The sequence below is a fragment of the Geotrypetes seraphini genome, chromosome 4, assembly GCF_902459505.1.
Source record: "Geotrypetes seraphini chromosome 4, aGeoSer1.1, whole genome shotgun sequence".
Classification (NCBI taxonomy): domain Eukaryota; kingdom Metazoa; phylum Chordata; class Amphibia; order Gymnophiona; family Dermophiidae; genus Geotrypetes; species Geotrypetes seraphini.
Window position 1 is genome coordinate 7,459,896 of NC_047087.1, and position 72,089 is coordinate 7,531,984.

At 46.2% G+C, this 72,089-nt stretch overlaps 1 protein-coding gene across 1 annotated transcript; it reads right to left on the reverse strand.

Annotated features, from left to right (window-relative positions):
* Window positions 1-655: 655 nt before the first annotated feature.
* LOC117358846 (D(4) dopamine receptor-like) lies at window positions 656-31,196 on the reverse strand. The gene is made up of 2 exons (XM_033940616.1): window positions 30,359-31,196; window positions 656-2,338 (listed from the first exon to the last, which is right to left on the reverse strand). Exons 1-2 carry the CDS (start codon window positions 31,176-31,178, stop codon window positions 2,019-2,021), a joined length of 1,140 nt encoding a protein of 379 aa, XP_033796507.1. The 5' UTR covers window positions 31,179-31,196; the 3' UTR covers window positions 656-2,018.
* Window positions 31,197-72,089: the final 40,893 nt, after the last annotated feature.

The window sequence follows — 72,089 nt, forward strand, 5'->3', positions numbered from 1 at the left end:
GACAAAGCACCATCAAATCACAAGGTCAGTTTTGGTCTAAACTGAACCATGCTCGGTCTTTCAGGTGAAACCAAAACTAGGCCGAAACAGGATTTGAGGCCAATTTCAGCATCATTAACTGGTACTGTTTGCCTCTAGACCAGTGTCTTGCAAACTTTATATTGAGCTGCGGCAGACTAAACATAGTGGTTGTGGCTGGAAGTGTGCAGACATGTTGATCTCCACACATGTGATAAGGCCCTTGAACTGTCAGTGGGGAGTGCCAGAGGGGAAAACGCTCAGAGAGGAGAGGCACCAGCACTGGCTGATTGCCTCAGGATGTGCCTCTCGCAAGGAGAGACACATCCTGTAGGCAGGGAGCCAATGCTGGCACCTCTCCTCCTCCCCAGCGTCTCACAGCACATCTAAAATCTCAGGAGGCACATAGTTTGTGATACAGAGCTCCAGACCAGACATTCTGAAAACCCAACTAGCTGGGGGTGTCCTCAGAACCAGTTTAAGAAACACTTGCCTAGCAGATGTAAGTTTTTCAGCTGATAAAAGTACTATAATCATGTTATCTTTGTATGCTATTTGGGCGATGTCTATTTTAACAATTTTGGACCAAGTACTTTCTGAAACTAGCACTTTTACATATCCATTGTCAACAAGCCTATAGAGTAAAGGCACAAAGCTTTATTTTCTTTTGGAAACTGTCATCTTTTTTTTCAGGTACAAATATACATACATACACAAAAAGGTAAAGAAAGTTAAATATAGTGCAAATAAATAGCCCATTAACTGTCAGGGCTGGTATGTACACAAGATATATTTAAATGCATTTATTATACCAAAACCAGGATCTGAGCAGAAAGTCAGCTTTCTGTTCATAGTGCCCTAAAAGTATTGTAGTTCTTGATACTATGTTTTCAATTTCGAGTTACAAATGGTCATCAAGACAAATATGCAACTCTTCTCAATCTTCTTTCCTGAGAATAGATCACATCACTGGCAAACGCTGCCCATATTCCGATTCCATTCTCTACATTTCACTTTTAACAGAAGCAGACAAATATACAAAAAAGGGAAAAGAAAAGCAGCTGTCCTGTAATCTTATCCTACTTCAATACGTAATTGGATCCCACTCTTCACACGATGGACATGAAAAACATTTGGCTGTGTGTGGACAGAACTTTTAAAATCTGCTATAAAAATCCTCTTCATTAGATACAGTGGGTGGAGTAAAATTAGTTGGCTTAAAACCTCCTTGATTAGGAACAGAATTAGACTTTGTCCACATATACTTTTTCCTTTTTAAAAACATTCTATGAACAGCTTAAGAGGAATAGTTTTGGTAGCCACACAACCAGAAAATGGAGACAAGTATCAAATGCACTTGGCTTTTAGTATAATCAGTCAGCTCACCATTGCTGAAAACAACCAAGCCCACATTCAAACCCCTTCCCCAGTCTTCCATAGCCGAATCATGATCACATCTGTGAACTACCTGCTTGCGCACGTTAGATGGATAAGCAAAGCCTAGAAGGCTGTCTGCCTGCACCTCGGCACTCCTTATCTGAAGTTGTAAACTACTAGTCTTGTTCCAGGGCCTGCACCCTTGTTCTAGGTTCGCTGGACGCCACATACTATTTAATTGAAAGGTGTCTGGACAAAGCAATTGACCATCTCATTTACAAATAAGAGCAAAAATGAGTCATAGATCTTTAACATACACAAGAATGAAGGCGATTAGATCAAAAGTTTTACCAATTTGTGGCAACAAGCAGCCATGAACTTGTACAGTACAGAGTACAAATTACAGACACTGGCAATAAGGTGCCATTTCTTATTACATAGGTAGCTTAAATAACTGACTAGGCCAAGAATTTTGCCAATCCTTATTTCATCCATTAGTCATTTGCCTATAGAAGCAGCTATATTGCCAGGCTCAAAGTTTATACAACATTAGCCCAAGAGCAGGAAGCTGCAGAATACTTCTGTTGGTTGCAGTAGTGACCGACGTAGCTCAATCCAGTTATTTATAGCATGACTTTTGTTGCCTGAGGCAGCAACACACATGTTGAAGATACACTGCATGATCTTTCAGGGAGGACAAGCATGTTCTTGCACTGACAGTCCACTAATGCACTAATTGTGGGTGTCCTCTGGGCACCTTTCTTACCCTGTGAACTAGAACAGTGGACATCCCAAAGGCAAAGTTCGCGCCCCAGCTGGTGGAATTTTTGCCGAAAGCTCCTGTTGATCCAGAAGTAGACAAAACAATTGAGGAAACCATTGCCACTTGGAAGCCAAAAAGCCACAAACTCAACCCATTCTGGAACTCTGTCCTGAGCGATTGCTGCAAAAATAAGGAAAACATGGTTTTAAAAAATACCCAAGCTCTTGCTCAAGTGCCAACACGTATGCTCTCAATGCTCCTATAATTCTACATTCAATAGGCCATACGATGCAGAACTTTCATAGAAATTAAGCACTTGGTAATTTTTTGAAGATTTTCTGTTGTCCTAATATGTAGATTTAACATTTTAACGCAGCATACTCCCAGGAGTGGCAGCACAGCTGAAAGGAAAATGATGTTGCCTTTAGCTACATGAAAACCTGAAGCCCTAATCATAAGATCCTAAGTTACTCGTTTCTCTGTATCTTCATAACCGCCCCACACCCTCCCAGTCAATCTTCCACCATCACATCCCTGTGCTATTAGTTCACTTCCGCCTCTGTTCTCACCAGCAAAGCAGGTATAGCCCTAGAACAGCTGTCTTGCAAAACAGCATACAACACAAGCTTGATTTGACTCCCATGCAGACGTCAGAGGGAAGGCTTCCAGGTCAGTGGACCACATGCAGGAACCGCTGATCGCAGCTTTGTGAAGACAGTGAACTGCATGCAGAAGCCACCGCTTGTGGCTTTCCCAGCAGACGTGTGGCTGGGAGGAGGGAGCCAGTCAGAGATAAACACAGGAGGCACGAATTTGGGTTGTGGAGCAGAAGGGAAATGATGGGTGCGTTGGGACATGGAAGGGAGGAGGAGGGTCATGTTAGGAAGCAGGGTCACGTTGGAACACAAAAGGAAAGGATAAAGCAGGGGTCTCAAAGTCCCTCCTTGAGGGCCGCAATCAAGTTAGGTTTTCAGGATTTCCCCAATGAATGTGCATGAGATCTACTTTCAATGCATATTCATTAGGGAAATCCTGAAAACCCGACTGGATTGCGACCCTCAAGGAGGGACTTTGAGATCCCTGGGATAAAGGATAGAAGAAAGGAGGGAAGAAGAATGAACATGGGACACGGAATGGAGTGAGGGAGGAGAGCAAGAACTTGGGACAAACTTGCTGCACTTTTTCGAGGGAGTAAGCAAGCAGATAGACAAGGGCGACCTGGTCTACATTGTATATCTAGACTTTCAGAAGGCTTTCGACAAGGTTCCCCATGAACGACTACTTCGCAAAATTGCAAGTCATGGAATCGAGGGAGAAATACTCAAGTGGATTAAAAACTGGCTGGCGCATAGGAAACAGAGTGGGAGTAAATGGGCAATACTCAGACTGGAAGAGCGTCACCAGTGGGGTGCCGCAGGGCTCAGTGCTTGGACCTGTACTCTTCAATATCTTTATAAATGATCTGGACATAGATACGACGAGCGAGGTGATTAAATTTGCGGATGGCACAAAATTATTCAGAGTAGTGAAGACGCAGGGGGATAGCGAAGATCTACAACGTGATATAATCAGGCTCGAGGAATGAACATCGACATGGCAGATGAGGTTCAACGTGGATAAGTGTAAAGTGATGCATGTCGGTATCAAAAATCTCAAGCACGAGTACAGGATGTGGAGCAGTACTTGGAGAGACCTCCCAGGAAAGGGACTTGAGAGTTCTTATACACAAGTCGATGAAGCCGTCTACACAATGTGTGGCGCGGCGAAAAGGATGCGCCCTCTAGTGGAGCAGGAAGGCACACGCATGCGTGGGCAGCACTAGCAAACTTTGAGATTTTCAATCAAGTTTGCTTGAAAAGCTGTCCACGACGGGGCTCTGTGGATGACATCACCCACATGTCGAGAATATGCTGCCTGCTTGTCCTGGGATAATGTGAAGTTCTATGTGGTTTACAATGGTTAAAAATGCTACAAATTCAGTAAGACTAACAAAGTAAAAGCTAGTGATTAACAGCTCTAGAGATCAGTTATTGTGGAATAAGATTGTTCAAATCAGCTACCTAAGCACTTCAGGAACAGATATTTTTTAGGTGTCTCCTAAATTCTCCATAAGTATTAGTGAGCATAAGTAATTGTTCCAGATCTTTACCCCATAATGTTGCCTGATATGAGAAAAGATGTTGATGATGTTTTTTAAATTTACATCCTCTAATTGGTGGAGAAACAAAATTCAAGTGTGAGCTTCTCTTATGTCTATTGGTTGAGAAAGAGAAAAGGTCACATAAGCACATAAGCAATGCCTCTGCCGGGTCAGACCTGAGGTCCATCGTGCCCAGCAGTCCGCTCACGCGGCGGCCCAACAGGTCCAGAACCTGCGTAATAATCCTCTATCTATACCCCTCTATTCCCTTTTCCAACAGGAAATTGTCCAATCCTTTCTTAAACCCCAGTACTGTACTCTGCCCTATTACATCCTCTGGAAGCGCATTCCAGGTGTCCACCACCCGCTGAGTAAAGAAAAACTTCCTAGCATTTGTTTTGAATCTATCCCCTTCTAATTTTTCCGAATGCCCTCTTGTTCTTTTATGTTTTGAAAGTTATATATTTAGAGACTAAACCAAATAGTACCTTAAAGCAAAAACATCCAAACTTAAACTTCACATGTGCCTCCATCGGCAACCAATGCAGGAGTCGGTAGGAAGGAGTTACATGATCGAATTTCTTCAACCCACAAATTAGCCTGACTGACGCATTTTGCACCAGTTGTAATCACTGCATATTCTTCTGGGAAATTGCTAAATAGGCAATATTACAGTAATCAAGTTGACTTAGTATAAGGTATTGTACCAAAATTCTAAATGATGAAACATCAAAGCATAGTTACTTACTGTAACAGGTGTTATCCAGGGACAGCAGGCAGATATTCTCACTTAAGGGTGACGTCACCGAACACTTTAAAAGTGCATTTCCACTTTAAGTCTTTAGAAAGTTTGTAAAGTGCCTTCCCGCCTGACGTAGGGCACGCGGTCCCTAAGTTAAGATAAGCCAGCTAAGAAGCCAATCCGGGGAGGTGGGTAGGATGTGAGAATATCTGCCTGCTGTCCCTGGATAACACCTGTTAAGGTAAGTAACTGAGCTTTATCCCAGGACAAACAGGCAGCATATTCTCACGAATGGGTGACCTCTAAGCTAACAGAGATGGGATGGTGGGAGTGTTGGCCTAAGAAAATAAATTTAATACAGATTGGCCGAAGTGCCCATCCCGTCTGGCGAAAGATTCCAGACAATAGTGAGAAGTGAATGTATGAACTGAGGACCAGGTGACAGCTTTACAGATTTCCTCAATGGGTGTAGATCTAAGGAAAGCCACAGAAGCTGCCATAGCTCTAACTTTGTGGGCTGTGACACGACTCTCCAGTGCTAGTCCAGTCTGAGCATAGCAGAACGAAATGCAGGTAGCCAGGCAGTTGGAAATCGTTCTCTTGGATACAGGATGCCCCAACTTGTTTGGATCAAAAGAGATGTAAAGTTGGGGAGATGTTTGCTGTTGCTTTGTCAGGTCAATGTAGTAGGCCAAAGCCCGCTTATAGTCCACAGTATGCAAAGCAGTTTCTCCAGCATGAGAATGAGGTTTAGGAAAAAAACACTGGTAGAACAAATGATTAATGGAGATGAAATTCAGTGACAACTTTTGGAACAAACTTTGATGTGTACGCAGAACCACCTTGTGATGATGAAAAACTGTGAAAAGTGGATCTGCTACTAATGCTTGTAACTCACTGACCCTCCAGGCAGAGGTGAGAGCAATAAGGAAGACCACTTTCCAGGTAAGAAACTTGAGATGAGCTATGATCATTGGTTCAAATGGTGGCTTCACCAAACTGGAAAGAACCACATTAAGGTCCCAGATGACAGGTGGAGGCTTGAGTGATGGTTTAACATTGAAAAGCCCCTTCATGAACCTGGAAACCAAAGGTTGAGCAGTGAGAGGTTTTCCCTTGACAGGCATGTGAAAAGCCATAATAGCACCAAGATGGACTCTGATAGATGTAGACTTGAGACCAGAGTCAGACAGATGAAGAAGATAATCCAACACCAATTCCACTGCCAAGGTTGTTGGATCATGATGATGAAGACGACACCAGGAAGAAAATCTAGTCCACTTTTGTTGATAACATTGCTGAGTGGCTGGTTTCAAGGATGCATCAAGAATTTGACGAACAGGCTGAGAAAGATGTAAGACAGATGAATTCAGTCCGAGAGAAACCAAGCTGTCGGGTGTAGAGATTGTAGGTTGGCATGTAGAAGTGAGTCCTGATTCTGAGTGAGCAGAGTAGGAAATATTGGAAGAGGCATGAGCTCCCTGGAGCTGAGTTGAAGGAGAAAGGAGAACCAATGTAGACTGGGCCACCGTGGAACAATCAGAATCATGGTGGCTGCTTTCCTCTTGACCTTGAATAAGGTTTTGCAACCTGAGAGGAAGTGGAGGGAATGCATATAGAAACAGGCCCGTCCAATCCAGGAGAAATGCATCTGCTGCCAGACGAAGAGGCGAGTAAAGTCTGGAACAAAACTGGGGCAGCTTGTGATTATGAGGAGCCGCAAACAAGTCCACTTGAGGAGTGGCCCATTGAGCAAAGATGGACTGGAGAGTTGCAGAGTTGAGAGTCCATTCGTGAGGTTGAATAATTTTGCTGAGGTTGTCTGCTAGGGAATTCTTCTACCGTTGAATGTAGGCCGCCTTCAAGAACAGATTGCAAGCTGTCGCCCAAGTCCAGATTTTTTGAGCTTCCTGACACAACAGGAGAGAGCCCTTGCCTCCTTGCTTGTTTATGTAGTACATTGCTACTTGATTGTTCATGCAAAGGAGGCGAACCTGAGGGCAAAGAAGATGATGAAGCCTTGAGGGCATAAAACATCGCTCTGAGTTCTAAGAAACTGATGTGAAATTTCCATTCCCTGGTGGTCCAAAACCCCTGAGTCTGCAGATTGTCCATATGATCTTGTGATGAGGGGATAAATGAAAAAAAAAGACCTCTGGATAGATTTGAGGAGATCATCCACCATTGAAGCGGCCACAGAAGAGATGACGTCACAGATATATATTGTGAGAGACAATCCGTCGCTTGAGACCACTGGGAAGTCAGAGACCACTGAGGAGTGCGAAGATGTAGTCTTGCCAATTGTGCGACATGGACAGTTGAAGCCATGTGGCCTAGAAGAACCATCATGTGTCTGGCAGAGATGGTTTGAAGAGGAAGCAATTGCTGACAGAGATGGATGAGAGTCTGAAGTCAATCTGGAGAAGAAACGCTCTCATGAGAGTGGTGTCTAGGATTGCCCCAATGAATTGCAGACGTTGGGTCGGAATGAGTTGCAATTTGGGGAATTTGACTAACAAATCCTAGAATCTGGAGATAAGAGATGGTCTGAGATGTTGCTTGGACCACTTCCTGAGATGAGACAGCCTTGATCAACCAGTCATCCAGATAAGGATAGACTTGAAGGCCGTGTGATCAGAGAGGCGGCCACCACAATTAGGCACTTCGTGAAGACTCTGGGAGAAGATGCCAGGCCACAGGGAAGTACCTTATATTGGTAATGACAGTGATTAATTTGAAAATGGAGGTACTTCCTGGAAGCTGGATGAATCGGGATATGTGTGTAGGCTTCTTTGAGGTCTAGGGAGCATAGCCAGTCGTTCTGATTGAGGAGAGGATAAAGCTGGATGAGTGACAACATCCTGAATTTCTCCTTGACTAGAAATTTGTTGAGAGCTCTGAGATCCAGGATGGGTCTCAGTCCTCCTTTCTTATTGAGGACTAAGAACTAACGGGAGTAGAATCCCTGGGCCTACTGATCGAGGGGAACTTCCTCGATGGCATTCATCAAAAGAAGGGATTGCACCTCCTGCAGAAGAAGGGAGGACTGCGCAGGGTCCAATGCAGACTCTCTTGGAGGATTGTCTGGTGGAAGAGTCTGAAAATGGAGAGAGTAACCCTGATAAATGATGTCGAGGACCCATAGGTCCGATGTGATGAGTTCCCAACGACTGATGAAAAGCTGAAGACGACCTCCGATGGGCTGAGGCAAAGGATGAGAAATGCCGAGATTGGCTATACTCCTGAAAAACAGGTAAAAAAGGCTGTGTAGATTTAGGTGGAATAGCCTGCTGTTTTTGCTGGGATTGACGGGGTTGCTGCCTCTGCCTGCGAGGTTGAGACTGAGGTGGCAGTATAGGCTTTGACGCTGATATGAAGACTGTTGTCTGAAAGGGCGAACAGGTGGAGGCTTTTTCTTGTTTTTAACCAAAGTATCCCACCTGGTTTCGTGAGCTGATAACTTTTGGCTGGTTGTATCTAAAGAAGCTCCAAAAAGTTCATTGCCTAAACAAGGAGCATTAGCAAGATGATCTTGATGGTTAACATCAAGCTCCAAGACTTTGAGCCAGGCTAGGCGTCGCTCTGCCGCAGACATAGCTGCAGCACAAGATGTTAACTCAAAAGTGTCATAGATAGATGTATTTGCGCAGCTGTAGCAAGTCAGAAATGTAATTTTGAAAAGCAGGTAATTTGCGATCAGGTAAGTACTTCTGAAAAGTGGCCACTTGGGTAACTAAATGCTCGAGATACAAGGAGAAATGGAATGCATAGTTACCAGACCGGTTGGCAAGCATGGCATACTGATATAATCGTTTGCCAAAACGATCCATTGCCTTACCCTCTCTGCCAGGAGGTACAGAAGCATAGACACTGGCTCCAGCAGATTTTTTAAGTGTGGACTCCACCAGGAGAGACTCATGGGGGAGCTGAGACTTGTCAAAGCCCGGAATGGGTACCACCCTTTATAGCAAATCCAGCTTGTGAGGAGCCACAGGGATGGTCAAAGGAGTTTCTAAGTTCTTGTAAAAAGGTCTCCTGCAAGATGTCATGAAGGGGAAGCCAAAGAAACTCCTTAGGTGGCTACTCATAATCTAATGCATCCAAAAGATGTTTAGATTATTTTGAGTCAGCTTCAAGAGGTATAGAAAGCATCTCTGCCATGTCTTACAAAAATTTTGAAAAAGAAGACTTATCCATTCGTTGAGAAGGTTCTTGAGAAGATGGAAGCTGAGAGTTTTCATCTGAAGAGACATCCTCATCAGACAGATCAGGCTCTTCAGAATCACTCCAAAGGTCAGAGTCTCGGTGTCGATTCCGTATGTTTCATCTTCCTCAAAGCTTTACCCGATTTGACTGACATTGTCTTGGGAGATGTTTGGGAAGAAGAACAGTGCCGAGCTGTCTCAGACATCAAGCGTTTTGCCAACTCAGACGAGGAAGATTTTTGCAATGTCGACACCAAGGCTGCAACTTTCGGTGCCGATATGGAAGACTCAGACCGGAGGAGCTGGTATCGCCAAAACAGGAGTAAGAGCTGTAACTTCTCCCTTAACTCCTCTCGCAGCAGTTGTTGAATTTGCTGCCTGAGGTCAGGCACCGGTACCGCTGGATTTTTTGTTGGTGCCGATCTGCACTCCGGCCAATGAGGAGGCCGATGTCGAGGCACTTACCGATATAGGAGCCGATCGTTTCTTGGGTCTCCTCGAGGTCTGCAGGACTTAACTCACTGCTGAAGTGACCTGGGAGCCCGAAGTGGTGGTGGGGGGGGGGAAGGCTTCTTAGCCGGCTTACCCACTGCATGCGACACCGAAAATGAATCCATCGAAGTTGGGTGTTGCGATGTCGATTTTGGTGCGGTCCCTGACGTCGGCGCTGGTGTCTAATCACCTTCCATAGCGGAACCGAAGAGGAGACGCTGTTGAATAAGGTGATTTTTAAGGGTCCTTTTCTGGAGTGAGAAACAACGAGTGCACGATTCCGCCTTATGCTCAGGCTCCAAACACTGGAGGCACCAGCGATGCGGATCTGTGATGGAAATAGGGCGAGCACACCATCCACACTTCTTAAAACCCATCAAGAGGACAGGACATGGAGGGAAAAATGGCCTTGGCAAAGTCAAAAGTCAAAACACAAGGACGGAAACAGGCCCCGCCAGGCCGAACTCGCGAAAGCGAAAAAGTAAAATAATATTTTTTTAAACTATAAGAAAGAAAGAAAACAAGAAATAAAACAAAAACTGACTAAAAAGTAAAAAAATAAGCTGTGTGAGCAGGAAGGCAGTGAAAAAATATCAACAGCCGTTGATGAAGCAACTTCTTGGCTCTGCGGAAACTAAGAAACTGAGGGACCGCGCGCCCTACGTCGGGCGGGAAGGCATTCGCCTTTCTAAAGACTTAAAGTGGAGATGCACTTTTAAAGTGGTCCGTACTGGGGCTCTGTCGGTGACGTCACCCATTTGTGAGAATATGCTGCCTGCTTGTCCTGTGGACTGAAGCTTCCAGAGTAAAAAAACCCTTTCTAACCAAAGAGACAACCTGGTCCTTCTTGGTTAGACCCTGGTTCCGTATTACACCCAAAACCCTTCATAGTAAGATTGAATAGGATGATTAAGTTTATTGATGCACAGTGATGGGTTTTTTTTTTGGTTTTTAATTTATAACATTTTATTGAAGGAATCAAATAAATATACAAGAATAAGATACAAAGAGATATTCATTACAATTAAATTAATAATAATATTTGCATACATATTTTTGTCATTCCTACAAAATATATATACAGTGGTACCTTGGATTACGAGCATAATTCATTCCAGGAGCATGCTCGTAATCCAAAATGCTCGTTTATCAAAGCGAGTTTCCCATAGGAAATAATGGAAACTCGCTTTGATACGTTCCCACCCCTCCGAGGCCAGCGGCGCTGCTCTATTCCACCCCCCCCCCCACGAGAACCGGCATTGCTCCCCCCGAAGGCCCCCCCTGCGATCCGGCACCCTCTTCCCCCCACGATCCGGCACCCCCCCCCCCCCCCCGCGATCAGGCACCCCTCCGCCGCTGCTTACTGTCATCTGGGCACTGGCACCGGCATGTCCTGTGCACGTTCTCTCCATGAACTCGCAGGCCTTGAGCATACGCAGATGCTCAAGGCCCAGCAAGAAGAGGAGGCCGATCTTTGGGCACCGGCACAACGCACAGGACATGCCAGTGCTGTTGCCCAGATGACAGTAAGCAGCCGGGGGAGGGGGGGGTGCCCAAACGCGGGGGGGAGGGTGCCGGATCGCAGGGGGGGCGGCTCGTAAATCGAGCCATGCTCGGTTTCCGAGGTGCCGATTTTGTAAATGTTTTGCTCGTCTTGCAAAACACTCGCAAACCGGTGCACTCGTAAACTGAGGTACCACTGTAATATAAATAGAATGAATTAGGTGTACAGTGATGTTTTAATATCAAGCGGGTGTGACGAAGCTTCAAAAAAGCACAGTTACTTACCATAACAGGTGTTATCCAGGGACAGCAGGCAGATATTCTCACAATGTGGGTGACGTCATCTACGGAGCACCGACGCGGACAGCTTTTTCAAGCAAACTTGATTGACGATTCAAGTTTGCTGTGCTGCACCAAGCATGCATCCCCTCCTCGTGGTCTCCAGTTCATATAACCAGCCAAGAAGCCAAACTTGGGGAGGCGGGAGGGTTGTGAGAATATCTGCCTGCTGTCCCTGGATAACACCTGTTACGGTAAGTAACTGTGCTTTATCCCAGGCAGCATATTCTCACATGTGGGTGACCTCCAAGCTAACCAAAAAGGGACAGAGGGAAGTTGACAATTCAAGAAAACAGATTACGCAAAACCGACTGGCCAAACTGACCGTCGCTCTTGGACAGAGTATCCAGGCAGTAGTGTGAGGTGAAAGTGTGAACCGAAGACCAAGTGGCAGCTTTGCAAATCTCCTCAATAGGCGTTGACCTGAGGAAAGCGACAGAAGCCGCCATCGCTCTGACCTTATGCCCCGTAACCCGACCATGCAGCGCGAAACCAGCCTGAGCGTAGCAAAAGGAAATACAAGCCGCCAACCAGTTGGACAAGGTGCGCTTGGAAACAGGACGTCCCAACCGATTAGGAACAAAGGACAAAAACAATTGAGGAACCTTCCGATGAGACTGAGTGCGTTGAAGATAAAAAGCCAACGCCCTCTTACAGTCAAGAGTGTGAAGCACCACCTCCCCAAGATGAGAATGGGGCTTGGGAAAAAACACCGGAAGACCAATGGACTGATTGAGATGAAAATCAGACACCATCTTGGGCAAAAACTTGGGATGAGTGCGGAGAACCACCTTGTCATGATGGAATACAGTAAAAGGCGGGTCCGCTACCAATGCCTGCAGCTCACTAACTCTTCGAGCAGAAGTGAGCGCAAGCAGGAAGATCACCTTCCAAGTGAGGAACTTCAGATGAGATTTATCCATGGGCTCAAACGGAGCCAGAACTACATTGAGCCAGAACTACATTGAGATCCCAAACCACCGGGGGAGGCTTGAGAGGAGGATGGACATTCAAGAGACCCTTCATGAAGCGAGATACCAAGGTATGGAGAGAAAGGGACTTCCCATCAAGCTGCCGATGAAAGGCAGCAATCGCACTAAGGTGCACTCTAATAGAATTTGTCTTAAGACCAGACTGAGACAAATGAAGTAAATATTCCAGAACCGAGGACACAGGAACCGACAAGGGTTCCAGATGATGTGACGAGCACCAGGAAGAGAATCTCGTCCACTTTTGAGAATAGCAGAGTCTAGTCAAAACCTTACGAGAAGCTTACAAAACCTCCTTGACTGACTGAGATAACTGAAGAGAAGTCAGGTGGAAAGGTACCAAGCCGTCAGATGTAGAGACTGCAGATTGGGATGCAACAGAGAACCCTGACTCTGAGACAGCAGAGAGGGAAAAACAGGTAGAAGAAGAGGCTCCCTGACACTGAGTTGAAGAAGCAGGGAGAACCACAGCTGCCGAGGCCACCGAGGAGCAACCAGGATCAGAGTGGCATGCATACACTTGAGATGCACTAGCGTCCTCAAGATCAGAGGAAACGGCGGAAATGCGTAAAGGAACTTCCCCTCCCAAGCGAGGAGGAAGGCATCTGCCTCGAGACGATTCGGGGAGAACATCCGGGAACAGAAGAGAGGCAGTTTGTGATTGAGGGGAGAAGCGAACAGATCTATCTAAGGAGTCCCCCACCGCTCGAACACCTGGCGCAAGACCTGGGAATGAAGAGACCACTCGTGCGGTTGCAGGAGGTGGCTCAGCCTGTCCGCAAGACAGTTCCGCTCCCCCTGTATGTAAACCGCATGCAGAAATATGTTGTGGTGAATCGCCCACTCCCAAAGCCGAAGAGCCTCCCGACACAGGGACCAGGACCCCGTGCCTCCCTGCTTGTTTACATAATACATCGCCACCTGATTGTCTGTGTGGACTAGGACCACACGATCCTGAAGCAGATGGCGGAAAGCCACAGCGGCCAAATAAATGGCCCGAAGCTCCAACAGGTTGATGTGATAGCGACGGTCTTCCGTCGACCACAGACCCTGAGTCCATAGGCCGTCCAGATAAGCCCCCCAAGCGTACTTGGAAGAGTCCGTGGTGAGGACCTTGTGGTGCGGAGGGGCGAGAAAGAGCAAACCCCTGGAAAGATTGGAAAAGTTGGTCCACCAATGGAGCGAGCGTCTCAAAGAGGGAGTCACCATAACAGGACTGGAGACCGGGTCCCAGTCCTGACGCCACTGAGAGGCCAACGTCCACTGAGGGATCCGCAGGTGCAACTGGGCAAACAGCGTGACATGGACGGTGGAGGCCATGTGGCCCAAGAGAATCATCATGCGCTTCGCCGAGACCGAGGACAGCAGAGAAACCTGCCTGCTCATATGGACAAGCGCTCCCAGTCGAGGAGGAGGGAGGAACGACCGATGACGAACCGTGTCCAGCACGGCCCCAATGAATTGTAGAGATTGCAAGGGGCACAACTGGGATTTGGGGAAGTTTACTTCGAACCCCAGACTCTGAAGAAATATAATAGTCTGTCAGGTCGCTGAGATAACCCCTTCCCTCGACAGTGCTTTGATCAACCAGTCGTCCAGGTAGGGGAACACCTGCAGACCCCGCGACCGCAGGGCCGCCACCACCACCACAAGGCACTTCGTGAACACCCTCGGGGACGAAGCCAGACCAAACGGAAGGACCCTGTACTGCAGATGTAGGTCCCCCACCTGAAACCGAAGGACCAGCGATAAGCAGGGTGCACCGGAACATGTGTGTAGGCCTCCTTCAAATCGAGGGAGCAGAACCAGTCCCCCTCGTCCAGCAAGGAATAAAGAACCGGAAGGGAAAGCATCTGGAACTTTTCCCGCACAAGGAATTTGTTGAGGCGTCTCAAGTCCAGAATCGGGCGCAGGTCCCCGGTCTTCTTCGGAACTAAGAAGTAGCAGGAGTAAAACCCCCGCCCCTGTTTACAAGACGGGACTACCTCCACCACCCGCAGGTGAAGAAGAGCCTGAGCCTCCGAAAGAAGGAGGGATAACTGCGCCTGATTGGAAGGACACGCGCTTGGTGGGCTATCGGGAGGGACCTCCCGGAAGTTCAGAGAGTATCCGGAGGCAATCACGCCTTGGACCCATGCGTCCGACGTGATAGTCGCCCAACGGGGGTAGAATGCTCTGAGGCGGCCCCCGATGGAAAGGAGGCCCGACACCAGCGCGGAGGGGGCCCGCCCCCATCCGCCCGAACCGTCAAAAAGACGGGGAAGGCTTGACAGTGGCAGGCGACTGAGATTTGGGGAAAGCCCGAGGGTACGCCTGCTAATGCCTCGGCGGCAGCCGCGAGAACGCCGGGGTCGTCTTCTGCGGGTACCGCCTGGGAGGGGCCCGATATGGCCTCGACGGAGTCAGCTTCACCTTTGGTCTCACCAGGGAAGCAAAAGATTTTTCATGCTCCGAAAGGCGCTTAGTAGCAGCCTCTAAGGAGTCGTCAAACAGTTCGTTCCCCACACAGGGCAGGTTGGCCAGGCGATCCTGGAGATTAGGATCCATGTCGACCAGCCACAACCACGCCAACCGGCGCATGGTCACCGCAAAAGCGGAGATGCGGGACGAAAGCTCAAAAGCGTCATACGCCGCATGGAACAGATGAAGCCGCAGATGGGACAGATCCTCAATCAGCTGCCCAAACGCCACCTGGCGAGAGGAAGGCAAGTCAGCCTGGAACGCAGGCAACAACCGCACCAGATGTTTAAGGTAGGAGGTAAAGGTGAACGAATAGTTCAACACCCTAGAGGCCATCATGGAATTCTGATACAGCCTGCGTCCAAATTTGTCAAGAGTCCTACCCTCCCTACCCGGCGGGACCGCTGCCGAGACATGGGATGGATGAGATTTTTTGAGCGAAGACTCAACGAGTAAAGACTGATGAGACAGTTGAGCCCGCTCGAACCCGAGGCAGGGGACCGTCCGGTACTTGGACTCCATCTTCGAAGGAACCGCAGTGACTGAATACGGGGTCTCCAAGTTGCGAATGAAAGCCTGCCGGAGCACCGGGTTCAGCGGGAGCCTGAGCGACTCATGAGGCGGAGACAGCATGTCCAATTTCTCCAGATATTCTTTGGTGTACCGGGAATCAGATTGGAGGTCCAGGTTAAGCGCCCGCCCCATGTCCTGCACAAACCTCTTGAAGGACAGACGAGCCGCTCCCCTGCCCTCGGGGGGTGTCTCCGAACGGGACCGCCCTGCCACCGAAAAAGAGGGAGAAGCCTCCCGAGAATATCGAGGCTCCCTCTCGGCACCACGCTCCGAGCCCCAGGAGGCACTCAAAGAGCGCACCGGGGTCGAGGACCTACGTCGTCTTGAGGAGCCCCTCGGGGACGACCCCGGGGTATGAGGCACCGACCGATGACGGGTCGGGGATCTGTCCCCGGACTCCTTCGTCGAAAGCCTGGAGCCCCGGCCCGGAGCCCCAGTCCATGGGGGAGTCAGCAACAACTGTGGGTTAGTGAGAGAGAACCCGGAAACCCGCAGCAGTCCCACGGCGCGAGCCGTTTGAGAACAGATGCGCCTCGGAGGGGAATCCCGGGCACGCTTGGCCAACTTCCGGAACAAGGTCAGAGCGGGTTTCGACTGGCGCTTCGCCCCACGGCGCCCCGGGGGCAAGGAACGTCCCGAGGCGAGGACTTTGAAGAGGAAGAGAGACGCCTGGATCGGCGCACCTTGCCCCGAGGTACCTCGACGCGAGGCTCAGGCTGATCCGGTGCACGCGAGGTCGGAGCCGGAGTGAGATGGGCCAACGCCGCGGACAACTCCGAGGAGATCATCGCCCGGAGCATGTCCTGAAAACTGGCACAGACAGCATCGAGGGCATGTCCTAAGCCGTAGTGCACTCCACCGAGGGCGAACTCGACACACAGTATTCCCGTGCGGTGGAGGCACGCCCCAAAGACTTCGAGGGCTTCGCCGGGGCTACAGGCAAGGAGTTCCCACCAAGCCCGGCCGGTGTCCCCGAGGATGGCTTCTTCGCTGGTGTGGAACCTGCTGGAGGAAGAGGGAACTTACCCGGAGCCGAGGCTTTCGATGACGAGACCGAGGTCTTTAGGGCCGAAGTCAGTCGAGGCGGGGCCGAGGTCCCCGAGGCCGACGTCCAGACTGAGACCGAGGGCTGGTCTACCGCGAAAAGGTCCGCCATGCGGGCCCGACAGCGGCAAAGAGCACGATGCTGAAATGTAGTACACCGGGGACAGGACTCCATCGGATGATCAACCCCCAGACACAAGATGCACCACCGATGGGGGATCAGTGATTGACAGCAGCCGATCACACCGGGTGCACTTTTTAAAACCGGTTAAGGGCCGGGACAAAAGAAGCAAAAAATCAGGCCGCGGCCAGGACAACCCGGGAGCCCCCGGGCACCGAAAAAAACGCGAACTCGCACAGGAACAAAGAAACAATACACGCACAGCGACTCACTGATAAAAACAATAAAGCCGCGGTGCTAGAAGGCACTTTCGGGCAGAGACCAAAAACAGGACTTTCTGGCTCCGTGGAAACGAAAGAACTGGAGACCACGAGGAGGGGATGCGCCCTCTAGTGGAGCAAGAAGGCACACATATGTGGTGCAGCACAGCAAACTTGAATCTTCAATCAAGTTTGCTTGAAAAAGCTGTCTGCGTCGGGGCTCCGTAGATGACGTCACCCACATGTGAGAATATGCTGCCTGCTTGTCCTGGGATAAATTTTGTTTTGAATTAAGCTTCAGTCTAAATTCAGTCATCCATTGCTCCATCAAATGTAGTACTTCTGTTGCCTTAGGAATAACTTCAGAGAGAGAGGTAACGAATGGGATGATGATCAAAGTCATCTGCGAAACTAAATAATTTTATCCCCAGCTGGGACAATTGCGCACCTAATGATGACATATAAATGTTAAAAGCAATGGGGATAATAGTGACCCCTGCGGAACGCCAGATGGATTGCTCCAAGTATCAGAGAGATCGTAGTTAAAATGTACTTGATAAGTGCAGGACATAAGGAAATCTCGAAACCAGTCTAACACCTCTCCTCTGATACCATCCAAGCATTGTAACAGTTTCCCGTAGTCCACTAAGTCAAAGGAAAAACTCATATCAAATTGCATAATCAGGGCATTAAGGCCCCTAGTAAACAAGAAACATAAATTATCCAAAATGGCCGCAATTACTGAGTGCTAAACAAAAGTCTAAAACCAGATTGAGTTTCATGTAGAAGAGAGAACTGATCAAGATATTCCATCAGTTGGGTATGTACCAATCCTACCATGATTTTTACAAAAAATGGAATGGATGCTACTGATCTATAGCTAGTTACTAAAGCTAATGATTCTTTACGATTTTTTTGAATTGGAGCTATTATAATATGACCATTATTAATAAGGAATTTTCCATTTTTTTAATTAAAAAATCAAATACTTCAAGCAAATTTAGTTTAAAATCTAATGGAGCTGCTTTCATAATTTCTGGGGGACAATAGTCCAAAACACAATATGATTTAGTGTACTTGTTATATAATTTGATATAATTATTCCATTCTAAATCTTGACAGGAACTCCAATTCACTGATATTTCATTTCCTTGTATGTTAAATATTTGATGTTCATACATGTCATTTGTCAAAGTTTTCTTAATTTTTTTTAAGTTGAACATAGGCAATATTTAATTAGAAGAGTAAACATATTAATATAAAGCAATGTTACTTACCGTAACAGTTGTTATCCAGGGACAGCAGGCAGCTATTCTCACTAGTGGGTGATGTCATCCGACAGAGCCCCGATGCGGACGTCTCACAAGCATACTTGCTTGAAGAAACTTCAGAAGTTTCGAGATGCCCGCACTGTGCATGCACGAGTGCCTTCCCACCCGATGCACCGGGCATGTCTCCTCAGTTCAGATAGCTAGCAGAGAAGCCAACCCAGGGGAGGTGGGTGGGAAGTGAGAATAGCTGCCTGCTGTCCCTGGATAACAACTGTTACGGTAAGTAACATTGCTTTATCCCAGGACAAGCAGGCAGGTATTCTCACTAGTGGGTGACCTCCAAGCTAACCCCAATGGGATGGTTGAGTTGGCAATTTAGGAGAATAAATTTTGCAATACTGTTTGGCCAAACTGTCCATCCCGTCTGGAGAAAGTATCCAGACAATAATGAGAAGTGAAGGTATGAACCGAGGATCAAGTGGCAGCCTTATAAATCTCAATCGGTGTCGATCTGAGGAAGGCTACAGAGGCCACCATTGCTCTGACCTTATGGGCTGTGACTTTACAGGGAAGGGGTAATCCAGCCTGGGCATAGCAGAAAGAGATGCAAGCCGCCATCCAGTTGGAGATGGTACGCTTCGAGACAGGGCGTCCCAACTTGTTCGGATCAAAGGAGGCGAAAAGTTGAGGAGCAGTTCTGTGTGGTTTGGTGCGATCCAGGTAGAAAGCCAAAGCACGTTTACAGTCCAGAGTGTGAAGAGCTGATTCTCCAGGATGAGAATGAGGCTTTGGAAAAAACACAGGAAGAACTATGGATTGGTTGAGATGAAATTCAGAGACCACTTTAGGCAGGAATTTCAAATGAGTGCGGAGGACCACCTTGTCATGATGGAATACTGTGAAAGGCGGATCCGTCACTAAGGCCTGAAGCTCACTGACTCGGCGAACAGAAGTGAGGGCAACAAGAAAAACCACTTTCCAAGTGAGAAACTTCAGCGGAGCCTTGTTGAGAGGCTCAAAAGGAGGCTTCATAAGGTGAGAAAGGACAACATTGAGGTCCCAAACCACTGGAGGAGGTTTGAGAGGAGGATTGACATGGAAAAGTCCTTTCATAAATCTGGAAACCACAGGATGAGCAGAGAGAGGTTTCCCTTGCAGAGGCTGATGGAAAGCCGCAATTGCACTCAGATGGACTCGTATCGATGTAGACTTGTGGCCAGAATGAGATAGGTGCAGAAGATAGTCCAACACAGAAGATAGGGAGGCTCGTTGAGGCTCCTTACGATTAGAAACACACCAGGTAGAAAATCTAGTCCATTTTTGGGAGTAGCATTGTCTAGTAGCAGGATTCCGAGAAGCCTCCAACACATCCCTCACCGCTTTGGAAAACTGGAGAGGAGTTACGTTGAGAGGAACCAAGCTGTCAGGTGGAGAGACTGCAGGTTGGGATGGAGCAGAGATCCTTGATGCTGAGTAAGCAGTGAAGGAAACACTGGAAGAAGGAATGGCTCCCTGCTGCTGAGTTGAAGTAGAAGGAAGTACCAAGGCTGTCTGGGCCACCGAGGAGCTATCAGAATCATGGTGGCATGGTCGGACTTCAGCTTGGCCAGAGTCTTTTGAATGAGAGGAAACGGAGGAAACGCATACAGAAAGAGATTCCTCCAGTTCAGAAGAAAGGCATCATGAGGAGTGTAGATCCTGGAGCAGAATTGAGGCAGTTTGAAGTTGTGGGGAGCCGCAAAGATGTCTATCTGAGGCGTCCCCCACTGAGAGAAGATCTGATGAAGGGGTTTGGAATGGAGGGCCCATTCGTGAGGCTGGAGGAGACGACTTAAGTTGTCCGCCAAGGCATTGTCCGCCCCCTGAATGTAGACAGCTTTGAGGAAGGTGTTATGGCGAATCGCCCAATCCCAGACTCTGAAAGCTTCCTGACAGAGGAAGGCCGATCCCGTGCCCCCCTGCTTGTTGACATAATACATGCCGACCTGATTGTCCGTGCGAATGAGGACCACCAGGTTGTGAAGCAGATGTTGAAAAGCTTGAAGAGCATTGAAAATTGCCCTGAGTTCCAGAAGATTGATATGGCACAGCTGGTCCGCACTGGTCCAGAAGCCTTGAGTGCGAAGACCGTCCAGATGAGCCCCCCATGCATAGGTCGAGGAATCGGTCGTGAGAACCTTCTGGTGGGGAGGAGTGTGAAACAGCAAACCTCTGGATAGATTGGAAGAGATCATCCACCAACGTAGAGACTGCTGAAGAGCAGGAGTGACCAGGATGTGACAAGTCAAAGGATCTGACACCTGTGTCCATTGAGAAGCTAGGGTCCACTGAGGAATTCTGAGGTGAAGTCTGGCAAAAGGAGTCGCATAAACCGTAGAGGCCATGTGGCCCAGGAGAACTATCATGTGTCTCGCTGAGATGGACTGGCGAGAAGACACTGACTGACAGAGATGAAGAAGAGCTTCCAGGCGCTGTGGAGGAAGGAATGCTCTGAGTTGGATAGTATCCATAACCGCCCCGATGAAGGGAAGAGACTGGGTAGGTTGCAGATGAGATTTTGGGAAGTTGATCTCGAACCCCAGACTCTGCAGGAACCAAATAGTTCTTTGGGTCGCCGAGATGACCCCTGGAACCGAGGCAGCTTTGATGAGCCAGTCGTCGAGGTAGGAAAACACCTGAAGACCATGGTTCCAGAGTGCAGCGGCCACCACCACCAGACACTTGGTGAAAACTCTGGGAGACGAGGACAGGCCGAAAGGGAGCACTCGATACTGCAGATGAAGATGTCCCACCCGAAATCTGAGGAATTTGCGAGAGGCCGGATGAATGTGAGTGTAGGCCTCTTTTAGATCCAGAGAGCATAACCAGTCGTTCTGCTCGAGGAGGGGGTAGAGAGAAGCTAGGGTCAGCATGCGAAATCTCTCCTTGACCAGGAACTTGTTGAGCACCCTGAGGTCCAGAATAGAACGCAGGTCGCCTGTCTTCTTCGGAACAAGGAAGTACCGGGAGTAGAACCCCCGGTTGTGTTGGTCCACAGGGACCAGCTCGACGGCCCGAAGCCGGAGCAAAGCCTGAGCTTCCTGAAGAAGAAGGGCGGTCTGGGTCAAGTTGGAAGGATACTCTCTTGGAGGATGGTCCGGGGGGACCCGATGGAACTGAAGAGAATATCCTTCCCTGACGATGGTAAGGACCCAAAGGTCGGTGGTTATAGCCATCCATCGATGGTAAAAATGATGGAGGCGACCCCCAATTGGAAAGACAGGGGATAGCAGAACGGTGTTGGTTATGCTCCCGACAAGAGAGTCAAAAAGGCTGAGGAGCCTTGGGAACAGCAGAAGGCTGAGGTTTTTGTTGAGACTTCTGCGGAGGCTGTCTCTTCGCCGGTTGCCTCGCAGCAGGAGCCTGCCTGAGAGTGTAACGCCTTTGGTATATCAAGGGTGGTCGAGAAGATCGAGACTGAGTAGGTTTAGGCTTTGGACGAAGGATGGACTGGAATGACTTCTCATGGTCCGACAGCTTTTTTGTCACCGTCTCGATGGACTCATCAAACAAATCCGCACCTGCACACGGGACGTTGGCAAGCCTGTCCTAGAGGTTCGGATCCATATCAATGGTCCGAAGCCATGCCAAGCGACGCATGGCCACGGAACAGGCGGCAGCCCGTGCCGAGAGCTCAAACGCATCATATGAGGATTGCATCAATTGAAGACGCAGCTGGGACAGCGAGGCGACAACCTCCTCGTATTCAAAACGAGCTTGAGAGTCGATGTAAGGCATAAACTTCCGAAGCACTGGAAGGAAGAACTCCAAATAGGTGGCAAAATGGAAGGTGTAATTGAGAACTCGGGAAGCCATCATCGAGTTCTGGTAGATGCGCCTCCCGAACTTATCCATGGTCCTCCCCTCTCGACCCGGGGGTACCGAGGCATATACCTGGGACGGATGAGATCGCTTAAGGGAGGACTCGACCAACAGGGATTGATGGGAGAGTTGGAAGCCCTCAAACCCCTTATGGTGCACTGTGCGATACCTGGCATCCGGTTTGCCAGGAATGGCAGGAATGGAGTACGGTGTTTCAAAACAGCGCATGAATGTCTGGTCGAGGAGCTTGTGTAGAGGCAGGCGAAGAGACTCAGCAGGAGGATGAGGCAGATGCATGGTATCCAGGTACTCCTTGGAGTAGCGGGAACCCGAGTCCAAGGTGATGTCAAGATCATCCGCCATCTGCCGCAGAAAAGATGAAAAAGACAGCTGGACCGCCAACATAGGATGCCGAGACGGACTCGATGAAGTCGAGGCCTCCTAATCCAAGGAGACATGGGATCTACAAGGAGAGAACGATCTGATGGTATCCTCGAACTCTGGGCCCGGAGGAGGCGAGACTTCCGAAGATGAATACACCATACGAGGAAGCTTCTGCTGAGGCAAGACGGTAGAATGCCTGGAGCGGCGCCCCGCACTCCGTCTCGAAGGAGATCTGGAACGACGATGCGAAGATGGCTCCGCAGAGGCCTCCAACGAGTAGATGGGGCTGGAGGCCGTAGAGCGAAGAGGAGGTCGGGTCGACGCCTCTCGAGCAGCATGCCACGGGTCGGGAGATGGCTTGGCAGGCAAGGGGCTCAGGAAGAAATCCTCCTGATGACGCACAGGGCTTCGGCTCCTCGGAGGCAAATCCCAATTGTCTCTGTCTGAGGCGGGGATGGGTTCCAGAGGCTGCAGCTCACTAAGCAAAGCACTCCTCGATGAACTTGCAGCCAAACGCCGAACCTCCTCGCCTAGCAGTGAGAGCGAGCGGCGAGGCGGAGGAGGAGGGGGCGGCTCGACCCCACGAGGAGGTTCCACATGCCCATGCTGGATTGTGGCAAGCCATTTGGGCCCCATGGTAGTCATGAGCTCGAGGAAGTGGGCTTCCATGAGCGACCGCATCCGAAGTGGGACCCCCTGCACGGTCTTCGCGGTCCTGGGCAGCCGAGTGCTTAGCCTTAGAAGCCTTAGGCACCTTAAGAACCACCGGGGGAATGGTCTGCGGAGTCACCTGACCTGAGGAGACCGAAGAAGGCACCGGAGCAGGAGGCGGGGTCGAAACCGGAACGAAGGAAGCCGGTTTCAAAAGACCCGATGCAGCAGGAGCAGATGCCGACGTCAAAGGCGAAGCGCTGGTCGAAGCCGAAGGCTCCTTGGAAGCCTCCATAGCAAACATCGACTCTCACAGGAAACAGCGACGCTTGAAAGTACATGCTGTTAGAGTGGAACAAGGCCGGCACGATTTCGGAAGATGTTGAGGCCCGAGACACTGTAAACAGCGTCGATGTGGGTCCGTCAGCGAAATTGCGCACTGGCACTTGATACACTTTTTAAAACCGGTAATAGGCTGGGACATAGGCCGAAAGAGCTCCGCCGCTAGATCGAAGCTGTGGAGCCCCAGCCACACGGCCGATCCGGTCGAATCTATGGAAAAAAAATTTTTTTTTTTTTTTGAAAAAACAATGAAACGACAGAATAGAACACACGATAAGAGAAATAAACTCAAAACCGCGAGCACTAGAAGGCAAGAACAAGGGTTCACTCAGCGCAAAGAGTTGAAGCAAAACTTCTCAGCTCCGCGGAAAGAAAAGAACTGAGGAGACACGCCCGGTGCATCGGGCGGGAAGGCACTCACGCATGCGCGGTGCGGGCATCTCGAAACTTCTGAAGTTTCTTCAAGCAAGTATGCTTGTGAGACGTCCGCATCGGGGCTCTGTCGGATGACATCACCCACTAGTGAGAATACCTGCCTGCTTGTCCTGGGATAATAACATTATGGCATAATATATGCTGTAAATAACAGACACTTTCTAAAATTGTTTTTGACATTTAATTATGAATTATATACAACAGATATTTTATAAAGTATCTACAATATAAATACTGTTTAACCATCTAATGTTATTTAGTTGCCTATTTAGTCACATTAATAATTGTCTTCTGGCACTTACATAAAAGGAGGGGAATTTGTAGTGTTTTGTAATACTGATTGTCTTACGTTTGAAATAGTAAATCTGTCTATTTAGCAAAAAAATTGCAACACGTAAACATGATCTCCCTTTTCTAGACACCTACCAATAAACCACTAAATGCAACCTTCCGCCTCAATTGCTTGTGTGTACTGTTACATTTGCTGTGTATTTGTGTTCCTATAGAGATAAAAGCTGCCCTGGAAAAATCTGAACTTGAACCTTGCCTACTTCATCCAAAGAATGAAACAAAGCCTCGCATAAGTCCAACCTGATCTGGACAAAAGTGGTCAGATTTCTACCCGGAGGCACCCATCCTTTCAAATAATAATACTTTTTTTTTTTTGGGGGGGGGGGTTTAGAATCAAAATGCTGTGCTAAATCATTTGCTGAAGGTAGCTTATTATGCATAAACTGAGGGGTTGTTTTACAAAGGTGCATTAGGGCCTTAACATGTGGAATAGCACTAGCTGCTACTGCCTCCTTTTAAGTAGGCGGTAATTTTTCGGCTAGCGCATGCTAATCTTGTGCGTGCGCTAAAAATGCTAGAGCACCTTAGTAAAAGGAGCCCTAAGTGTAGTGTGTGGTGTAAAATAAATTTGTTACCAAGTTGAACAGTTCTTTTGTATTGATACCTTTTGAGCTAGTATTTTTTTTATCAATTGTTTGTAGATTTTTATGTTGGATCGCCAATTGTTCTGATTGGATAGTTCATATGGTTTTTACCTGAAATCCTTCTGATCCAGTTAAAGAAAAGCCATTATTCTTGAATATTGTATAATATTTGGATCTTAAGCCAACATCTCTCTGTATCAAGTTGCTATGAGGTAATCTACTTGGACATTCAATTCTATGCTTAACATTCACTTCTGGTGGCAATGAGGTTTTGCAAGTTCACAAGTTTAATCTTTAGCAGAGAAGCTAGGAATATCTTACAACAGCATTAAAAAGATTGGCCTAGCTTAGATAAATAATGCATAACTGCTGCAAAAATAGGTGCATAAAGTTTAAGTTTCACCATTTTATATATCATTACATTTGCCGATCCCTGGCAAAGATAAGTAACTGTTTTGTTGCTATCCTGACCTTTTTGAATATTTTCCTTGATTTTTTGCATTTCAGAGCATTTTTGAGCAAAATAAAGGAGTTATTTTTTTAATGCCCATGAGGTATTGTTTGTGAGTTTTTCTTCATTTCATGTTCAATTGCCTCGTGTACTGTATTTACAAACGTGATTATATGTAAAACAGTAAAACTTATTTATACGCCTATTTGTGGGAAAGATGAGTAATTTTCACTTTACCTGGTTAGATAAATACCTGTCAAAAGTGGTCATTATTTACTGCAATAGCTGCTGTGTCGCATAGGGTATTTATCCGAATGCATTTTTTAATAACAATGACACAATAGCCTAAAAGAGATTTGGAGCATTGAGATTAAAGCAGCTAATTTCTGCTACTCAGTAGCTACAGATTTGGACTTGGAGGATGAGATGTACAGGGTCAGTATCTGAGACAAACTTGTTTTTTTACTGTTACATAAGAGTTTTTTTTTTACTCTGTTTACAAAAATTAGATAGCTGGCATTGTCATCTTGGAATAGGGACACTGGATCATCTTTTGTTCTATTGTCCCTCGATACTCAACTTTTGGAAATTAATATGGGGACAAATCAACTTGATTTTGGAATCAATTCTGCTATCTTATGAGATGAAACATAGAAATTGATGGCAGAAAAGGGCCATAGCCCATCGAGTCTGCCCATACCAATGACCCTCTCCCTGATTCTTACTCCCCTATAGATCCCACATGAATATCCCATTTTCTCTTAAAATCTGACACGCTGTTGGCCTCAATCACCTGCTGAGGCAGCTCGTTCCAATGATCGACCACCCTTTTGGTGAAGAAGTACTTCCTAGTAGAGAATGACACGGGGAAAAAATCTGTCCTCGTCACCGCCCCGTCACCGGCCCACCATCCTCTGCACCGCCCCGTCACCGCCGTTCCCTTCACCGTCCCGTCACCGCCATCCCTTTCACCGCCCCGTCACCGTCCCCGCTGCATCCATATAAGCCTTAGTACTGTAATATTTAGCTTATTCCTTTCTTATAAATCAAAGTTCCTGCTGCTGAACTAGAGAAAGAGATGTTCAGCTGGCAGGGCTTTGTTTATAAATTTTTATCAACACAACTAATATACTATTTTATCCTAAAGCAAAAAATAAATATAATTTTTTTTTCTACCTTTGTTGTCTGGTTTCTGCTTTCCACATCTTCTCATTGAATTCCTTCCATCCACTGTGTGTCTTCTCTCTGCGTCTTCCATTTGCTGTTACTGTGCCTCTCCCTTAACCCCCCCCCCCCAATTGGTCTAGCACCCATCTTCTTCCCTCCGCTCCCGCATAGTCTGGCATCTGTCTTCTTCCCACTCTGTCTTCCACATTTCCCTTGGGGGTCTGTTCCTCTCCATCCTCCTTCAATGTCTGTTCTATTCCTTTCCACCACCACCCTTCCCTCCCTCCTTTACCATCTGTTCCTTTCTACTACCCTTCAGCTCCTCTCGCGTGGCCTATCTACCTTCCTTCCTCTTATTTTCATGGCACGTTATAATGTAATTTGTGCAAGCCACTGGAGCCTGCAAGCTCGGTCCCTGTCCCATCCCCACAAACCATCTCGCTTCTGTGCTCCTATTTTCTCCATTTCTAATATCTCCCCTATGTATCTGTCATTGCCCCCCCTGTGTCCATATACCATCCCCATGGCATGTCCCCTTTATGTCTCTGTCCCTATGCCCCATGCACATAATTTCCCCTCTTTCTGTTACCTTCCTGTGTCCAGATTTCCCCTATCTTCCTCTTCCATACCAGTGTGTCTCTTCTTTTCAACCCCATCTAGCTTTTTTCCCTCTTTCTTCCCCCCCCCCCTGCTTCTAGCATCTGGCTCACCTGCCAGTCCTTCCCTTTCTTTCCTGCTGTGGGTTTTTCTTTCCGACTTCATCCCCTTGGCCCAGAATCCTTTTCCCTTTCACTCCCTCCTTCCAATTTGAGCCGGGAACACTAGCGATCGCACGGTCCCCGCAGCCACTACCTGCCTGCCCAATCGATCCTAGTGTTTAGCCAGCTCTCTCCCTTCTCCTCACCTTAGTTTATAGGTTTTCTTTTTCGGCGACCTGTACGCGCGGCTGCTCAGTGTTCAATCTTCTGCTCTGCTGCAACTTCCTGTTTCCGGTTGCGTCAGAGCAGAAGATCGAAACTGAGCAGCAGCGGGTGCGCGGCTGATAGCGTGCGGGTCGCCGAAAAAGAAAATCTACAAACTAAGGTGAGGAGAAGGGAGAGAGCTGGCTAAACACTAGAATCGATTGGGCAGGCGGGTGTGAGCTGCGGGGACCGCGCGATCCTTCATGCCTCACTGCGGGGACAAGACCATTCACCGCCCCGCGGGCGGAGAATGGCCTTGTCCCCGTCGCCGCAGCGACTGCTAGTTTTCTTCCCCGTTTTCGGCGGGTGACCCGCGGCTAAAATGCGGTGGCCGCGGGTAAACCGCCACCGTGTCATTCTCTACTTCCTAGCATCACCTTGAAATTTCTCTCCCCTGATTTTCAGCGAGTGTCCTCTGGTTACCGTGGGCCCTGTAAGACTGAAGATATCATCTTTCACTTCTATACGCCCCGTGATATATTTAAAGGTCTCAATCATGTCACCCCTCTCTCTTCGCTCCTCTAGTGAGTACATCCGCAGTTTTTTTAACCTTTCGTCATACGTGAGATCCCTGAGCCCCAAGACCATCCTGGTAGCCATTCGCTGAACCGCCTCAATTCTCAATACATCTTTCCGGTAGTGTGGTCTCCAGAATTGAACACAATACTCGAGATGAGGTCTCACCATGGATCTGTACAGTGGCATTATGACTTCAGGTTTTCTGCTGACAAAACCCCTACGGATGCAGCCCATCATTTGTCTTGCCTTGGACGAAGCCTTCTCCACATGATTGGCAGCCTTCATATCATTGCTAATGATCACTCCTAAATCACGTTCCACCATGGTCCTGGACAAGGTTTCACCATTCAGTGTGTAAGCTCTGTGTGGATTTTTTTTGCCTAGGTGCATTACATTTTTTAGCATTGAAGCCTAACTGCCAAGTTGATGACCACTGTTCCAGCTGCCGTAGGTCCTGCGTCATAAAGTCAGGCACACTGCTTTTGTCTACTATGTTGCATAGTTTGGCGTCGTCGGCAAACAGTGATACTTTTCCTCTAAGCCCTTGGGTCAAATCTCCTATGAATAAATTGAATAGAATCGGCCCTAAGACGGAGCCCTGAGGTACTCCACTCGTCACTGCTGACATTTTGGAGGGGGCACTGTTTACCATCACCCTTTGAAGCCTACCATCTAGCCAATCCCTTACCTATTTAGTGAATGTATCCCCTAATCCCATCGATTTTAGTTTGTTCAATAGCCTGCGGTGTGGGACACTATCAAAAGTTTTGCTGAAGTCCAAATATATCGCGTCCAGGGACTCCTCGGCATCCAGATGACTGGTCACCCAGTCAAAGAAGTCAATCAGATTAGATTAGCAGGACCTTCCCCTGGTAAATCCGTGTTGGTGTGGATCACGTAAATTTTCTTCGTCTAGAATTTTGTCAAGTTTCTGTTTGATCAGTGTTTCCATGAGTTTGCACACTATGGATGTAAGACTCACCGGTCTGTAATTTTCTGTCTCTGTTCTGCAGCCCTTTTTGGAGTGGAATTACGTTAGCTGTTTTCCAGTCTAGGGGTACTTTTCCCATGCGCATGGAAAGATTGAAAAGCACGGATAGTGGTTCAGCCAGAACTTCACTCAGCTCTCTGAGTACCCTGGGGTGTAGATTGTCTGGTCCCATGGCTTTGTCTACTTTGAGTCTTGAAAGTTCGTGGTAGACGCTACTGGGTGTAAACTCGTAATCATGAAACAGGTCATTTTGGCTGTCTCTTATCTGTAGTTGTGATACATTGTGATACACCTAAACCTCCTTTGAACAAATATAAAAGCAGATTATTTGCTATCATGACTGGGATAGTTATGCAAATGGTTACCAAAAAATGAAAAAATTGGAATCGGCTTAATTTGTCCTTCTGGTGGGATTCTTTATGTTTATGCTACAATATGAGAAAATGAATGCAGAAATTTTGGGAAATAATAAGTTAAATTAAGTTGGAGTCCATTGACAAATTTTGTTAAAATTGATTAGCTGGATTATCCCTTATTTCATATTTGAGTTGCACATTCAGGGAGGGTGGATGGAGGAGTATTATATATTGATCAATAAGTTTAAATAATTTTCATTACATGTCTGAATTAATGTACTTTGGTTTTGATCTTGTATTGGGGTGGGAGCATGGGAATGTTTTTGAAGTATTGGTATGATTGATAAAAATGCAATTTTGAAGTTAATAATATGTATATGTACATTTTAAGTCAAACAAAACAAAGTTTCCAGTTTAAATACACATTGGTGAAACATGCTCAGTACCTTCACCCCTCTTAAACACAAGCTAACTTCAAGCCATTGGCTCAGAAGAAAGATAAGTGCTGCTTTGTTTTTTTCAAGCAAGCCTTAGGGGGTTTTCTGGCCTTTGATAGAATGTTGAAAGGGAGCTAATCAACAATTTAATCTCTCCTTTCTAGTTTCAAAGCTATGTCAGCTTTGTAACATCTGAGGCGTTTTTTCCCCGTTGTGCTGTACTGGCTTGAAGTTAGCTTGTAGCTTATATGTTTAAGAGGGGTGAAGGAATGTATTAAGAGTTGTAAATAGGTAATTTGAAAAATTTATTTTCAAGGAATGATAGACATATGTTGGAAGTTGATATTATAAATTTAAATGTAATGATTATTTTATATCTTTATTGCATTTCTTCAATAAAAAGTTATATATAAAATGAGGGGGGAAGGTAAAAGGTTGCAATAGGTAATTTTTAAATTTATTTTGAAGAAATGAAAGACATGTGATGAAATGTTCCAAAGTAGAAGAGGGGTGAAGGGCCTGCGCATGTTTCACCAGTGCCATTTGGGCCCCGCGAGCGCGTGCACTCACCGTTGTAGAGCACCGTGACGACGGAGGGCAGCCAGCAGACGTGGAAGGCGAGCACGACGGGCAGCAGCACGCGCGAGGCGACGTCACGGGCTCGGCCCCGGCGGAGGCGCTGGCGGCGCGCCGCCAGCCAGAGGCGCCCGTTGGCCGCCGTGACGATGAGCGCGCAGGGGAAGAAGATGAGCGCCGTGAGCAGCAGCGAGTAGGGCGCGTTGCTGGCGTAGTCCGGGCAGCAGAGCAGCGAGGCCCGCGAGAAGTAGACGCGCACCACGGCGCCGCCCGGGAGGGCGACGGGGAAGAACAGCGCGGGCGGCAGCAGCCAGGCGGCGGCGATCAGCAGCCGCACGCGCCGCGCGCTCAACAGGCGCGCGCGGCGCAGCGGGAAGAAGACGGCCACGTAGCGCTCGAGGCTGATGGCGGCCAGCGAGTAGATGCACGAGGCGAACACGCTGGAGTTGAGGAAGGCCACGGCGCGGCAGTAGGAGCCCGGCGGCGTCTCGGCCTCGCCGCCCAGCGCCAGGCTGCCGTACAGGTTCAGCGGCACCACCAGCAGCGCCAGGGCCGCGTCGGCGGCCGTCAGCGACAGCAGGATGTGGCGGCTGCTGCGCGACCAGCCCGCCACCGACGACGCGGTCACGAGCAGCGCGAAGCCGTTGCCCACGATGATGAGGCTGCCCAGCGCCGCGATGACGCCCACCTTCAGGGCCCGCGCGCAGCACCACGCCCAGCCGCCGCCGCCCCCCTGAGCCAGGCTGCCGTTGCCCGCCCCCGAGCAGTTCGCCGCTACCGCCGCCACCACGACCAGCACCGTCGCGGGCGCCATGGCGGAGCCGCCCGCTTGCGGCCCGCCCTTAAATAGCGCGGGAAAGACTGTGGCGCGAGGCCCCGCGCGAGCCCTTCGCGCGGAAGGTTACCAGGTTGCTGTACTTTACTTTATTGCAATTAAAGAGACTGACTCAAGTTAATTAAACCTCCAAAGAGAAGGACTGTACTTTACTTTATAACATTTTATTGAAGAAATGCAATAGATACATAATAATATAACACAGTAAAATAGTCATTACATTTAAATTGACCATATTAACTTCTAATAAATGTTTATCATTCCTTCAAAATAAATTTTTTAAACATGTATATAAGGAAATTTACAAACCTCAAATAAAATTAAACGATGGAATTGATTCCTCCATTGCCAATAATTTGGAGGATCTTTTTGTAACCAATATTGTAATATGCATTTATGACCAATCATACATGCTTTTTGAAAAAGAATACATCTCATGTCCAAAAACCCCACAAGCTGCTGCCTTACCAAACAACACACCTTTTGGAGATTCAACCAATTGATAATTCCATAATGACCCCAAAAATAATAGGATGGCAGACCAGAAAGATTTGATCAAATGACATTTCCAAAATGCATGAGACAAAGTATTGGAATCCTTCTCACATTTGATACAAATAGAAGAATTAACTAATCCTGTATGAAATGCTTGTACTTGTGAAAAAAATGCCCTATGTAAAACTCTATATGTACATTCTCTCCAAATATATCCTGTAATAATTTTAGGCAAACGATGAATAGCTTGACTGAAATCTTGAAGTGATAATTGAATTCCCATTTCATCACTCCACTTTTGTATAATATTGTCATATGTTCTATTTGGAATCAAACTCCACCACAATTTATGTAATAAAGATACCGAAATAGGAATATCATTACATTGGTTAAAAAAATGTAAGATCCTATCGTGTACACCCAATGAAATCCCCCCTCTTATGATTTGATTTACATAATGTTGTACTTGCATATGTCCATACAATGCCCCTGGACCATTTCCAACAAGGAAAGTTCTAGAAATCTACACAATCTCCCAGACTCATCTAAAAGCTGAGCAATAAATTTAATCCCTTTATTTGCCCAATGTCTAAAAGTAACATCACTATTTCCTTGAATAAGCAAAAAATAAGCAAAAAATCAGTAACAATTTGATGATATTCCCAAAATTTCAATAATTTATTCCATAGTAATCTTAATGGAATCAAAATAGAATTTCCTTTTAAATAATCTGGTAATCTTTGACATTGATACTTGAATCAAAAATAATAAATGATAAGGGTGAAAAAATGCTTTTTCATATGACAAAGGGGTAAATTAATCATTCTCTAGAACCCAATCCTTTATATGTCGTAATAAACAAGCCCAGTTATAAATACGAATATCTGGAAACCCTAAACCTCCTTTTATACCCGGACCTAATAAAAAATCAAAAGACAATTTAGGTTTTTTAGCTGCCCAACAAAATTTTATACTTAAAGTACGTAATTTCCGCCAATCACCATTATTCAATACCAAAAGGATCATCTGGAAAACATATAACCATTTTGGAAAAATTATCATTTTAAATAAAGCAATCCTACCCCCCAAAGATAAAGGTAAATTCTGCCATTTTTGTAATTTTAGTTTAGTATAATTAAGCAAAGTTGGAATATTTACCTCATATAACCATTTAGGATTCCCCGGCAAATAAATACCTAAATATTTAAAATACTTTTCTGTCCACTTTAAAGGAAAATCTGGACCCCATTCTCTATTTAATTTATCATTGGTCGCTAATGCTTCAGATTTATCCATATTTAATTTAAAACCAGAGAAATCTCCATATTCTTTAATACATTCTAATAATGTTTGCAAAGAAAGACGAGGATTAGTTAAATGTACTAGAATATCATCTGCAAATGCAGCAATTTTAAAAGTAAAAGCCCCTATATTTACCCCTTTAATATCATCAATTAAAATAATATCTCTAATTAAAGGATCCAACGTTAAAATAAATAATAAAGGGGATAAAGGGAAGCCTTGCCTCGTATTGTTTATTTATTTGATTCCTTCAATAAAATGTTATAGTATAAAATACGGGGGGGGGGGGGAGGGGTCGGAAATTGAGGGAACATATTGAGAGATATAAAAATTTATTTTGAAGGAATGATAAACATTTATTATTATTATTATTATTAAGTTCTTGTATACCGCCATACCCAAAGAGTTCTAGGCAGTTCACATCAATTAAATTAGGATCCGATCTGAACACGGATTTACAACATTGTATTTATTAGAAGTTAATATGGTCAATTTAAATGTAATGACTATTTTACTGTGTTATATTATTATGTATTTATTGTATTTCTTCAATAAAATGTTATAAAGTAAGCTTCTCGATGGAATAAGTAGTTTGTCCATAAAAGCTGGAGAATGCTCGTCTTGTTTGAAGAGTGAGAAGCAGGATTTTGAAGGTTATACAGTGTGAAATGGGCAACCAATGAGCCTTCCTGAGAAAAGGGGTCACATGATCAAATTTTTAATTTTTACTGATATGCTTTAAAGAATTTGTAGCCGTCAAATTTTCTTCTGTGTTATACCTTGATATAGGGAGTTACAATAATCAAAGTGAGAAATGACTAAGGAATGGATAAGAATGTTGAGAGAGGCAAGTGAAATGGAGCATATCAACTTTGATTTGTAGAAGCATTTCTGGACTACCGAGCTTATTTGTTCATGATATGTGAGTTTATTGTCTAGAATTAACCTCCCCCCCCAATAGCTTTATATTTGTGTCTATATATTTATATTGGAGAGGATTCTATACAGATAGAAATGGTTAAATGGAAAGAGAATGCCTTTAGTTTTTTAGATGTTTGAAGCAAACATATTACCTTTCACCAGTTATGCCACATACCTTGCACTCTTCCCACGCACACGCTGGATAATGGTGTCAGATGACTCTGCTTTGCAGAGATCAACGGGTTTCCTCACACGCTGCCTGGCTAAAAGTGCAAAGGAGTCGTGGATACTCTTAAGAAACCCCGATAATATTATGGCACCTCAATACTGAAAGGACCTTGGGGAGGCTTTCCAGTCTAAGTAGCTGATTGTTCTTGTTCTGAGGTGCAACTAGCAGGAAACGTTGCCACATCTGGGCATCAGCAACCATAAACTGTTCTAATTTTATTCTTTGGAACAATTCATTACCCAACTGCGCTTTCAAGTAACATATACGTTTATCTCAACACATTGATTTCCCTTTCCTCCCTAAGATCACTCCATTTTTTGGTTCTCTGTAACAGCCAGCAACATCTATTTCATCAGCTTAGAATGGATAATGTGGAGATATTCTCAAAAGAAATAACATGGGGGTCTAGCTTGAGACTATCCCCAGTTCTAGTCATTCTTTTCTTCTGAAAGTGCAACACTCCTATTCCACACAGTACCACACTCCTATTCCATACTCATAAATCATATCAGAAACCAGTGTGGTCTTCTTCTTCAAAGACCTAACATTTAATAACCACAAATAACTGAAAGACTTGAAGATGTTGTACTTGGATGATTCTAAAATGAATAAGAAATCAAATTCTTTCCCTAACAGCTTTGCATGAAATTAGAGAGACAAACTTGATAATTATTAATAATGATCAGAATAGAAAGGACTTGAATGTCAATCAACAAAGCCAAAATCAAACTGCAGCAGATCTGAACTAATGATAAAGAAAACGTGGCCTCCCTCAGAACTAACCCAAGGAGTACAACCTGCTTCTTAAGCATTTAATTTAGTTTCTGATGAAGGGGAATGTTCTGGAAAACAAGATGGAGGTACTAGAGAATAGCCTTTGTCATATCAATTTGAAGTTCTTAGACTTCCACTTTTTAAGACTAGTATCCCTTTGGGTTAATTTGGCCAGAGGGAAGGACAAATGCCTGTATCTTGGCGTTATTTACAGACCCCCAAGACAACAGGATGACCTGGATATGGAATTGATTGGAGATATAGAGAATATCACCTTGCGTGGGGACACAGTATTGATAGGTGACTTCAACATGCCTGATGTGGATTGGGGCACACTTACCGCTGCTTCCGGCAGCAGCAGGAGGCTATTAAACTCCTTGAAGGGAGCACATCTCAGGCAACTGGTGTTGGAACCAACAAGGGATCAGGCAATACTGGACCTGTTACTTACCAATGGTGAAAGTGTCACAGAGGTCTCAGTGGGAGACACATTGGCCTCCAGCGACCACAACATGATATGGTTCAATCTTGGGAAAGGCTTCACTAAATCTGCAACACTAACCAAGGTCCTCAAATTCAAGGACACAAACTTCCAAGAGATGGGTGACTTTGTTCACCAGATGCTACAAAGCCAAGCAGAAACCGATAATGTGGAAGAAATGTGGTCGACTTTGAAAGCCACCATACAGGAAGTGACGAACCGTTATGTTAAGCTGGTAAGTAAATGCCGTAGAAACAATAAACCACAGTGGTTCACTGCGGAGATCTCAGACCTCATCAAAGAAAAGAAAAAAGCATTAATCTCTTACAAACAATCAAGGGAACAGGACTCCAGAGCAGAATACCTGACCAAGTCAAATGCCGTCAAAACAGCAGTCAGGGAGGCTAAATTCAACATGGAGGAATCTCTAGCAAAGAACATCCAGAAGGGAGATAAATCATTCTTCAGGTATATCAGTGACAGAAGTAAAAACTCAGGGGGAATAGTACGTCTAAGGAAACCAGACGGAGACTATGTGGAAAAGGACTCAGAAAAAGCCCAACTGTTAAATGAATACTTCTGCTCTGTCTTCACCCGAGAAGCGCCGGGGCATGGACCTCAGCTACAGACAAGGGCTGACTCAGTAGACCCATTTAGCGATTTCAAATTCACGCCCAACAGTGTCTACGTGGAGCTGTCAAAGCTCAAGGTTTACAAGGCAATGGGACCGGACAACCTGCACCCCAGGGTGCTCAGGGAGTTAAGTGATGTCTTGGTGGAGCCACTGTCAGCGCTCTTCAACCTCTCCCTTAGTTCAGGTAGCATCCCGTTGGACTGGAAGAAGGCTAACGTCATTCCACTCCACAAGAAAGGCTCCAAGACAGAAGCGGCAAACTACAGACCAGTGAGTCTCACATCAATAGTGAGTAAACTAATGGAAACTCTTATCAAACACCAATTAGATACGATCCTGAATGAAGAGAACCTACGGGATCCCCGTCAACATGGATTTACTAAGGGGAGATCCTGCCAATCCAACCTGATCAGCTTCTTTGACTGGGTGACGGGGAAGTTAGATGTTGGAGAGTCCCTGGACATCGTATACCTGGACTTTAGCAAGGCATTCGATAGCGTACCTCATCGCAGGTTGCTAAGCAAGATGAGTTCCATAGATTTGGGTGACACATTGACGAAGTGGGTTGGGAACTGGCTTGGAGGTAGGGTTCAAAGGGTGATGGTGAAAGGCACCCCCTCTGCAATGGCGGAGGTGATCAGCGGGGTGCCCCAGGGCTCTGTCTTGGGCCCAATACTATTCAATATCTTTATAAGGGACTTGGCAGAAGGACTCCGAGGTAAGATAACATTATTTGCCGATGACGCCAAACTAAGCAATGTAGTGGGCAAAAGTACAATAGAAAAAAATTCAATGCCCGACAATATGATGCACGATCTACTCTTACTAGAGACCTGGTCTAAGACATGGCAGCTCAGCTTCAATGCCAAAAAATGCAAAGTTATGGACCTGGGTACCCAAAATCCATGCAGGACTTATACCCTTAATGGCGAGATCCTAACAAGAACGGGACTTAGGGGTGATCGTCAGTGAGGACATGAAGGCTGCCAATCAAGTGGAGCAAGCTTCTTCCAAGGCAAGACAAATCATAGGTTGCATACGCAGGGGTTTCGTCAGCCGTAAGCCTGAAGTCATTATGCCTCTGTATAGATCCATGGTGAGACCCCACCTGGAATACTGTGTGCAATTCTGGAGGCCGCATTACCGTAAGGATGTGCTGAGGCTGGAGTCGGTCCAGAGAATGGCCACCTGGATGGTCTCGGGACTGAAGGATCTCTCGTACGAAGAACGGTTGGATAAATTACAGCTATACTCGCTCGAGGAGCGCAGAGAGAGGGGAGACATGATCGAGACGTTCAAGTATCTCACGGGCCGCATCGATGCAGAGGAGGATATCTTCTTTTTCAAGGGTCCCACAGCAACAAGAGGACATCCGTGGAAAATCAGAGGCGGGAAACTGCGTGGTGACACCAGGAAATTCTTTTTCACCGAAAGGGTGGTTGATCGCTGGAATGGTCTTCCACTTCAGGTGATTGAGGCCAGCAGCGTGCCTGATTTTAAGGCCAAGTGGGATCTATTCGCAAAGTAAAGGCAGGGGAGTTTCATTAGGGTGGGCAGACTGGATGGGCCGTGGCCCTTATCTGCCGTCAATTTCTATGTTTCTATCTCAGTATAAAATATTAAAAATGTATTTTAGGGTGATTCTGTATTTTGATGAATCTTAACCATCTTTTCAAAAGTTTTCTTATCTTGTTGGATCAATCACAAAAGCTAGGAAGGGAATTGAATTAAATGACACATTTGCAAGCATTCGTAGAGAAATCCATCGCTAGGGCTATAATTGTAGCTACTTTCATGATAGATGCCGGTATGCTTCTGCTTCTCTTTCTACTTTCAAAGAAATTGCCTGATCTTATAAAACAGCCATCCTAACTGCCAAACTATCTGTTTTACTAACAAAATAACTAAAGCACCAAATACTGCTATTCTCTACAAAATGCTCAAATCTATTACCACTCTTTGCTCCCCCACTGGAACCTTCAGGATCCATGCATACTTTCCAAGTATTGGCTATCTATTTTAAGAATAAATAATATCAGTTCCATCATCTGTATCTCCTACCACATGGTTACCCCTTAGCTCCTTAACCAATTTTAATCTTCATTCTCTTCCTAGCCTTACTGAAGTTATCAGGTGTTTGAAGCTGACCATAGCTCCTCATGATTTCATCCTGTCAGGTTGAGGTGCTCACTGTAGGAATCGCTCCAGGGGCAGTAGACTCTTCGTCAGAAGTGTTGGTCAATCATTCAACTGGAGCTCATGGAAATTCGGCTGGCGTTACTCGCCTTCTGGAAGGACAAGTGGTGTGAGTATTCTCTGACGATGCTAAGGCGGTGGTGTACACGCCTCAATCAGAGGGCACTAGGAGCGCTCTCTTGGGCCAGTAAGCTCGCATGCTGTTTTAAGATGTAGTTTTCTTGACTCTTTTGTGCTTGATGAAACCCTGTACTATAGCGTATTATGCCAAAGCCTGGAAGGCTTTCCAATAGTGGTGTGTTAAGGATCCCGTGGAGCCTGAGAGGGCTCCCATTTCAGTGGTCCTGGTTTTTCTTCAGGCGGGCCTAGAAACAGGTTTAGGCCTTTCATGTTTTAGGGTACAGAAGTGTTCCTGATATGCAAAAATATAATCATGCTTGTTTACTTCATTACTTGGGGGATTGGATCCTGGAACAACAAGATTATACCTGTTTTGATTATGAATTGGCTTTCTATTCCCCTTGGAATTTGTCTTCTTTGCTACATACTCCTCACTCATCCCTCCCTTTTCACTTGTGCTCAAGGCTTTTATTGGGCTCCTTATGCGATAGTTGGAGGAATTTGGTACTCGGCCTGGGGGGGTGGAGTCTGGGGGTGTCTGATTTATTACCTATACAAGGGAATCTTCAGTTTTTGCCCGGTTGCTCTTCTGCCCCCTTTCGATGCTGGGCCCAGTTGGGTTTGACTGTGTTGGGTGATAGTGTCTGATCTAAAGGCGAAGAAACAGTGTGACAAGGCAGTGGCTGTTGCCAGAAGGATGCTAGGCTGTATATAGAGAGGCATGACCAGTAGAAGAAAGAAGGTGTTGATGCCTCTGTACAGGTCAATGGTGAGGCCCCACTGGGAGTATTTTGTTCAATTTTGGAGACCATATCTGGCGAAGGACATAAAAAGACTTGAAGAACCAATTTAGTTCTCTTCTTATTTTTGTTAGTTTGAAAAGTAGCATGTCTCCCCATTGTTGTGGGCTTGAAAAGGAATTTTTGTGTTATATGTATAAGCATTGTTAAACTTTGTGTAAGAATCCTTTTTTTCTTTGGTATCATTTGATATTGTAAATTATTAAATTATAAATAAAAAAAGACTTGAAGCAGTCCAGAGGAAGACGAAAATGGTAGGAGGTTTGAGCCAGAACATGTATGAGGAGAGACTGGAAGCCCTGAATATGTATACCCTAGAGCAGGAATCTCAAAGTCCCTCCTTGAGGGCCGCAATCCAGTCGGGTTTTCAGGATTTCCCCAATGAATATGCATTGAAAGCAGTGCATGCACATAGATCTCATGCATATTCATTGGGGAAATCCTGAAAACCCGACTGGATTGCGGCCCTCATGGAGGGACTTTGAGACCCCTGCCCTAGAACAAGGGTAGGCAATTCCAGTCCTCGAGAGCCAGAGCCAAGTCAGGTTTTCAGGATATCCACAATGAATATGAATGAGATGGATTTGCATGCACTGCCTCCTTGAGATGCAAATCAATCTCAAGCATATTTATTGTGGCTATCCTGAAAACCTGACCTGGCTCCGGCTCTTGAGGACCGGAATTGCCTATCCCTGCCCTAGAGGAAAGGAGGGAGAGGGAAAATATGATTCAGACATTCAAATACCTGAAAGGTATTAACGTAGAATAAACTCTATTCCAGAGAAAGGAAAATGGTAAAACCAGAGGGCATAATTTGAGGTTGAGGGGTGGTAGATTCAAGAGTAATGTTAGGAAATTCTTCTTTATGGAGAGGGAGATTGATCCTTGGAATGCACTCCCGAGGGAGGTGGTGGAGGTGGTGGAGAAGAAAACGATGACAGAGTTCAAAGAAGCGTGGGATGAACACAGAGGATCTCTAATCAGAAAATAATGGGTATATATTGAAGGAACTAGGGTCAGTATTGGGCAGTCTAGTATGGCATGTGTCCCATATGTGGACATTCAGTTGAGGACTGGCTGGGAAGGGCTTTGATGGCTGAAATGGTTAAGATGGGCTGGGGTGAGCTTTGATGGAAACCAGTAGATAGAACCTAAGCACACAACCGGGCAGGGCTCTGGGTCTCTGGCCCAGAAATATCTAAGAAAAAGGACAATTTTAATTAAATGATTTTTTATGGAGCATGTAGGGTTGGGCAGACTGGATGGACCATTCAGGTTTTTATCTGCTGTCAAATTAGGATAAAAAAATTGTATCAAAAAAACTTGTCCTGTAACTATGGCAAAGTGTAACCTGTTAACTGTATATTATGTATGCTAACCTGTAACCCGTTTTGAGCTCTTTGGAGAAAACAGGATAGAAAATGAATTAAATCTAATATAATAAAGCTCTAAGCGCGCATGCGTACTCCCACCTGCATGCTCCCATTTTCCGTGCGCTGTAGGGCACCACAGGTAGGAGTGTGCATGTGCGAGAATCCCCCGAGGCGGATGTCGGCAGCGGCGGCTGATGGCCACGTCGGCTGTCGGCTGCAGGCCGTGACGGAAGATGACGTGATGGAAAGTGGCAGCGAGCCACAGTGTCTCCAGCGACCGTGTCCCTGCCTCTTTGTTTCTGGGCTGTGCTGGGAAAGGATGGGCTGAGGACAGGGCTAGAAGAGGAAAGAGAAGCGCCTGATCTGGCAAGTAACTCAACTGCTGAGGAAACTGCTCCCTCTAGCTGATGGAGAAGTCAGGGAGCCAGAAAGAAAGGTGGTGGGGGGGAATGATACAGAGGATAAGAGAGAAAGAAAAAAAAGAGACTGAACTGAAGGATAAGAAGGGAAATTAAGATACAGAGGAAGGGATAAAGAGACTATTGTAATCACATCATATGTCATATCTAATATAATAAAGCCCTAAGCGCGCATGCGCACTCTCACCTGTGTGCTCCCATTTTCCATGCGCTGTAGGGACCCGCAGGTAGGAGTGCACATGCGCGCAGCGGCGCGGAACCTGTCGGCCGCGGCGGCTCTTGCCGTCTGAAGGATAAAAACCCCCAGAGCTCGCTTCGGGTCCGGCAAGGGCTACGGGTCCTGAAAACCTTCCGATTCAAGCAGCGTCTGCAGCACTCTACACACGCTGCTTCGGGGCCTTCTACTGCCCTGATTTGCTGGGCAGTAGAAGGCCCCGAAGCAGCATATGTAGAGTGCTGCAGAAGCTGCTGGAATCGGAAGGTTTGTCGGGACTGCGGGAAGGGAAGGGACTAAGAGAGCTGGCCAGACCGCGGGAAGGGAAGGGGAGGTAGGGGAAACACTGCTGCTGCTGCACAGGGAAGTGGTGTGGGGGGAGGGAAATGGAGGGGGAGGGAATGCTGCTGTGGCTGCTGCACAGGGAGGTGGTGGGAGAGAAATGCTGCTGCATAGGAGGCAGGGAGAGAGACAGATAGATAGAAAGACACAGGAGCAGGGAGAGACACAGAAAGACAGACAAAGGGGGCAGGGAGAGACACAGACAGTGGGAGGGAGAGAGAGACAGAAATAAAGACACACAGACATATATTCTAGCACCAGTTAATGTAACGGGCTAAAATACTAGTATATAAAAGAAATCTCGCCCAGTGCCTGTTTCTAGCGGAGTCACGAAACGCAGACATACTGTGAAGATTGGCTGCTGGGCTAGATAGACCATTGGTCTCACCCAGTAAGGTTATTCCTATGTTCTTTTTTTGTGAATACTGTCACAGGGCCACCCCTGTTCCTAGTGAGGAAGCCTTGCCAGAGAAGGGAAATAAGGTTAAAACCCTTGCAAATATTCCTAAACCAGCTAGGGAGAGTCCCAAAGCAGCCCCTAGGAATAAGCCAAGCCTTCCAACACTGAAACCTCCTAAAGCCCTGCCTAAAGCGGGCAGATCTGGTTTAGCTTTACCTAAGCCAGATATAAAGAAACAAGGGGAAAGACTACATTTCCCAGCAGGCCTAGAGCCAGGGAAAGGGAAGAACAGGGCTGGAATACAAGCCTCTTCCAATCAGTCTCCAATTGGTTTAGGCCAGGTGAGGAGCTCTATGAGAGCAGGCTACTCCAACACACCTGCAAGGAGGATTAATTAGCTTCCTGTAGTGAGAGAAAAGGGAGTAACTTTCTCAAAGCAGGGGAGCCAGCTCCAGAAGCAGTGGGAGCACCAGCCTGAGAGTACCCACTGGCTCCCAACCCAGCAAGCCAGAGCCAGTCAGCCGGTTGGAAGTCACAGATTGCTGCCCAAGGAATTAAGAAGCCACAGACAACCTCCTGGCTACCAGACCAGGCAGAGGTGGGTGATACAGAAGTCACAGAGAGTGGTGAAACTGTTTGGGCAGGACATCGAGTTCGCTGATGAAGACTTTGCACATGATATAGAGATAGAGGAAACAGAGCAGCCCATTATTGAAAGTATGGAAACAAGCTGATCTTTTCCTGTTATGGCAGCTGGGAGAAAATGTGGAATGTGTACTACCTTAAGCCATGGCTGGAAAGTTTTTGTGTTTGAAGAAAGCTTTACATTAAGAACCAGTTTTTGGTTTTTTCTCTTTTTGGAGCAAGTAATCTGGGAACTGACTATTGTTTGTGTTCTAAATACTGCTAGGATATCAGGTGATACCAACCTGAAGGAACCTATTGAAGGTTTTGTTTTGATTTTTTTGTTCAATAAAGTATCAAACAAATGCACTGGCTATCCATCCTTTCACGATTAACATTCAAAATATCTTGCATCATTCACCGCATACTTTATGGAAACTTTGTGGCCCCACTCATCCAACTCTTCTCAATAGCATGGTCTACTTCCCGCAGAACCCTCAACCGGATGCTACTAAATCTCCCATCCACTAAAGATCTTCACTATAAACGAGTTTTCCATTCCATGCTTACCTTCCTAGGAGTCAAAACTTGGAATGGCCTTACAGAAAAGACCAGACCTGAACCTTGCCACATCTTCCGAAGAAAACTGAAAACCCATCTAATCTAATCTAATCCTTAGGTTTGTATACCGCATCATCTCCACGTTTGTAGAGCTCGACGCGGTTTACAGTAGGAGAAATAGGAAGGAACTACAACAGAGGGTTAGAGGTAGAAGTGTGAAGAAAATTTAGAGGACTTGGGATGCCAAGATATAAGAGTTTCCTTGATTCCTAAGTTGGAGGGAGACTTACATTTTTTGAGAAAAGCCAGGTTTTCAGATGTTTGCGGAAAACTTGGAGAGAGCTCAAGTTCCGAAGAGGGGAGGTAAGGTTGTTCCAGAGCTCATCTGTTCGATACTTAATCTCCTTTACCCTCTCTTCTCTCCCTTTCCCTTCCTCTTCTAAACTAAACCTTAAGTTTATATACCGCATCCTCTCCACGGAAGCGGAGCTTGGCACGGTTTACAACAACTTAAAATAATGGTCGCCGTACCTTAAGAAGGATATGGCGATACTCGAAGGTTCAGAGGAGAGCAACGCGACTAGTAAAAGGTATGGAAAACCTTTCATACGCTGAAAGATTAGAGAAACTGGGGCTCTTTTCCCTGGAAAAGCGGAGACTTAGAGGGGACAAGATAGAGACTTACAAGATTATGAAGGGCATAGAGAAAGTGGAGAGGGACAGATTCTTCAAACTTTTGAAAACTACAAGAACGAGAGGGCATTCGGAAAAATTAAGAGGAGACAGATTCAGAACCAATGCTTGGAAGTTCTTCACCCAAAGGGTGGTGGACACCTGGAATGCGCTTCCAGAGGGTGTGATAGGACAGAGTACGGTATTGTGGTTCAAGAAGGGATTAGACAATTTCCTGAACGAAAAGGATAGAAGGGTATAGATAGAGGATTACTATTCAGGTCCTGGACCTGATGGGCCGCCGCGTGAGCGGACTGCTTGGCATGATAGACCTCTGATCTGACCCAGCAGAGGCACTGCTTATGTTCTTATGTTAAACGCAGTGACAAACATTAACTTACCAATACAGGATGGAGAAGGGCAGAAATACAATTTGTATAAAGAGAAAGAGGGGGGAAAAGGACCAAAACAAAAGGAAGGGGAACAAAAAAAAAATAGTCTAGAATAATGTAAGATAAGCTAACATGATTAAAATATGGCAAGGAACAGATTTCCACTACCGTCCTTAGAAAGACTATTATATACACCAAATGCGTCTTTAAAAAGAAAGGCCTTCAAGTTACTTTTAAATTTTATCCAGGGATGTAATTTCTCTTATATAATTTGGTGCTGAATTCCAGATGGTAGGGGCCTTAACAGAAAAGATGCTAGTAAGCATAGTGTTAATGTATCTTAGGGATGGATAGCAAGTTTTGATTAGATGAACATAATGTGCGATGGGGGGTATGGGGGAGAAGTAGCCTGTTAATGCTGTTATAAAATAGGCATCTTTTTGGACTTTTCACATAGGTTCCTTGCTTTAAAGTTAGGTCCTATCTGTAGAAAGCAGTCCTGAACCACTTAAAATTGTGAGTCAAACTAGGACCTGTTTATCTGTAAATAGAATGTGATGGTCTGAGCAGTAGAGGGCAGCAGAGTGCTGTGCTCATGTTCTTCATAGTACCGTACATGTCCATCATGCATGAACTAGAATAACAGGAACGCATGAAAGCCCTCTGAATTAATATGTCCAGGCTAGGATGTTGTAAATTCCGTTTATATTTTAGAAAAGGAATTGTCAACGAGCTTTTTTTTCTTTTTATATACACAAAAATGAATGTGTATGTTGTGGTTGGTCTGACCCAGTACATAGGGCTATTTTTATGTATGGCAGGAACAGCTATTTTACTGCTGTCAATGTGGAAAACATTAACAAAGGGAACATGGCAATTTACATGTGTAGGTGCTGACACGTGTATTTAGAACTTACTAAGCATTGATACAGAGGTATATGGCATTTTGGAATCTCACATGTGCAAATGTTCCTATTTAAGTATAGAGGCTGCAATTAGTGTACTTTCATTTTTTTGTTTGGGGGAGCACATAATGAGGGCATAATAATGATAATCATTTTTATTCTTATATACTGCCAAAGCATTAGTTCAAGGCGGTTTACAGCAAGAAGGAACTGCACAAATAGTGAATTACTTACATAAGCATATCAAAAAATACAAAATGGCAATTAAGTCACATATTTCTCAAACAGCTAAGTCTTTTTTAAAGAATTTTTCTAAATAGATCTCCCTTAATCTCTCCTGTAAAAGGCTGCCCAAGATGAACATTTACGAGCCCACAGTAAAAACCTCTACTGCGACTTTGTAAAAGCTGACAAATATCTTTAACTGAATGGAAGTCATACAATGAAATAAAACCTCACCTCTTATTTTTTTATACTAAATATAGGAGCAGAAAGGACCTCAGATACCCCTTCACATGAAAGCATAACAACTTTAAAAATACCTAACTTCTGAAACTACCTTCTGATTATTAAATGACATTACATTAAAATACATTTCAAAACTGCAATACCTTCCAGATCGATGCGGTTTACATCATCAAGAGACTGTACATCACGATGAAATACAAGAGAAATACACTTCCCCCTCCCCATTTGTGGTTTCGGCAATCGCGATTTCACATATTCGCGATTTTTTGGGGAGGGAGAAAAAATGAAAAAAAAAACCCCATAGTTTAGCCTTTCCCCCGGCGTCCCGGCCTTACCTGATGATCTAGCGGGCTTTCGGGGCAGGAGCGATCTTCCTACGCTCCTGCCCCGTGTAGATTGCCAATAGGAAATGGCTGTGGGGAGTTCCCATCATAGTCTCGAGAGACTACGGGAACTCACGGCAGCCATTTCCTATTGGCAATCTGCACGGGGCAGGAGTGTAGGAAGATCGCTCCTGCCCCGAAAGCCCGCTAGACCACCAGGTAAGGCCGGGAAGGCGGGAGGGAGACGGGGTGGATCAGAGCCGGCCAGAAGATATTCGCGGTATTTCACCATTCGCGGTCCGGCTCTGCCCCATCCCCTGCGAATCCGGAGGGAGAAGTGTATAGGACTCCTTTTACTAAGCTGCATTAGGGCTTTAACTCGCAGAATAGCGCACGCTAAATTGCCACCCACGCTAGACCTTAACGCCAGCATTGAGCTGGCATTAATTCTAGCTGCGTAGCTAAAATGCGTGCGCTAAAACCGCTAACGCAGCTTAGTAAAAGGAGCCCATAATCTTCCTTACAAAAAGAGATGTCTTTAATAATTTTCAGAAATTTTCTGACCATCACAGAATCCATGAACTCGTGAGACTGCTGCTGGAAGTCCAGACAGCCATTTTTATTGTGGAGGAAGAATGGGCATCACTTCTGCACCAACGCACCGCTAGACCACCAGGAGATCGTGGTAGGCTTGGTGGGGTGTTAGTCTCATTTGCTAGGGAGGGCAGGAGTGCTAGCTGACAGATGGGGGTGTGGGTGTTCCTCTGTCTTGGGAGGGAGCAGTAGTGAATGTTCTAGTGGGGGTTGGGGCACAGGTGCAGGCATTACTCTTGCTTGGGAATGAAGAAGGAAGCATTAGCTGACATTTCGGTGGGGTTGGAGCATAGGCGGGATGTGGGCATGCCCTGATCGCTGTAGCAAAGGTCTGCCGGTTCGGGGGAGGCTATGAAATCAAAGAAGCAAACAAGCTCCAAAGGAAAATTCCGATTTATACATTACCTGACCATGAATAACTAAGGGGTTCTTTTACTAAGGTGCGCTAGCCATTTTAGCGTGTGCTAAACGCTAATGTGCCCATTATAGTCTATGGATGTATTAGTTTTTAGCACGTGCTAAAACAGAGGGTACGTCTTAGTAAAAGAGAGGGTTAATCTTCTGTAAGAGATGTGTGACAAATATTTCAATAAAAAAATTTTATTCAAAATCTTGAATTAAATGCTGCTTATTTTACCTCATTGGAATGACTATGAGACGGCATTGTATTTTCCAAAACAGACAATATTTTTATTGTTAGTATAAAGACGTACAAAATTATAGCAGCAAAGGCATAGCAGAAAGAAATATATTGTCAGTTCAGAATATGTAATGGAGAGTAGAACTTACACCCATATGCCGAGCAGGGGGCTAGCATGTCCCTGCTGCCATACCCAAGTGAATTTCTCTCTGGTTTTACCTGTGATGCATGGATTGTTATATAGAGAAATTCTTCCTTTGTTTCAAAAAGCACATCCCCGAACTCTGGTCATGTACTTCCTTATTGGTACAAAAATGTATAACTAACTATTATTCCCCCCAGTCCATGCCTCTCTCACTTTCCCCCCCCCCCAGAGGGGGGCCCGAGCAGAAACAGAGAATTCTTTGTGAACCTTCTTCCTCCAGCTCTGAGATCCTTTTCACCTTGCAGATGCTAATTTGTGGTTTTACAATTCTGTGCATCTTCAGGATGGCGTCCTTGTAGATAGTCTTATGCAGAAAGTTGGCAAGGGTGACCTCCAGCATCCCAGCTGTGCCTGATTCCCATAACTTGCAGACAGACAGGCAGCAAATGTCCACTCTGGTTAAAAGTTCTGTCTTGGTACCACACTCCTTCATCTCTACTCCCCCGTCATCCTGCAGGGATAGTTGCTTGTTATAAATGTTTTATGGCTTTCCAGGGTGCCTGGCATATGTGAAGTCATACAGCACTGATAACAGTTCAGCAGAATCTTGGAGAAATATCCTCCCAGCAGGGAATGGAGACAGGAACTTTGCAGCAAATGCCAGCTGGGTTAGCATTTCAAAGGATACATGTGTTCACAGACAGCAAGGTACAGGCTGTTCCATCTGAAAAGAAAACTGGTTTAGGCTATGGGAAAATATAGGTTAAAAATGTCTGTAGTGTCCAGCATATACAAGTGAGGCCAGTATGTACAGTTTATCCATCTGTATGTCCAGGTTATCCATCTCAATCTAAAGAAAAATGCCTCAGAAAACAGTAACATTGTACTAAAATGCTTGATTTCTTTCAATTATTGGCTAAAAAACCTCCCATAATTTCTGTCTTTATCAATTGTTATGTGATATAAACAAAAAAGTGTATATAATGAAAAATATGCAAAACAAATTGTTGGAGACAGAAATTGTGGGAGGTTTTATACAGGGCTGTGGAGTCTGAGATAAGGAGTCGGAGACAATTTTGGGTACCTGGATTAGGAGTTGATAAAAATGTACCGACTCAGACTCCTGATAAATTTAAATTATAATTAAAAAATACAGCAAGTTCAAATGTCCCATTTCACAAACAATAGTCATAATTAACACATTGTGGGCATTTTTCACTGATCTTCGCCGAAAAGTGGGCAAATTTTTAAAATATTGCATGGGAAATTACGTTTTGTGTAAAATAGCTGTAACTTCTGAAATCATTGCTTATTTTTGAATAAAACTTTCAGTTTCTTATATTGAATTCAGTAAAGCAACGTCGCATATGTGTGAAAGATAAATGACCGATAAATGTCCAAATAAAGAGATTCCAGTAGGAGTTTTTTTTTAAAGAATTAAAAGTAGAAAAGTATGATCACTCATCGAAACTGACTATAGAAGAAGCCATCCTTGTTTATCCTGAGATTATTAGTGATGTGGCTAGAACCGTAACAGCAATGCCACCCACCCAAGTCAGTGTTGAAAGACTATTTTCAGCTGTAAAAATAATCAAGTCAGATTTAAGAGCTTCTATGAAAGAGGATCTGTTTCTTAGAACAGCACTACATTGAGTTAGTTTTGGATTGCATTTAACAGCTATTCTACTCTACAACTATATTCCAAGTTTAAACTGGCCAATATAGTAGAGCGTCAGCTTCCTAGCCAGTAGTTCTGTGGTTAAATAGTGTGTACATTAGTTTATTAAATATAGAGGAGTCAGAGTCGTGGGTACCAGAAACTGAGGAGTCAGAGTCGAAGGATTTATCTACCAACTCCACAGTCCTGGTTTTATAGCCTTAGAAGGAAAAAGCCTCAGGAAAATAGTTTTGGGGTTTTTTTTAGAAATAGCGTGTGTGATGTTTTTATAAGTAGAATTTTGCTTTGGCAAAATTTCTCACCTCTTGTTTAATGATGAATATACAGTTTTACATGGTAGATTAGATTACACCATCAAGGTTTGCTTTCCAAGCTGTAAGGAGCTATAAAATGAAGAGATGATTTAGGTATCTTAATTATATATGTCAAAGTCAATTCCTCTTTAGATTATATATATATATAAAAAAAAAGATTTTGAGAGGATAAGAAAAGTGAAGAAGACAGAGCAGGGATAATGATGTTGAGTAATGAACAACAAAACAAATATCCCTGTTGAGTCCTGTTGTGTTTGGTTTTCACAGTTTGATGGAATTGATTTTTAATGTCATGTTCTTTTGGTAGTTTTAAATTTCTTTTAGTCTTGTGATCACACGATCATTAATGCTGTCAGGTCTGATCTGAAAATGTGTCCCTCACAGGATATCACCTGTTTTTGTTTCTGGTGTGTTACTGTGTATCTGTGGAGCTTTTATTATTGGGTTTTGTACAGTACTGACAGCTCTAATTCAGCTGTGCTGCTTATTTTTAATATTCTTGAAGCTGCCTCTCTGGAAGAGACAGTGTTTGGAAATTAGCACATGGAATGGGATCTTGTTGGGTATGTGATGTCTCTTTGTCATCTGATAGTCAAAATGACTGAATCAGCCCCTGTGAAAGGGAGGTATTTTGTCTACTCCCTTGGGTTCAGGGGTATTGTAGGGAGAGCTGCCTAAAAATAACTTGAAATTGTCTCACAAATGGAGTGAACAGTTTACAGACAGCATAATTCCACAGGAAATTGCTCATCTACCTGTTTCATTGTTCTCCCTTGAGGCTGATTCTCGATCATGTGGCAAAACCCAAAGTTATTATTGACTAGTCCTCCAGTGATGAAAACAAACAAGATTTGTGTTTTGTTCTTTAAAAGAAATACCAACTTCATGAAATGAGTCCCTAAATGAATGATTTTGTCCTCTAAATGGCATCTTAATTATTTATTTATTTTTAAATTTTATTTATTTACTCAATTTCTATATCGTTATCTCAAGGGAGCTCAGAATGGTTTACATGAATTTATTCAAGTACTCAAGCATTTTCCCTGTCTGTCCCAGTGGGCTCATAATCTATCTAATGTACCTGGGGTAATGGGGGGATTAAGTGATGTTTGCCTTCTGTGTGTTTCTTAAAGCACATAAAACATTCTTCTGAGTATTTTCTTGTGCCCCTGTGGGTAAAAGTACTTTTTCTTTTCCTAAGACAAAAACGGAGAAGAGGGATGTTCCCATGGATGGGGAGATAGGGGGAATGTGTACAGGCGTGCAAATGGGAGCACTGGGACTATCTAAATAGCATCTGGACCCACAGAACCTTGGTCCTTGCCTCCTAACACTTACCTCACTACAGAGCAAGACCACATCCTGAGTGTCATATTTGAAAACTCTCTGGATGGACCAGTGGACCATTAGCCCATGCTACTAGCTGCTCCTTGTGACCCTGGGCAAGTCTCTTAATTCCTCATTGCCGCAGGTGTATTAGATAGAGTGTGAACCCACCCGGACAGATAGGGAAAAATGCTTGAGTACTTGAATGTAAACCACTTAGGCTAAAAGTGGTATATAACTACTAAAAATAAATACAGTACTGGTAAATAGATATGTGCTGTTTTTCAAGAGTGTCTGTGCTTTCAGAGAATAGTTGGAAAAAGATGGTGTTTTGGTGCAATAGACCCTGTAGATTTGATGAGATCCCTGCTGGGATCTCGGATTTAAAGGAAAGTCATCCTAACCCCAGAGAAGGCAAAGGAGTTACTGCTGATCCTCAAGTGACAGAGCTGGAAACAGGAGCATATTCTGTACTTTATGAAAATCAAACCCAGAATAATGAAGTGTTTTCAGCTATGTACGTGCGCCTACCCCTCAGGGAGAGAGGAGAGGGCTTTCCAAGCAGCAGCTGATGATTAAAGCTCATGGTATGTGCCAGAAAACCAGTAACACCATTCTGAAATAATAAGCTCCTAACTGTGTTGCTGAAATAGTTTATTTGACCTGAATTGTGCAAATCAGCTATGACAGCATAAACATTTGTATTTCAGAACAACTAGTAAGTGACAAAAAAGACATTTAAAAATCAAAATTTGAGCTTGACCACAATGGTCAAATTAAACCAGTTGGACACTAATGTGTTTCAAAAGTATATTTATCCCAGGACAAACAGGCAGCCTATTCTCACATATGAGTGATATCATCCACGGAGCCCGGATGCGGAGAGCCTCACAAGCAGACTTGCTTGTAGAAATGTAGAAGTTTTGAGTCAGCTGCACTGCACATGCGTGAGTGCCCTCCCGCCCAGCGCAGGGCGAGTCTCCTCAGTTCTCAGTTTTCCGCGGAGCCAAGAAGTCCGTCTTTGACACTGCGCCAAACTTTTCTTCGTGCCTTCTCTCACCGCGGTTTGTGTTAGTTTTCGTCGTGAATCGCTGTGTTATTTCAGTTTAAAAAAACAAAACAAAAAACTAAAGACTTTATTTTTCTTTGTTTGACTGGCGGGCAGGCTGCAGGCGTCGACTTCACTGCGACAATTTTTCCTCATATGTCCCAGCCAACAACGGGCTTCAAGAAGTGTAGCCAGTACCAGTGTGTGATTTCACTCATGAACCCACACCGTTGGTGCCTCAAATGCCTCGGGCCTGACCATAATCCTAAGTTGTGTGAGTGCTGTGCTACTCTTCAACCTCGAGCCCTTAAACGTCGTTGGATTTTAGTGAAGAAATTGTTCGGGATGGACACACCTTCGACCTCAAGCACGGCCTCAGTCCCATCTTCCAACAAGGATACTCCTGCTTCCACGACTCCAACCTCGAGCCTCATCAGACCTTCCTCATTTGGGACGTCTCTGCCCTTGAGTAAACCTGCTATCTCTTCTCTTTTCTCAGGTCAGATACCTAAGCAGAAGGTTCTGGCGGTGGTACTCAAGCTTTCTAAGACTTCTAAGTCAAAGTACATCTCCACTGCTACTTTGGAGCCTATAGCCACAGCAAGTGGCCCGGTTTCAGACGCGGATCCATCTTTGCCAGCTTCCCTCCAGACCATTTTAGAGCAGCAGTTTGTCCAGTTACTGACCAAATTTGGGCTGACGCTGTCTTCTCTAATCGAGTCTGGGCAATCAGAAGTCTCCCGTGAGGTTGAGCTTCTGCCTATGCCTCGAGCTGAACCTTTACACTCTATGCAAGGAGCAGAGTCTTTGCAAGTGTCTGGTCTGGCATCTATGCACTCTATGCAAGGAGTAGATTCTTTGCGAGTGCCTCAACAGGAATCCTCACACTCCATACAAGGAGCAGAGTCTTTGGGAGTGCTTCGAGATTCCTCCATCAAATCTCCTGAGTTTCAATCTACTGCTTCTAGCCCTATCCATTCACCTGTAGCATTGTCTACTTCCATCTCTAGGACGAAGTCTCTTCAATCCTCGAGTCCTGCTTCCACACATCACTCATTGTCAATCGAGGCCTTTATCGAGACATCCAGCCATGCATAGGTCTCCTTCCAAAGAGCAACCTTCTTCGTCTAGGCCTCATTCCAGCTCTTCCAGACCACCAACTCCTCGATCGAGGTCTCCGCTCCCAGATCTTGAGGACTCAGCTGTTTCCATTGCCTTGTCCAAGTCTCCATATTCTTTTGATGGTCGTTTCTCCAGAGAGGCTTTGCCTCCGACCCAGGCCGCCTCGAGGTCCTCGAGTCCCTCTTGGGGCAAGGCCTTGGCGGATCAGCTGTTTTTCTCTGCTTTTCTTCGCCAGATGGCTGGTTCTTTAACTAGATGCTGGTTCTAAGTACTCTAAGGAGTATCTCGAGGTCATGCATCTCCCTCAACCTCCTGCAAAGTCACTTAAGCTTCCTCTTCACAAGCTTTTGTCTCAGACTTTCACACGCTGCCTGGAGACTCCTTATACCATTCCTGCTGTTCTAGGCAAATTGGCTCTAGATATAGAACTCTACATAAGAAGTTGCCTCCGCTGAGGCAGACCAGAGGTCCATCTTGCCCAGCGATCCGCTCCCGTGGCGGCCCATCAGGCCTAATTGCCTGAACAGTGTCCCTGACTGATTTTGTAACTGCCTCTAATTCTCTAATCCTATCCCTATAACCTACCTCTACTCCTATCTGTACCCCTCAATCCCTTTGTCTTCCAGGTACCTATCCAAACCTTCTTTGAAGTCCTGTAGCGTGCTCCTGCTTATCACATCCTCCGGTAGGGCGTTCCATGTATCCACCACCCTCTGGGTGAAAAAGAACTTCATTGTAAAGGATTTGAGAATTAGCAGTTGTCTCACCAGTCCCTTCTTGTGGAGTCCTCCTTAAAGAGATCCCATCCTTCCAGAGTCTATGCTACTGTTCCTCCTGGAAGGGAGGGGAAAACTATGGACAAGATTGGACGTTGATTTTATCAAAATGCTATGATGTCTTCCAAAGTCCTTAATTATAATTTTAACTTCATTACTTATCTCAAGATCCTCATTGATCTTCCCAAATTTCTCAATTTCCTGGATACACAGAAGCACTTCGAATTCCAAGAAGTTATTGCTATTCTGTCACAACTCAGATTGCATCTTCTTCAGTCCTCTTATGATGCCTTTGAATTATCAGCCAGGGCCACTGCTTTCTCTGTAGCAATGCAACGCTTCACATTGCTACAAAGACCAGCGTCCTAACCGAGACCAGCCCTACCTGTGTACGTTCTAGTTCCACAGGAACTTGTCTAACTTTGTCTTGAATCCCTGGATGGTGTTTTCCCCTATGACAGCCTCCGGAAGAGCGTTCCAGTTTTCCACCACTCTCTTGGTGAAAAAGAACTTCCTTACGTTTGTACGGAATCTATCCCCTTTTAACTTTAGAGCGTGCCCTCTCATTCTCCCTACCTTGGAGAGGGCGAACAAACTGTCTTTATCTACTAAGTCTATTCCCTTCATTATCTTGAAGGTTTCGATCGTGTCCCCGCTCAGTCTCCTCTTTTCAAGGGAGAAGAGACCCAGTTTCTCTAATCTCTCACTGTACGACAACTCCAGCCCCTTAACCATTTTAGTCGCTCTTCTCTGGACCCTTTCGAGTAGTACTGTGTCCTTCTTCAAGTACGGTGACTAGTGCTGGACGCAGTATTCCAGATGGGGGCGTACCATGGCCTGGTACAGCGGCATGATAACCTTCTCCGATATGTTCGTGATCCCCTTCTTAATCATTCCAAGCATTCTGTTTGCCCTTCATGCCCTCCTCCAATTTTCCAGAGGCGTTTTGCACCAAGGGTAGCTCCCTACAACCGAGCGCAACAGAAACCTCAGCCTTTTGCTGCACCTAAGGCTGTGCAGCCTTTTTGACTGTTTTAAACAGCATAACCTCCATCGTTCTGTCTCTGTCCTCTCTTCCCCCCATAGAAGATCATCTACATCATTTTTATCACCGATGTGAGACAAATTACATCCGACCTCTGGGTGCTGTCAATCATCAGGGAAGGATACTCTCTCTTTATTTCACTCAGGTTCCACCAGAGCTTCCTCCAAGAGAGTATCCTTCCAGTCCATCCCAGACCGCCCTTCTTCAGGAAGCTCAAGCTCTGCTTCTCTATGCCATCGAACCAGTTCCTTTGGAACAGCAGAACAGGGGTTTTTACTCCCATTACTTCCTAGTTCCGAAGACGCGCGATCTGCTACCTATTCTGGATCTCGGGGCTCTCAAATGTTTAGTCAAAGAAAAATTTTGCATGTTGTCCCTGGCGTCCCTTTACCCCCTTCTAGATCAGAACGACTGGTTATGCACTCTGGATCTCATGGAGGCTTATACTCATATTCCCATTCATCCGGCCTCCCGTCAATATCTCAGATTTTGGGTGGGGAATCTGCATTACCAATACAGAGTGTTGCCCTTTGGCCTGGCTTCATCTCCCAGAGTGTTCACCAAGTGCCTGGTGGTGGTTGCAGCAGCTCTAAGGAACCATGATCTTCAGGTGTTCCCCTACCTAGATGACTGGCTCATCAAGGATTCATCATCTCAGGGGGTTATTGTACCGACCCGATTGTCTATGTGGTTCCTAGAAAGCTTGGGATTCGAAATCAACTTTCCCAAATCCCACCTTCAGCCCTCTCAGAATCTACAGTTCATCGGAGCTGTTCTGGACACTATCCAACTCAGAGCATTCCTTCCGCAACAATGTCTGGAGGTTCTTCTTAAACTCTTGTCATGCAGTGTCTTCCCGCTCTTCAATCTTAGCAAGACACATGATGGTACCCCTAGGTCACATGGCTTTCACAGTACATGTGACTCCTTTTGCCAGACTTCACCTCAGAATTCCTCAGTGGACCCTGGCATCTCAGTGGACGCAGGCTTGCGACCCACTCTCTCGACATTACAGTCACTCCTTCGTTGAGACAGTTTCTCTGCTGGTGGATGCTCTCTTCCAATCTCTCCAGAGGCTTGCTGTTTCAAACACCCCTTCATCAAAAGGTCCTCACAACAAATTCCTCGACCTACACTTGGGGGGCTCATCTTGATGGTCTCCGTACTCAAGGCCCCTGGCCAGTATGGATCGTCAGTGTCGCATCAATCTGTTGGAACTCAGAGTGATCTTCAATGCTCTCAAAGCTTTTCAACATCTTCACGACCAGGTAGTCCTCATTCGGACGGACAACCAAGTCGCCATGTACTATGTCAACAAACAGGGGGGACGGGATCTACCTTCCTTTGTCAAGAAGCTCTGAAGGTTTGGGATTGGGCAATCCTCCACAACACCTTCCTCAAAGCTGTCTACATCCAAGGAGCGAAAAACTGGCGGATAAATTGAGTCGTCTTCAACCTCATGAATGGACACTCAATTCCTCGCCTCAATCACATTTTTTTGCAGTGGGGAACGCCTCAGATAGATCTCTTTGCAGCTCCCCACAACCACAAACTGCCCCAGTTCTGCTTCAGGATATATTCTCCTCATCGCCTTGAGGCAGATGCTTTTCTACTGGAATAGACAAATCTTTTTCTATATGCATTCCCTCCATTCCCTCTCATTCTCAAGACTCTTGTCAAGTTGAAGAACGATAATGCCACCATGATTATGATAGCTCCTCAGTGGCCGAGACAACCTTGGTACTCCCTTCTACTTCAACTCAGCAGCAAAGAACCATATCTTCTACCAGTTTTTCTGTCTCTGCTTACACAGAGTCAAGGATCTCTACTTCATCCCAACCTGCAGTCTTTACACCTGACAGCTTGGTACCTCTCAACATAACTCCTCTTCAGTTTTCTCAATCTGTAAGAGACATTTTAGAGACTTCTAGAAAGCCTGCCACTAGACAATGCTACCACCAAAAATGGACTTGATTTTCTACGTGGTGCATCTCTCATGATACGGAGCCTCAAGATTCCTCCTTATCTTCTGTTCTAGATTATCTTTTGCACTTATCCACCTCTGGCCTCAAGTCTACATCGATCTGACTCCATCACAGTGCAGTTGCTGCTTTCCGTCAGCCTATTGAAGGGAAACCCCTCTGCTCATCTGGTGGTTTCCAGATTCATGAAAGGACTTTTCAATGTCAACCCTCCTCTCAAACTGCCTCCAGTGGTTTGGGATCTCAATGTTGTTCTTGCTCAATTGATGAAGCCTCCATTTGAACCAATGTCTACGGCTCATCTGAAGTATCTCACTTGGAAAGTGGTGTTTCTCATTGCCCTCACATCTGCTCGAAGAGTCAGTGAGCTACAAGCATTAGTTGCTGATCCACCTTTCACAGTTTTCTATCATGATGAGGTGGTCCTCCGTACTTATCCTAAATTCCTACCTAAAGTGGTTTCAGAATTTCCTCTCAATCAATCTATTGTACTTCCAGTGTTTTTTTCCAAGGCCTCATTCTCATCCTGGAGAATCAGCTCTTCATACTCTGGACTGCAAGCGTGCTTTGGCCTTCTACTCGGAACGCACCAAACCGCACAGAACTCCTCAACTTTTTGTCTCCTTCGATCCAAACAAGTTGGGACATCCAATCTCTAAGCGTACCATCTCTGACTGGATGGCTGCTTGTATCTCTTTCTGCTATGCCCAGGCGGGATTACAACTACAGAGTCGAGTCGCAGCCTACAAAGTCAGAGCCATGGAAGCTTCAGCGGCTTTCCTCAGATCCACACCTATTGAGGAAATTTGTAAAGCTGCGACCTGGTCCTCAGTTCATACTTTCACTTCTCACTATTGTCTCACTATTGTTTTCTCCAGACGGGATGGCCATTTTGGCCAGAGGGTATTACAAAATTTATTCTCCTAAGTTGCCAACGCTCCCACCATCCCATTCTGGTTAGCTTGGAGGTTACCCATATGTGAGACTAGTCTGCCTGCTTGTCCGTTACTTACCATAACAGTTGTTATCCAGGGACAGCAGGCAGCTATTCTCGCAACCCACCCACCTCCCCTGGTTGGCTTCTTTGCTAGCTATCTGAACTGAGGAGAATCGCCCTGCACTGGGTGGGAAGGCACTCGTGCATGCGTGGTGCGGCTGACTCGAAACTTCTAAGTTTCTAAAAGCAAGTCTGCTTGCGAGGCTGACCGCATCCGGGCTCCGTGGATTACATCACCCATATGTGGAGAATAGCTGCCTGCTGTCCCTGGATAACAACTGTTACAGTAAATAACTGTGCTTTTTGTAAAATGTTCTGTGATAGGAAGAAAATGATGAATAATACAGAGTGAAATATGTCCTGTGCATGTAGTTCAAATAAGTCATATAAGGAACCTCAGCAGACAGACTCAGCTGGACTGATTTTGGATCACCACAAAGCAGTGATGGCCAAGTCAGCCTAGAAGATGCATTTGATAGAACTAATGTTGGCAGTGGTTGAGCATTTAGGCATGAAAATAGATTCATTTGTTGATTTAAGAGAGTCATGTTTCCCAGGTAGTTCTTAAAAACTGTAGTCCATTTGGTGGTTATTTCTTACAGACCATTGCGATAGTGGCAAAGCTGGGAGTTCAGGATGGGTTTCTGCCACAACACTGTTTGTTTAGTTAAGATTTGATATACTGCTCCTGCATTTTACTGATCTAAGTGGTTTACAATGTATCAAACTAAAATGAAATTAGGTACTTGAGACAAACTACCCTATCTGTACTGAAGGCTCACAATCTAGCTAAAGTACCTGATTAAAATAAAAATATGTTCATGATTTGGATGTCTGAAATATGCCATTTAGAAGTTCCAATTCATGGACATCCAAATCCTGATTTTATAAAGCCAGAAAATAGACAACTAAAACTGCAGTATGTCCATATGGTGAGGAGTCGTAGTCAGGGACTAAAATGGTTAGGGCTCTTCAGCTTGGAAAAGAGACGGCTGAGGGGAGACATGATTGAAGTCTACAAAATCCTGAGTGGAGTAGAATGAGTACAAGTGGATTGATTTTTCACTCCGTCAAAAATTACAAAAACTAGGGGACACTCGAAGTTACAGGGAAATACAGTAAAACCTTGGGATTACAAGTAACTTGGTTTGCAAATTGTTTTGCAAAACATTTTATTAAATTTTACCTTGATATACAGTACAAACAAGGTCTTGCAATATAAGTACATACAGTATACACACATAGCAACTGAGACGAAGGTCCTCTGACGCTGCGGGAGTGTAGTGACTGTTCTAAATGAGCGAGGTCTTGCAATACAAGTACCGTACGTATAGTATTCTGTATTAAAATTTTTGGGTTGTGGAATGAATTGTCTGAGTTTCCATTATTTCTTATGGGGAAATTCACTTTGATATGCAAGCATGTTTTCGGAACAAATTATGCTCGTAAACCAAGGTTTTACTGTACTTTAAAAACCAATAGGAAATATTTTTCCACTCAGAGAATAGTTAAGCTCTGTAACGCATTGCCTGAAGATATGGTAAGAGCGGATAGCATAGCTGGTTTTTAGAAAGGTTTGGACAAGTTCCTAGAGGAAAAGTCCATAGTCTGTTATTGAGAAAGACATGGGGGAAGCCACTGCTTGCCCTGGATTGGTAGCATGTAATATTGCTACTCCTTGGGTTTTGGCCAGGTATTAGGGACCTGGATTGGTCACTGAGAGAACGGGCTATTGGGCTTGATGAACCATTGGTCTGACCCAGTAAGGCTATTCTTATGTTCTTATAAGCTGGCACCTAAATTCAGGCCCCACTACATTACATTACATTACATTACATCACAAGTGTGCCTAGTGTGTAGAACGGTAGCACTTGGGTTCAGGGGTATTGTAGGGAGAGCTGCCCAAAAATAACTTGAAATTGTCTCACAAATGGAGTGAACAGTTTACAGACAGCATAATTCCACAGGAAAATGCTCAGCTACTTGTTCTTATGTTCATTGTTCTCCCTAGAGGCACCAATAATTGGCAGATATGCAAGTGCTAAGTGCTGTTCTATAAATAGAGTACCTAAATCCCTTAGGGCTATATTCTATATATAGGGTCCAAAAAATCAGCACAAACAGAAATGATGCTTAGCACGATTCTAAGGTATGTGCATTTACTACCGACTCCAGGGCAGTCCAAAGAAACTGATGGAGAAATGACGTACGAGATTAAACACATCTGCAAGGGAGGCAATGCAGTTGTCATGGGCGACTTCAGTTATCTGGGGATAGATGAACCTAGGCACCTCCGGCTGCAGTAGGAAGACCAAGTTCCTGGATGCTGTAGACAATTGCTTTCTGTCACAACTTGTCAAGGAAAATACGAGAGGAAATTCAATTCTGGACTTAATTCTAAATGGACTACGAGGACTGGCGCAAGGCGTAGAAGTAGAAGAAGGGGCGCTGGGAAGCAGTGATCACAATATGATCTGCTTCAACCTGGACACAGGGGCAAAACATCGATCCAGAACAACGGCCATGGCACTGAACTTCCGAAAAGGAAATTATGAAGTGATTAGACTTGTGGGGAAGAAGAGGATAAGCACTGTAAGATCGCTAGAGCAAGCATGGTCCCTTTTTAAGGACACAATCACCGAAATGCAAAATCTATATATACCGCATATCAACAAGGGATCCAAGAGGAAAAAGAACAAGGAACCAGCATGGCTAACTGTAGCGGTGAAGGACGCGATCAGAGACAAGAAGACTTCGTTTAAGGAATGGAAAAGGTCAAAAACACATGAAAACTGGAAAAAGCACAAACAGCATCAAAACAGGTGCCATAAGACGGAAAGAGGGGCCAAAAGAGACTACAAGGAAAAAATAGCCAAGGAGGCAAAAAATTTCAAGCAGTTTTTTCGATATATTAAGGGAAAACGACCCACAAAGGAAGTGATGGGGCTGTTGGATGACCATTGAATAAAGGAAGTGCTAAAGGAGGACAAAGCCATCACCAACAAACTAAAAACATTTTTTGCGGCTGTATTTACCGAAGAGGATATACACAAAATACCAGAAGCCGACAGGCTATGCGCAGGAAACGAAGACAGGAAACTGACAGGGTTTACGGTCAGTCTAGTAGAGGTATGCAGGCAGATTGATAGGCTTAAAATCGATAAATCCCCAGGACCGGATGACATCCATCTGAGGGTAATCAAGGAACTGAAAGGGGCTATAAACTGCTCCAACTAATAGCCAATCTGTCGATCAAATCGGGAAGGATTCTGGAAGACTGGAAGTGGCGAATGTTACACCGATCTTCAAGAAAGGTTCGAGGGGAGAATCGGGAAACTACAAACCGGTGAGTATGACCTCCAGTACCGGGAAAGATGGTAGAAGCGCTGATACAGGACCGCACACAATCTGATGAGGACCAACCAACATGGCTTCATCAAAGGAAGATCTTGCTTGACGAATTTACCCAGTTGACATTGTATGTCTGGATTTTCAGAAGGTGTTCGACAAGATCCCGCATGAATGACTACTTTGAAAAATTGCGAGCCGTGGAATCGAGGGTGAAATACTAATGTGGATTAAAAACTGGTTGGCGGATAGGAAACAGAGAATGGGGGTAAATAGACAATACTCGGACTGGAAAAGCGTCACAAGTGGAGTGTCGCAGGGTTTGGTGCTTGGACCCGTGCTCTTCAACATATTTATAAATGACCTGGAAATTGGTACGACGAACGAGGTGATTAAATTTGCAGACGATACAAAGTTATTCAGAGTAGTGAGGACCTAGGATTGCGAAGACCCGCAATGTGACATAAACACGCTTGAGAAATGTTCCGCAAAATGGTAAATGAGGTTTAACATGGATAAGTGTAAGGTGATGCATGTTGGTAAGAAAAATCTTATACACGAATACAGGATGTCTGGTGCAGTACTTGGAAAGACCCCCCAGGAAAGAGACTTGGGAGTATTGGTCGACCCATCAATGAAGCCGTCTGTGCAATGCGTGGCGGTGGCGAAAAGGGCGAACAGAATACTAGGAATGATTAGGAAGGGGATCACGAACAGATCGGAGAAGGTTATCATGCTGCTGTATCGGGCCATGGTATGCCCCTACCTGGAATACTGCGTCCAGCAATGGTCGCTGTACATGAAGAAGGACACAGTACTATCGCTCTACGGGGGGACGTTGTACTAATGGGAGACTTCAATATGCCGGATGTAGACTGGAGCACACCTTCAGCAACAACCAGCGGCAGCAAGAGGCTATTAGCCTCCATAAGGGGAGCACGCCTCAATCAAATGGTAATGGAGCCCACTAGGGCCCAAACGATCCTTGACCTAGTACTCACCAATGGGGAAAGCGTCTTAGAAGTCTTTGTGGGAGATAAGCTAGCCTCCAGCGATCATAACATGGTATGGTTCCACCTGAGGAAAGGTTTCCATAGATCAAACACTAAAACAAAGGTACTCAACTTCCGAGGAACAGACTTTGCACGCATGGGAGTTTTCGTCCATCAGGCGCTCCAGGACCAAACTGAGACAGGGAATGTGGAGGATATGTGGTCATCCCTGAAATCTGTCATACACGAGGCAACCGGCCGTTACATAAAATCATCACATAAACGGCGAAGAAAAGACAAACCCCAGTGGTTCATCGCAGAGATCTCACGTCTCGTTAAGGAGAAGAAAAACGCATTTGCTTCCTTCAAAAGCACGGGGAAAAGCGAAGATCAACTGCTACACAGGATCAAGTCCACAGAGGTAAAATCGGCAGTCAGGGAGGCCAAACTTCGAGTGGAAGAAACTCTAGCAAACAACATTAAGAAAGGGGACAAATCCTTCTTCCGGTATATCAGTGACAGGAAAAAAAACACAGATAGTACGCCTGAGAAAAACAGACGGGAATTACGCAGAATCGGATCCCGAAAAGGCCGAACTACTGAATGAATACTTCTGCTCGGTCTTCACCTGCGAGGCGCCAGGGTCCGGCCCTCAATTGAAGCCACAGTCAAACACAAAAGACCCGTTTCAAAATTTTAAATTCACACCCAGCGAGGTTTACTTTGAGCTAACAAAACTCAAGGTTGGCAAAGCCATGGGACCGGACAATCTGCACCCCAGAGTGCTCAGGGAGATAGATGATGTCCTGGCAGAACCGTTAGCCGTGCTCTTCAATCTCTCACTGAGTACAGGGACAGTCCCCTTGGACTGGAAAACAGCTAACGTTGTTCCTCTGCACAAAAAGAGTTGCAGGACAGAGGCTGCAAATTACAGACCGGTGAGTCTGACATCGATAGTATGCAAACTCATGGAAACATCCAAACGCCAATTGGACACGGTCTTGGACGAAGGGAATCTACGGGACCCCAATCAACATGGATTCACCAAGGGTAGGTCCTGCCAATCAAACCTCATCAGCTTCTTTGACTGGGTAACAAATAGACTGGACGAAGGAGATTCACTGGACATAGTGTACCTAGACTTCAGTAAAGCTTTTGACAGCGTCCCACACCGCAGACTGTTAAACAAGTTGAAATCGATGGGGTTAGGAGAGACTCTAATGGCATGGGTCAATGATTGGCTGAGTGGCAGACTTCAGAGGGTGATGGTTAACGGTACTTTTCTGAGACATTGAAGGTGACCAGCGGGGTGCCGCAGGGCTCGGTCTTGGGTCCGCTCCTCTTCAACATATTCATAGGAGATCTGACTCAAGGGCTTCAAGGTAAAGTAACATTATTCGCCGCCGCCGCCAAACTATGTATTATCCCAGGACAAGCAGGCAGATATTCTTTACGCATGGGTGACGTCACCGACGGAGCCCACGGTACGGACCTTTTTACTAGAAAGTTCTAGTTGGCCGCACCGCGCGTGCGCGAGTGCCTTCCCGCCCGACGGAGGAGAGCGTGGTCCCCAGTTTCTTCGTTTCCGCGGAGCGAAGAAGACGTGCGTTTTTCAACTCCGATTGAAAACCTCTTTTTGCCTTCCCGCTCGCGTTCTTTTTTCGTTTATTTTCCTTCGGGTTGTTTCTTTATTTCATTTCCAAAAAAAAAAAAAAAAAAAATATTTTCTTTTTGTTTCGTTTTTTGTCTTTGCCCCGGCGGGGCCTGTTGTCACGATCCAGGCCTCGGGGTTTGATTTTGCGGAGGCCGTGTTCCCATTCATGCCCCCGCAGCCCGGTTTTAAGAAGTGCCAGCGGTGTGCACGCCCGATCTCCCTCACTGACCCACACAATTGGTGTTTACAGTGTTTGGGACCGGAGCATCGGGCGGACTCGTGCACCCGCTGTGCCACTCTTAAAAAACGCACTTTGAAGAATCGCCAAATCCAGCAAAGTCTGCTGTTCGGCACCGGCCCGACTATGGACTCGACTTCTTCAACTGCGGCACCATCGAAGTCGGCACCGACCACCTCGACACCGCCTGACATCACATCGGCGCCACCGGCGCCAGGTAAGCCGGCTAAGAAGCCTTCCACCCTTGAGCGCCCTCCCACCTCGGTGGCGACACCGGCTCTTTCGGCTCCACGCCGAACTAAAAAGCGCTCCGCTCCGATATCGGTGAGTGCCTCGTCATCGGCCTCCTCATCGCCGGAGCGTAGAGCGGCACCCATGGAACCAAAGCAGAAAAAAGTGGTTCCGGTGCCACCCCTGGATGACCGCATTGCGGCCATCCTCCAGGATAAGTTGCAGGAACAACTCCAAACGCAACTTAAACAGCTCTTGCCCTCTATCCTGGCACCGCTGCTTTCGGTACCAGACCGGCCCGAGCCCCACACCGTCCAACCGGTATCCACGCCATCGGTACCTATGGACCCATCCATGCCCATTCTCTCGGCACCGCATATCCATGCCCATGCCGAGGCCGTCGCTCTGACGACATCCGATCCTCCTCGGGACCGAGCGGAACACCGGTCTTCCCGCGAACCTGACCGGCACCGTTCTTCCCGGGACCGAGACAGACACAGGTCTTCATCCCCCGGTACCGTCTCGGTACGCTCAGGCAAGTCTCGGTCTAAAACTCATCATACCGAGCCTTCCACTCCAGTCTCTCGGCACGCACACACCGATGTCAGAGACCCGGACCTCTGGGAGGAATCTCCCCTCGGTACCGAGGAGGATGCATCGTCGTCGGACGAAGAGCCCTCGGCCCCCGATACCACATCTAAACCTGAGCAATCTTCTTTTTCGAAATTCCTCAGGGAGTTATCGGGGGCCTTATCTTTGCCTCTGGAATCTGATTCCAAGAAATCACAAGCTTTCCTAGAGGCATTAGATTTCGATCAACCCCCTAAGGAGTTCCTGAAGTTACCCGTGCATGACATCCTACGGGAAACTTTTTATAAAAATTGGGAAAATCCATTAACTGTCCCTGGGGCACCCCGTAAACTGGATAGCCTTTACAGGGTTATTCCAATCCCGGGATTTGATAAACCCCAGCTGCCCCATGAATCTCTCCTGGTTGAGTCCACTTTAAAAAAGACTCAGGGCTCCAGTGTCTATGCCTCTACCCCTCCTGGCAGGGAGGGCAAAACTATGGACAAGTTTGGCAAGCGGCTCTACCAGAATGCCATGCTTGCCAACAGGGCAAACAATTACTCTTTCCACTTTTCATTCTACCTGAAACATCTGGTAATGCAACTCTCCACCATGCAAAAGTACATGCCGGAGCACAAGGTTCCACTATTCCAGCAGCACATCTCCAGCCTGCTTCAACTAAGAAAATTTATGGTGCGCTCCATCTATGACTCCTTTGAGCTCACCTCTCGTGCATCTGCCATCGCTGTGGCCATGCGCCGCCTGGCCTGGCTCAGGGTCTCTGATCTGGATGTCAACCATCAGGACCGACTAGCCAACGCCCCATGTATGGGAGACGAATTGTTCGGAGAGTCTCTGGATACCACCACACAAAAACTCTCCGCCCATGAGACCAGATGGGATACTCTCATTAAACCAAAGAAGAAGGCCCCTCCTGCTCGGCCTTACAAACCACAGTCTTCTTACCAGCGCAGGTTCTCCGCTAGGCCACTTAACCCGCCTTCACAGCAACCTAGGCGGGCTCGCCAACAACACCACAACCAGGCTCGTGCACAGTCTAATCAACCTGCCAAGCCTATTCCTCCTGCCAAACCTTCTCAGCCCTTTTGACTCCTCTCTCCAGGGCTTAGCCAGTCTTCCACCCTCATTGCCTCTCCCTCAACCAATCGGGGGCAGGCTCCACATTTTTCTCAGCCGTTGGGAGGTCATCACATCGGACCAGTGGGTCCTCAACATCATCCGCCACGGCTACTCTCTCAACTTCCAGACTCTTCCACCAGACAATCCTCCCGTAGAGTCTGCTTCTCTTTCAACTCACACCCCCCTCCTCCTGAGGGAGGTCCAATCCCTCCTTCTCCTCAATGCCATCGAAGAAGTACCTCTGGAACAAAGGGGCCGGGGATTCTACTCCCGTTACTTTCTGGTTCCAAAAAAGACAGGAGACCTACGTCCCATTCTCGATCTCAGGGACCTCAACAAATGTCTTGTCAAGGAGAAGTTCAGAATGCTCTCCCTTGCCACGCTTTACCCTCATCTCTCTCAGAACGACTGGCTATGTTCCCTGGACCTCAAAGAGGCCTACACTCACATACCAATCAATCCAGCTTCACGTCGCTACCTAAGATTCCAGGTGCACCATCGCCATTATCAGTACAAAGTGCTACCTTTTGGCCTCGCTTCATCACCCAGGGTGTTCACCAAATGCCTCATTGTGGCGGCGGCCTTCCTCAGGTCTCACAACCTCCAGGTGTTTCCCTACTTGGACGATTGGTTGGTGAAGGCACCTACGTCTCCGCTTGTGCTACAAGCCACTCATCAGACCATCTCTCTCCTCCACCTCCTGGGGTTCGAGATCAACTACCCCAAGTCGCATCTGCTTCCCACGCAGCGCCTTCAGTTCATTGGAGCAGTTCTCGACACCACACTCATGAGGGCGTTTCTCCCCTCCGACCGTCAGCGGAACCTGCTCCGCCTCTGTCGTCAGGTGCTCCTTCATCACTCCATTTCTGCCAGACAGATGATGGTCCTCCTGGGCCACATGGCCTCGACGGTGCATGTGCTTCCCCTGGCACGACTCCACCTCAGGACACCTCAATGGACTCTGGCCAACCAATGGTCGCAGACCTCGGATCTTCTTTCTCATCCCATCTCTGTGACATCGTCTCTTCAGCAATCTCTACAATGGTGGTTGAACTCCTCAAATCTTTCCAGGGGCCTTCTTTTTCATCTGCCCCCGCATTCCATGACCATCACCACGGATGCCTCCCCTTATGCATGGGGAGCTCACCTGGGAGACCTACGCACCCAAGGTCTTTGGACCCCGCAGGAGCGTCTTCATCACATCAATTTCCTGGAACTACGAGCCATGTTCTATGCTCTCAAGGCCTTCCAGCACCTTCTTTGCCCTCAGGTTCTGCTCCTGTGCACCGACAACCAAGTTGCCATGTACTACATCAACAAACAGGGCGGCACCGGATCTCGCCTCCTTTGTCAGGAGGCTCTTCGCATTTGGACCTGGGCCACGGCCCGCAGTCTCTTCCTCAAGGCTGTCTACATCCAGGGCGAACAGAACTCCCTGGCCGACAATCTCAGCCGCATCCTTCAACCTCACGAGTGGACTTTGGATCCTCCCACGCTCCACTCCATCTTTGCTCGCTGGGGCACTCCGCAGGTGGACCTATTCGCAGCTCCTCACAACCATCAGCTGCCCCAGTTCTGCTCCAGACTCTTCTCTCCTCATCGTCTGGCCCCGGATGCATTCCTTCTCGACTGGACGGATCGGTTCCTCTATGCCTTTCCTCCTCTACCTCTGATGTTGCGGACTTTATCCAAACTCCGCAGGGATGGAGCCACCATGATCCTCATAGCTCCCCGGTGGCCTCGTCAACACTGGTTCTCCCTCCTGCTTCAGCTCAGCTCCAGGGATCCCATTCCTCTACCTGTGTTTCCTACTCTTCTTACACAGCAACATCAGTCTCTACTTCATCCCAATCTGTCTTCGCTCCACCTGACAGCTTGGTTTCTCTCGGGCTGACCTCTTCAGGAAATCTGTCTCAGCCTGTCCGTCTCATTTTGGACGCCTCCAGGAAACCGACCACCCTCCAATGTTACCATCAGAAGTGGACCAGGTTCTCCTCTTGGTGCCTCCGTCATCATCACAATCCCACCTCTTTAGCGGTGGAAACTGTTCTGGACTACTTGCTCTCCCTGTCCGACGCAGGCCTCAAGTCTACCTCTATCAGAGTCCATCTCAGTGCCATCACGGCATTTCATGAACCTGTCTTAGGAAAACCTCTCACGGCTCACCCTCTGGTTTCCCGATTCATGAGGGGCCTCTTCAACATCAAACCACCTCTGAAGCCTCCTCCGGTCGTCTGGGACCTGAATGTGGTTTTATCTGCCCTCATGAAACCTCCCTTTGAGCCGCTTGCCACAACTTCGCTCAAATTTCTGACATGGAAGGTTCTTTTCCTCATTGCCATCACCTCTGCCAGGAGGGTTAGTGAGCTTCATGCACTGGTTGCCGATCCACCGTTCACTATTTTTCACCATGACAAGGTGGTTCTGCGCACCCATCCAAAGTTCCTTCCAAAGGTGGTCTCAGCTTTTCACCTCAACCAGTCCATTGTGTTACCTGTTTTCTTCCCGAAACCTCATTCACATCCCGGAGAACAGGCATTGCACAGCCTTGACTGCAAGCGTGCCCTGGCTTACTATCTTGATCGTACAAGGGCTCACCGCTTGTCCCCTCAGCTCTTCCTGACCTTCGACCCAAATCGTTTGGGTCGACCGGTCTCTAAACGGACGCTATCCAACTGGCTTGCAGCTTGCATCGCGTTCTGTTACGCTCGGGCCGGTCTGTCACTAGACGGCGCTGTCACGGCCCACAGGGTAAGAGCTATGGCCGCTTCTGTTGCTTTCCTCCGTTCCACACCCATTGAGGAAATCTGCAAGGCGGCCACCTGGTCCTCAGTTCACACATTCACTACTCACTACTGTCTGGATGCTTTCTCCAGACGGGATGGGCACTTCGGCCAATCTGTACTTCAGAATTTATTTTCCTAATGGCCAACCATCCCTCCTCCCTCTTTGTTAGCTTGGAGGTCACCCATGCGTAAAGAATATGCTGCCTGCTTGTCCTGGGATAAAGCACAGTTACTTACCGTAACAGGTGTTATCCAGGGACAGCAGGCAGATATTCTTACGTCCCACCCTCCTCCCCGGGTTGGCTTCTTAGCTGGCTTATACTAACTGGGGACCACGCTCTCCTCCGTCGGGCGGGAAGGCACTCGCGCACGCGCGGTGCGGCCAACTAGAACTTTCTAGTAAAAAGGTCCGTACCGTGGGCTCCGTCGGTGACGTCACCCATGCGTAAAGAATATCTGCCTGCTGTCCCTGGATAACACCTGTTACGGTAAGTAACTGTGCTATATGGTAAGCGAGAGCAATTTACAAGATAGTATGGCGCAGGACCTGCGTACATTGGAATGCTGGTCCTCAACCTGGCAGCTGGGCTTCAATGCTGGGAAGTGTAAGGTCATGCACCTAGGTAGCAGAAACCCGTGCAGAACTTATACCTTGAACGGGGAGACCTTGACCAGGACTTCAGCGGAACGAGATTTAGGAGTAATCAGTGCAGACATGAAATCTGCCAATCAGGTGGAGAAGGCTTCCTCAAGGGCAAGGCAGATGCTGGGTTGCATCCGTAGAAGTTTCGTCAGCAGAAAGCCTGCTGTCATAATGCCATTGTACAGGACCATGGTGAGACCTCATCTGGAATACTGCGTGCAATTCTGGAAGCCACATTACCGCAAAGACGTGCAGAGGGTCGAGTCGGTCCAAAGGATGGCCACCAGAATGGTCTCAGGGCTTAAAGGTCTCTCATACGAAGCAAGACTAAACAATTTGCAGCTCTACACTCTCGAGGAACGAAGGGAGAGGGGAGACATGATTGAGACGTTTAAATACGTCACCGGACGTATAGAAGTGGAAGATAACATTTTCCTTCTCAGAGGCCCCTCAACCACAAGGGGGCACCCGCTCAAACTCAAGGGCGGGAAATTTCACGGTGACACCAGGAAGTATTTCTTCACGGAGTGAGTGATTGATCAATGGAACGAGCTTCCAGTACAGGTAATCGAGGCCAGCAGCGTGCCAGACTTTAAGATTAAATGGGACGCCCATGTGGGGTCCCTACGTGGGTCAAGGCAAAACATTGGCTAATCTTAAGGGGAGGGTCTATAGAGTGGGCAGACTTGATGGGCCTTGGCCCTTTTCTGCCGTCATCTTTCTATGTTTCTATGTTTCTACTCAAGAGGGTCCAAAGAAGAGTGACTAAAATGGTTAAGGGACTGGAGGAGTTGCCGTACAGTGAGAGATTAGAGAAACTGGGCCTCTTCTCCCTTGAAAAGAAGAGACTGAGAGAGGACATGATCGAAACATTCAAGATAATAGACGGAATAGACTTGGTAGATAAAGACAGGTTGTTCACCCTCTCCAAGGTAGAGAGAACGAGAGGGTACTCTCTAAAGTTAAAAGGGGATAGATTCCGTACAAATGTAAGGAAGTTCTTCACCCAGAGAATGGTAGAAAATAGAGAATGATACGGTGGCAGTTACCCGCGGGTAACCCGCAGAAACGGTGGGGGGGGGGGGAGGAAGTGCTCACTGCGGGCATGGGGACAAGGCCATCCACCACCCTGTGGAGCAGTGAATGGCCTTGTCCCCGCAGTTAAGGGAGGGAAGGTGCTCGTTCATCTCCCTCCTGACCTACCTACGGCCAAATCTATCTCCCTCCCTCCCTCCCCGTTACCTTCATGACGCTTTCGTAAAAAACTTACTGAAGCCGGTGAAACCTGCCTGCAGCCGCATGTGTGTGGACGGAAGCTTCTCCTCTGATGCAACTTCTGGGAGAGAGGGAGGGGGCCACGCGCACGCGTGGGATTGGTGACTACGTGCCTTCCCTCCATTAAGTTTCAGTTCTTTACTAACGTGCCGTAAAGGGGAGGGAGGGAGATTCTCGGGCTGCTGAATGGCGGTGAGGTAGTGAGAGGGAAGGGTGGGTGCTGCGGGGACAGGGACGGGGCAGTGAAGGGGACGGCGGGCACGGGGCAGTGAAGGGAACGGTGGTCCAGTGATGGGGACAGATTTTTTCCCTGTGTCATTCTCTAGTAGAAAACTGGAATGCTCTTCTGGAGGCTGTTATAGAGAAAACACCCTCCAGGGATTCAAGACAAAGTTAGACAAGATCCTGCTAAATCAGATCGTATGCAAATAAGACTAGACTCAGGGCACTGGCCTTTGATCTAAGGGCTCCTCCTTGAGTGGACTGCTGGGCACGATGGAAAGTGAGAGATTCATCCAAAGTGATATCTAGAAGCTTGATACTACGTACTGTCTGTGTTGGAATAGATTTGATTTTAACAGGAGAGAGAAGAGAAATATCTTTCTTGAAAGGAAAGACTTTTTGTTTTTGTGACATTAATGATAATTTGTTCGAGTTTAACCAGTCATGAATCTTGTCGAGCTTTTTGTTGATGGAAAGAATATCGTTTGGATCATCTAAGTTGAGGGGATATATTAATTGGATATCGTCTGCATATACGAAGATGGTAAAACCAATTGATTGTCCTAGCGCGATTAATGGAGCCAGGAAAATATTAAAAAGAAGTGGGGAGGGTATGGATCCTTGTGGTATACCGTAGTTGTTTGTGAATGTGAAAGATTTTAAGCCATTGAATGTTAGTGAGAAGACCAATTAAAGAGAGTTCGGTTGAATGATGTTTTCTAAATCCAGTCTGGTTTGGGTGTAAAGCATTGGTGCTTTCCACGAAATCAGATATCTGATTGAATACGATCTTTTCAGTAACTTTTGATAAGAAGGGGATATTAAAAATGGGGTGATAATTTGTACATTCGGCAGCACTAATTTTTGAGTCTTTTATAATTGGATAGATAAGGGCTTCCTTCCAGGATTTTGGAACAGAGCTTGTCAAACTAATAGAAACTAATTTTAGAATATGGGGACCGAATGTTGAAAAGTATCGTTTAAGAATCGTTGGGGGAATTGAGTCAGTGCCCGCGTTTTTTGTGTTCATGGAATTGATTGTTCACTGAAGTTCTGAAAGTGAGGGGAGTCTAAAGTTAGTACATTTGGAAAGTGGTATGCAGAAATTTTGCATTACTGAGCCAGTGGGAGTAGGTGATGTTGAATTATCAGAGGGTGGAAATGTAGATCTGATGTTTTCAATTTTGTTTAAGAAGTAATCAGTCTTAAAGAGTCCTTTCACTCATATCTTTGGCTTGGTGTTTTACATATTTTATATATGTGATATATTTTTTATGATTATTTTCAATAAATTATAATTGCCTAAATTGATGTGCACAGTCCCTTCTCCACTTGTTTTTTGTTCTGCTTTGTTTCATTGGAAGCATAAATAAAAATAAATAGAAAATAAAGAAGGGCTGGTTGTGAGAATTTAGTGCCAGTTTGGGGGTTTAAATAACAGTTTGGGGGGAATTTTCAGTGACCAGAACAAGAGCATAT

What these genes read in the sequence shown, in the direction of transcription:
- LOC117358846 (XM_033940616.1), bottom strand. Translation starts at nt 31,178, where the DNA reads ATGGCGCCCGCGACGGTGCTGGTCGTGGTGGCGGCGGTAGCGGCGAAC. An exon ending in CGTCACGGTGCTCTACAACG is followed by an intron (nt 2,339 to 30,358) that starts GTGAGTGCACGC and finishes TTATTTTTGCAG; the next exon opens with CAATCGCTCAGGACAGAGTT.